Consider the following 63612-nt stretch of genomic DNA (forward strand, 5'->3'; position numbering starts at 1 on the left):
GGGTAAATTAATTAAGCTTACTTCAAATCTCTTTAAAAATTAACAAATTTAATCATTTAAATTTATAATATGATTAATTTGCATTACTATCTAATAGCAAACTAAGTTCCCCCCCCCTATGCTTACATTAAAACTGTTTTCACGCAATTTACTTTACAGCTAATATTAGAAAAGTATTTCCTTAAATAAGATATTAGAAAGAAAATATTTTTTTCTTAATTTTTCTTCCTTTTCTTTTATTTTCTTTTATTATGAAAATTATTTCTTTCAGGAAAAGAAATAAAATTCATTCGCTATTACAGTATGGCTGCTGCATTCAGCTATCACACACACATCAAAATGTTTTATTTTAAATAATTTATTCTATAATTTACATTATAACTTAAAAAATAAGAAAATATTTTTTCAATATAAAATATATAATCAAAATTATACTAACCTCTTCTTTATATGTGATTAATTCGTATTGCAATTTTTTCACACAATTACTAATACTTTTTTTAATATTACATTGCTGCTATTTTAATTTATTATATATATAAGAACTGCTTATTTTAGATATTCTTCCTTCTCAACAATTCTATTCTGTGAAAACAATTAAAAGATAGTAATGTCATTTTCACAATGCAAGTACTAAAGTAAAAATAATCAGTGTAAGGTCTCCTGCAGTTGAAGTCCTTGTCAAATCAGCTTTTCGACACATTAAATAGAAAATTAATTATAATCAATATCTCTTTTACAATATAAAAATGAGGACTCTGCTGTGGACAGTGTATATATGTACATATATATTTTTTTTTAAGTTTGCAAAGAAACAATGATTTTTTAATGCTAATAGATTACAAAAGTACTATTCCATGAACAAACTCTCAGTCTTATAGCATTGTTACTTTATAGCATAATACAATAATAATGCAGTATAATTATGGTAATAAACCCACCAGCGGCTGACCAGTAGAGTCGCTAAACGCAGGTAATTTGTTCCAAGGTTCGAATCCCGCGAACGAGCTGGCCGTATTGGTGTTTTCATGGCTTTTCCCATGTGTAACGTGTATATAAGCCAGTTTTTCTCAGAAAGTCCTCCCTTAGAAACTAGTTTTAAATCGTAATAAAATTACACACACGAAAAAAAAAATCTGAAAGCTTTCAGATTATATATTACTCCCAAAGAGCATTTTTAACCTTTATTTAATAAATATCATGTTCTTCACACTTAAACCATAAAATTCAATTCAACAGAAATATCATATAATTTAAAAAGAGCATATCCTTAGAATTATTTTGCTCGTCCATTTGCCAAGACCTCTCCTTTTCACGAAACACGGTTCAGACTTGTAAACTTTAAATCTCTTACATAGGGAAATACCTTAACTTTTAATCTTAACCCAGTTTTAAATACTTAACTAAAGCAATACATAATATTTAATTTAATTTATCTAATTTATTACTTAATATTTCTACTTTAAAATAATTTATTTAATTTATTACGTATTATTTTTACCTTAAACTTAATTTATTCCAGATTAAAGTCTAACTTTAACGTTTAAAGTAAATCTTTTATCTTAAAACATTTTATTCCGGTTAGAAAGAAGTTCTCTTTTTAGCCTTAAGCGCCCTGAAGAGAACCTCGCCAAAGAATATGTATTGTAGACATATGTATACAAAGAATATGTATACATAGACTTTCTTTGACTTCGCTTATCGCTCCCTGCAAAATCATCTGACTCCGTCCCCCCCCCAACTTTTTGCGCTTTTTCCATGGGGGTAGGAAGTAAGATGGAGTTGCCCTAAACAAGTTTCTCCCGTACCCTGCTCTGAGGCACCGGCGATCCCTACGTGGTGACCAAAACATTGGGTCATTTACTATTGAGTTCAATGGGATTTGACGCGTTCGGATGTAAATATTTTGTAATTACGTCGTAAATATACATATAAATGTATATATTTTCTTTTTCTACAACACTTCAGAGTTCTAAGTATATAAAAACAACATATTTTTAAACAACATTTCATTCTGAACGGAATCAAATGCTATACTTTTCACAGGACAGTTTTCTCAGAATGGTTTAATTTGAATGAAATATTTTCACAAGTTTTCGTTAATTACATTAGAAAAAAAAATTAAGGTAATTCAATTTTATTCGGTTAAGGTACAAAAATTAAGATCAAAGTTTATTGTATTATTAATATTAAAATTATGCATTATTTCTTTTCTATTTATAGAGCTTCTTCCTAAAATACTTTCTTAAGTATGACATGATTTTTTGGCTTCTGAGCCATCTTTTAAATCGAAAAATGTAAGTCAATTTATAATTAATGCTCTATTCGGTTAATTTTAAATTAGAGAATTATTAGGAATTAGCGAAATACTTTAAATAGTACTTGACTTTCTCTGAACATTTCTAAAAGAGAATAAAATAAGGGTTTTTTTTTTTTTTTTTTTTTTTTAAAGTATTATTTAAAACTTGTAACTGAGTTATTATAAAATGTAAGGGGAATAATTCTTTTAATTATACTTATCAGATTTTTTTTATTCTTTATTTCAACAATACATATTCCAAAACTCTATTACGTTCTTAAGTGCGCATCTCATAGCATTTGCTTTACAATACCTTTTAACAGATTGCTTTCCAATACGAACAATTCTTGCTTAAATAGTTTTATAACGTATTTGTCAACAGGATTTCAATTTATGTTTACAATTCAATATTAAGGTTATTATATATTTAGATAACATTTATAATCATTATAAATTAGATACATTTAATAATTAGATTTCTTCACAGTGCTTTCACAGTTGTTTATAAGTGAATAAATTCTTCATTTCAAATACATTTATAAATAATTTAATGACCTAAGTACGTTAAAAAGCCAGCATAAAACTCGAATTTCCGAGAAAAAAAGACTTGCGTGGGAAACATTTAACAATCTGGAATCAATAAGAGGACCATTCATGATCGGACCTGCTTTGGCAGGATATACAAATGTTTTCACCTTTGTCGATTACCCTATTTTCAAATTCTTAATAAGCTGTTTTGATGATGTAGCACGTTCACATGGTCACATCATCTTGACCGCACATGGTACTTCCGCCAAATTCGCAAATGTATCCCTCTTCTGTTCCACACATTTGTGTAAAACTGTACATAATTTTACACAAATGTATGCTTCCAAATCAAGGGAAAGCTAACTTATTGGGATCTCTGTGTGTATATTTATTAATTTTGACGAGGATTGCAGCATTTGATGGTAATTTTATTTAAGCCCAAAGTGATTATTTTTCAGATATATAAAATTAAAACGATGAGTTTAAAATGAGCAGCAGTAAAGCCTCTTCTGTAAAAAATTTCAAAAGGTACATGTTACAATAATATATGGATGTGAAAAAAATTTATTTTATTTAAAACATTTTGGCGTTTGGAACATAAAATAAAAGTAGCGAATACTCTATCAAGGGTATCGAAAGACGTATACAATTTTAAAGGTACCGTAAGGTATTTTTCATTCTTTAAGCATAACATTATTGTTAAAATTTATATTTTTGTAGTTCAACAGCTTAGAATTTTCAATTCATAAATTCACAAATTCATAATCAAAATCGCTGTTGTTAGTTATCGAAAAATAACCAAGATGTGATTTTTGCGTAAATGTCACTAAACTATACAAATTGATATTATCCATCACACTATGAATGAATGTTTCATGCGTGTCCCTTTTTCGATTTGTATGGAACTGTCGTGTGTCAAAATACTATCAGAATGCTGTCAAGCGAGCTTCTGAATGTAAACAAAGAACACCCCATCAGGTGACCCAAGCTTCAAAGCAGTGCTTCACTTCTAGCGCCAATTGGCCCCTCCTTCCTTTCCTATCTCCATGGCTTTTTCTCCTCTCCATACCAGTTCTTGGGTCGCTCGACCCATCTCCCCCCCCCCCCCCGCTCGCGTAATGGCAGACCGCACATTGAGTTGAACAGTGTTAAGCGAATTTCGCTTACTGCGCATGCTTGATGGTGTACCTTTGACGCGGGAAGAAATATTGGCGACTAAAAGCAACCCTACTCTAGCTTATTCGTGATCTCCATGGCTACTTCAATGTTGTGGAACTTTGTTTATTAGTTATTTTAACGTTCATACCGATTGCACTTGCTTTATTTTTCTAATATATGTTTCATTTTAATTTGTCTAACAGTGCATTTAATAATTGTTACCATATATTGTGCTTAATAATTCGTTTTTTAGATGTAATTTGTTTACATGTTATAATTCTCAGTAATGTAAACTTGATTTTCCCGCTTAGTTTGTTAACGTGTATTCGCGCTTTTATTTCTTATTTAAAAGAATTAAATAAACAGCATTAAGGAATTGTAAAATTTCTTCAATGTTATTTGCAAACACTTGCTATATTTTTTACGTATGTCTGTGTTTCTTTACGTACGAATGGAACGTATGGTAAATTCTGAATTGTTTTTATTCCTTAAAAGTGTAATGAATAACTATTCAACTAATATATCCTAAATTTCAGTCTTTTTCTGAGCGAAAATGCGTACAGTTCCAAAGTAAAGTGCTGAATTTCATAAGTATAACATCTTACATTTTGAATGCAAACACTGCTTCACATTATTTCGTAATAATTATTTACATCTCCTCCATCTATGCCTGTATTAATTTTTTCATCGGGTTATTTATCAATAATTTTTCGCAGAATTAGAAATATATTATTAGAAAAGGTTTTTCCTGTATCATCTGCAAGGAACAGAAATTTAAAGCAATGAATTGTTGGAATGAATTTTAGTCAGCATTTGAAGTTATTTAGAATTCCACTGCAGTGGAAAATATGTTATTTAGATTTATGTTGCATTAAAAATTATTTAAAAGCTGCATAGAAATATTATTTTGAAATGCAAACCTTTTAAGTACCAAAATTAAAATTATTTAAAAGGTAGCTATTGTCATTGATGATAGATTAATTGACTTGCAAGGAAAACAAACCAAGACTTCAGTACATAAACAATGTATTTTTTATTCTTGGGGGTGAACATTGTTATTAATGGTGATATAATCAAATAAATAACAAAGAATCTGCAAGTGAAACGTATTTTACCATTTCTTTGAATTTAGATATTTTTCCGAATATTCCAGGCATTTAAAAGAAATATATTTCACAATATTTTACATATTTTGTAACTGTGAATGTATTCGTAGTTCCGGAAGTTCTGAATATCTGCAGAAACACATATTTCGGTCTATGATTTAGCTGGCTTAGTAAGTTAATAAATAAATTTTTCTTTAATATTAACAAATGATTTTATATTAATAAGAAATTGATACATTTGTAATTCCCCCAAAAAATTCTTTAAGACTGGCAAATACGTACATAAATTTGATTCCCCCCCCCAGTATTTGTGACGAGTACGTTCCATTAGACTTCGTGATTATTTTGTAACAGCTCTACTTATTGCCAAAATTGTGTCTTTATGCATATATATAATATATATATAATGCATAGAACATACATGCAAAGTTATGATAGCTGTTAATATATCATAATTGACTAAACATTACGAATACTGTTTCTCTTTCAAGACATGTACTTTCAAATGTTTCCATAATAACTTCTGTATTTATTTATAAAAAATTCTACTGATAAAATACTACACACAGAAATATTTTTTAAATGGTGTTTAAGAATGCTGTTGATTTTTCAGAGACACAGTAACAATTTAACTGGTTATAACCTTAACAGAGCAGAGATGTCAAACAGAAAAAGAAATGCCAAATTAAAATATTTGATCATAAAACAAATGTAATTACAGTTAACGTATTTTCGAACTTGAAGATTGATTATCAAGTATAAGTTAATGTTTAATAAAAGAATTTCATGAAAACAACCTAAATTTGAAGTACAATGAAAATAATAGATTTTATTTTACCAAAATAGCTTAGTACAATGATTTTGTGAATGTATTCTTTATGTTTATGTATGAGAAATTAACAGAATGTAACCTATGAATATAAAGGTAATTTTTATTTTTAACTCTCGCTAATTAAATATAAAACATTTACAAAAGTTTGAATATTTGGTGTAAAATTCGATTTTTCATTATTAAGATTACATGCCCTTTCCACCGATTACTTTTCTTGATTTAATAAATCTCCTTTCGGTCTTTCTTATACCTTATACGAGTTTCACCCACTTCGGTAATATATACTGTGTGAGAACTCTGGAAAACTTAAGCGACTTCTCGTTATGTTTTGAAAATTACAACAGAGGTTTGGAATAGGTGTAAAAAAAGCCTTTTATAGACTCGGACAAATTAACAGAGTGCACAGCTTGTTCATACAGAATCAGCCAGCATTTATGGCGTAAATCAAAAGTAATGAAATGAATTCAACTAAGTAAATTTTAGTTAGTCTGAAGGCTACACAGAAAGAAACTGCACAAATTATCTCAGACCTAATATTGTAGTATGATATTCAAATAGATTCTACCACCTAAAACCTCTTCCTTTCAATACTACTGCTTTCTACCTCATTCGAATACACTCAAAATTAGCATTCTGGCAGGAAAATGGAAAGGAAGAAAGAAAAGCTAATTATCATAAAATAGCTGGTTAATAAAAATAAATGAGAACTCTACAACCTCAATTCACTATTTTAATTTAGCCATTTTCATTTTTATGCAGCCTTTATATCGAAGTATGCATTTGTTTTGGTGTCAATAAACTTAATTCTTTCATTTTTTACCCAATTACATAACATTACATGCAACAGCTGTAAATATGAAAAACACATGCATATATCCAGCAGCATGCTAATTTCTTTTGAATATATGGTGTCTGTCATCTACAAAAGAAAACTGTAAATTCAGAATATAAGATGTGAACATAGGTCTCCTGTTGGATAATATAAGAAAGTCACACTTTCTGGTATTACTATTATTTTTTATTAATTAAAAATTAAACACTGTGTAGAGAGTAAAAAGCATAACGCAGAAACTTGTTGAAAAATTAACATGTATATCACTTTGCCCGAGTGCTATGGTCAGAATCCCATTCTGTATAATAATATATGCATTTGACATTATAAGGTATTGCTAATTAAATTAACATTTTAATACTTCAATGAAATATTAAGAAAATGAGAAAAATTATGAATACTACTTACTATATGATATGAATTTTTTTAAAGTGAGCTAATTAATAAGCAAAGAGCAAAATATATAGTTCCATATTCCTTACGCTGAAGTCTACTTCATGCTTATTATATCATCATTAGTTATGAGGGCAGAACATTTGTGGTCTTCACCTTGCAAAATCATGAGGAACATTTTAATAACATAGGAAAATTTCATATAATGGCTAGTAGCTGAACTGAATGAAATGAGTATTTTAAATTCACTAGAAATTTAGGGTTGTGTAATGTTTAAATATTTCAAGTTTTGGAAGAAACTATTTAAAATGTCTTCTTTCTTGGGGGGTGGGTTGCTTCAACTGGTTTTGGACTACAGATAGCCATATAATCTCATAAATAGCATTTAAAGATTAATTTTTTAACCCAGGCAGATCATATTTCCTCATATGAAATTATTGTTCAAAATTTATTCACTGCCTTACTTATTCATTACACACAATATATTCATATACTTATTAATCATATATTAATACAATATTCAAATACTAATTATTAAATCCTTAAAAAATGTTTCTCTATTAAAAGAAAAAACATTTTAAAATGTCCAATTGAGCAGTATTTGTTTTATCTCAAAATATGTTACTATTGTATTATTTTTCAAATTCATTATTAATACATGAATTAAGTAAACTCAAGCATTGTTTAGAATCGAGGATTAGTGATATGGGATGTTTAGAATGTTCAGGGTTTTATGGAAAAGTACTACTGAATGGTAAAAAGGTTTATTAAAATTCAAATACAGTAATGCAATGATGTAATATACACATATAATTAATATGCACAACAAACGATTAGTATGAAATGCATGACAGAGCAAGAATGAAAACATACATGAATTTACAATAACATAAGTTGCAAAATAAACAGAATACAGGAAAACTCGCATAAATTTACAATAATACGAAACAATTAAGTGTTATGAGTAATAATATTAGTCAGATTTTTCTTTATAGTTAAATCTTCATTTTCATTGCTCTTTTAATATCTTGTGTTGGTGGTTGGCCTGCACGCATTCTTTAAGCGATAATCTCTGTGGCACTTCATCAAACCCTAAATTGTTGAAACAAACATTATTAAATGCTAACTTGTAATGAAATTAATACATGCATCATAACAAATACACAATTAATATTAAGAAAATGTTAATGTACCAATATTTCTTGTTTCAGTAGTATCAATTATTGAAATATCATAAAAGAGGAATTAGACATTTTTGATTAAACATTCAATTATACATCTATCAATTTCAGTGTTATAGTGTGGCACCAGGGTAACTATGCGAGACACACTAATCCCCTCGAAGATTTCCGATTTACAAAATAATTTTGGCAGTAACTTGTAAAGGCTAAATAATATTATCAAAAAGATACAATTCTTAAGTAATTACGTATATTTTTCAGAAATACTTTGGAACTGTTTAAGCTGGTATTCGTGAGAATCCTTGAGTAATTTTTTGAATGCAGAATAGTTTAACTGAGAAACAACAGAATGCAGCCAAATGATATCCCTAAGTATTATTTCATTTCACTTTCTAATGCATGCATAATAGCATTAATTAAGAATTTAATAAAAACATTAAAAATAATTACATGAAGCAAGATCTCTAAAATTTCAAAATTGCATATAAAAATCTAATTTAATATCTGCAATACATTTTTAACTCATCATATTTTCATAAATTTAACTTTACAATCTAAGACTAATTACAATAAAGCATACTTTATGACACAAGAATATGAACTTCCAGATAATGTGTATCATTTAGTCTGAGATTAAAAACTATGCTAGGAAACATTCTGGAAAACCATATTTAATACATTTTAAACTATTTTACTTTCCTAGATAATCTCATCAAAATTATTAAATATTCATCAATCTTTTCATCGTCAGTTTCTGTTACCTGCCAGCGAGGTAGAATGTATTCACCAAGACACAAAGAATATGTATTATATACATGTAAAATATAGAAAATACAGTGGCTTTGCTCTGCGCGAGCATGCAACCTATAATTAACTTACTGCAGTTTCAGGATCTTATCCTAGACCAGTACTTTCGAGAACATTCTGGCATGTTATATAACCGCTAGTACATGTGTACTAGCGGTTATATAACATGCCAGAATACTGAATACGTGCCATTTTTCGTCAGACTGCTTTCTTCTACCGCTGCTACAAGACCTTGCAGCTGCTCCTCCCATCTTGTTCTTTCCGTTGTTAAAGCAGATATGACGTAAAGTCTAAATTTAATCTTACTTAGTTTAAATCAATATTGAATATATAATTTTGAGAATTTCATCTAAAGGCAAAATGATCTGCTGAGAGAATTGAATAAAGATGTGGGATCTAAAAAGCTAATTCCTTCTTTGTCGTCATTTTGCAACCTTCTATCCAGCCATAACAATGCCTGGCCTATGATGTAGTTATATTGTCAAGCTTTGGTCATTCCTGTGCCTGCCAAAATATTACATATACACGTATAAAAATTATTAATATAAGCTACATAATGTAATATTAATAATTTTCATACGTGTATAATTTTCTAATGATTGTTTTGTCACAGTAATTACAATAAAAGTCTGAAATATTGCCATGTCTTGCAAAATATCAACTAAATCTGTACACAAGATAAGAAATATCAAATAAATCTATACACAAGAATTTTCCATTAAAAATTTCTGTGCAGACCTGATAATCATTATATATACTGCTCTTTGTATAGTGTACTGAACTGTAAAGCTCCAGGTATACAAAACATTTCAAGACACTCGATATTTATTCTGTTGCAGAAGCAAACTCTTTATTTTCAATATATATAATAATAAACAAAGATGATACGTGACAAATCTTTCAGTTCTATAATTTTTATATCTAATATTCAGTGCACTATTATGCTAATAAGCAATCTTTATTCTCAAATCCTTGCATTATATGTTGGTGACTATGGGTGGTCTATTATTCATCTGTTTTCTTATCCGTCATGGCGACTACACTAAGTCTGTTAATCAAAGCTCAAATGTATGCTTGTCTCATGTAATTTTAAAGAAATATTTGAAGGAAAGATAGGTTAAATTACATAAAAATTATACATACTTTGCCTGTGTGTTTACAGTCAGACATAATATTCAACAACTAATATGCTTGAAAATGCCCAAGTGGGATTTGAATGGCTTCAATAACATATACTGGAAAATTAAATAAAAGTATTATAAAAATATTGCACCCATTTGGATGGCTTAAATAATAGTTGTGTAATAAAAGAACATTTTAGGTTTGATATTAACTAATTAATTTTTTTTTTTTTTTTTTTTTATTTTATCTCTTTGACCTTTAAAATGAAGAGGTAATGTTTCTAGTTGATATTATGTGAAAACCTGAAAAGCAAACAAAAACTACACTAAATCAAAAAATGTTTCCAAAGTTCACACATCTGCAAGAAACTAATAAGGTCAACAATGCCTGATTAACTGAATTTGTTGGCAGATGATGATTCAAATCTGAATATAGAAGACGTAAACAGTATAAAAGCATATCAAATTTATATCAGTGTACGAGTCATCATATGTGTGAATGAGTGCGTACTATAAATTAAGAACATGTCTTACTCTGAACTATTTAGTATGCTTATACACTAATTTTTGCATTTTCTTAATTCATATTTTTAATTAGCATTATTACAAAATTAAATAATATCTGTAATAATTGTAACTGAAACAATTGTATTTGAAATTTTACCTCTTTCATAATAACCACAATTGCCTAGTACATATTCATTAGCAAAGCATACAATTAAGTGCTTCACAGTATTATTAACAGTAAGGATGCTATCACACGTCAGTTTGTTTCGGAAGAATAACTGTTTGGCACAATTTTTCTGCTTTGTTACAACAGCCAATTATCATAGATCACTTTGGGGTTAACATGGGAAACTGGTTCCCCATTACAAACAAGCTGATAGTTGATTGATTGAAAACGAACAATTTGCAATTTTTTTAGAAAGGAAGGAAAACGTTGCATGTCTTTCTTTCAATAGTTAAACCAAGCAGAAAAATTGTCCGAAACAAGTTGTTCATGTGAAACAAATGCCGTGTGATAAGGGTCTCAGACATCATTACTTACATTTAACATTTCACTTCCAGAAACAAAGGTCAAAATTTTTCAGCTGCCATTCACTGTGCCAATGCCTGAAATTAAAAAAATCATTTTATAACAATCTTTAAAAGGATGATTCAAGTATTGAAAAATCTTAGATCATAACTTGGTCATACACACAAAATATATTATTTTTTATACCAATAAAATAATATGTTGTTCAGTGCTGAATGAATTATTTAACAATAGGAGAGGGTCAATGGTTGTGAAATCACATCATAATAATAAGAGAATTTATAAAAAATGAAATAAGGGGTTTTATTTAAATTTTATTATTTAGTTAAGAATAATTATCCTACTAACTTTAATTCATATATTCAACTCTGAAACACACTTTCTACAACTTATCTTTGGCTACTATAGTCTGTGTAGTCAGCTTGACAGATACAGTCAGCAAATGATGATTGACAGTCATAATTGTTATCTTGTCTTCCTGGTACATGTGCAGTACACGTACATGTTTTCCTACAACTTGCATGATTGCATACATACTTTTTCACAGCAGAAATATACAATTTTATGAAGAACTAATTTGCAATAATATATAGCATACATGAAAACAATCCAAGCGTACTTTATATTAAAGTGCAATTTTATGTAATCATTGATGAAAATTACATACATCAAAATATACTTTATTGTTGACTTTACTATTACCTTAGGATTATTAAAAATCATCATCAATTCCTACATGCTGTACAATCATCTGCCTTTTAAAAATAGAACTTGTTACATTTAATATTTCAACAGGTTTTTCTGTTCAATAGATATTTGATAATATAAGGAGTTAAGTAAATTTGAGCTAATTATATTTTATTTTTACCAATTCTTTACAGTTATACCACAATTCATTACATTATTTTATATTAACTTCAACCAAAACATTTCAGCACATTTTGAGATAAAAGACTCAAGTACCATGCATCAGTTTTAGCTGTAATAAAATTACGCTAATAACTTTCTTCTTGAAGTTTCTCGAAAATGATGTTTCTTTTCGAAAAAATTAAAACAGTAAGGAAACAAATTTCTTAAAACATCTTTCTTAATGCTACATTATATAGAAATTTAGGAAATGTTAATTAACTGTATATGTGTTAAAATACAATATATCAAATTTACTGAAATGGGAAAATATATACATACCTGAAAGCAATCTCACAATAGCATTTAGGGCTTTTCATCCGCAGAGAACCCGTTGGCGCCATTGCATTCTTACTCGCCAAGCTAACGGTTCATCGACGATGAGCTAAGCCGTAAACGTGATTTTTAGTGCATGTAAATTCAAGTTAGCAGATAAAACACTATATTAAGCATATGGTAGTAAAAATTCACAGATAATATGCATGTAGATGTAAAACTAAACGGTTAAACGTGATATACGAAAATAAATTTGTATTAAATTCAAGTTAGCACAGAAAAGAATATATTATTAAGCATAAGACAATATATAAGCATTTATAACGGAAATAAAAATTCATTTAAAAAATATAAATTAGTATTAATATACTGAAATTAACCGGTTAAACGTGATGTACGAAAAAAAAATGTGTCTTAAATTCCAGTTAACACAGAAAACAATATATTCCTTACACCAGCAGTGGATTGCTAATTTTGATGACCATGGTGATGCATCAAACTATTCTGTCATCGTAGATAATCAATATTTTTTTATTTCAATTTAATCATTATTTATGCCACACCTGCCATCCTCTGAAAGGTTATTGTTAGAAAAGCATTAAGAATATATTATCTTAATTAAGACACAATAATTTGTTGTTTGACTTCTGAATTAGAATATATTATCTTGTTAAAATTTTACGCCATAAAAATTGATTTATTCTCATAATTTTAGATGACAATAATAAGAATAAAAGCATTATTTAATTATTTAAAATTCACATGTACATTTTTGCGGTCTACGAAAACAAATTATTTTAGACTTAGAGCTATTAATAATTAAGAACAAACACAATGTGAACAGCCGTGTTACAAATTAGCATTCATCCCGAACCGAGAACCGGCATCTATCAACGAAAATATTTCTATCTATTCGTTGTTAAGAAATTCAGAAAAAATAATAAATAAGAGAATAATAATATAAATCTGCAAATGCGAACAACGAGACAAGCGAATGGGATAAATCCGATGGGTTACCAAGTTTGAACTATTATTGCCAAAGTTGGCAATGTTTACATTTACCGGGTTCTCTGCGGAAGTGCTTCCGCATTTAGTTTGAAGCTCGCGCTATCCACTGGAGCATCTGCATTTACGCTACTTCCTTTACCCATTTTTTGCACTCTTCAATCGAATTTAAACTTGATCGTATCGTTCAACTTTCCAGTTGTTGGAGCAGTACAGGAAAAAAATCTAATTTTACACAGTAATTACTTTACATTGCACACATACTCTACGAAGACTTAAACGCCGGATTTGTTTACAATCAGATGGCTGTACATCTACCACATACCGTATTTATCCTCTTTTCAAATCGCGCCAACATAATAAATACGCCAAATTTGTTTCTGGGCATGCGCAGTATGCGACATTCGTTTAACACTGTTCAACTCAATGTGCGGTTTGCCATTACGCCCCCCGCTCATTCCCAAGGCATTAGCGAACTCCGCGGCTCTACGAGTTCCCATGACAACCTTTCCCGGGGACTGGAGGGTTTCGCCTCCCGTCTCATGCTCTTTCGATTCCATTTACGCAGGGCGTGCAGGGATTCGCCTTAACCAACGCCTCTATCTCTTTCAATTTCGCATCGGCGGGAGGTCTTTGACCCCTACCTAAGTGAAGTTGTAAGCTGAAAGAAGTTTTCGTCCCTTTGTGTGGACTTCTTATTCATCTCTGGTACCTTTAAATCCTTAACGGTTATTGTTTATTCACTTTAGCCATTGCTAGTCTCTTAATTATTCAGTTTCTCTTAACGATTGTGGAGGTAATTGCATTCATTTGCAAAGGTAGTCCGGAAGCCATCGCCTTGCGCCGATACATAGTCTCGCGCGCTAGAGATGAAAATGTTTTTCCCTCTTTTTCCCCCCCGTACAATGTTGCCATTGCTCGTTTTGAAATCGATGAGTTTCTTAATCAAACACTCATAAATGCTTTACAAAATATGAAATAGATAATAAAACAAATTCCCAGTTCCCAATTTGGGCCTCCAGATGCCTATATTAGGATGGAGTTATTTAAAATTTCATGGCTCTAGGTACCGTTGTTTTATCACAATGCGAGAAATATTCATACATTTATGCAGATTCCTCATTATTTAATTTCTTTAAATATAATACAGTGCGATAATATTTGGTGGCAACGATTTCAAACATTTACCGTGAAACGCCACAAAATGGCAAAACGAAATTAATAGCCCTTCTGAGCTAAAACTTATTTTTAAAGGTATCACACTAGTAGTAGTACTACTACTGAAAAAAATATTATAAAGCTATTTCATAGTTTTATATATATATATATATATATATTTTTTTTTTTTTTTTTTAACTTTTTGTTTTACAGTAGTGTGAATTTCGCGTAATAATAAACGACATTCCTTTTTGTGTTCACAGAATTGTTCGTAAGGTATTCAACTGTTAGATTTTAAAATAAGCGTAAGTCTTGCTGTTGATAAATCGAGTAGAAGCTTATCGGATGCCTATATTTATACTAAATGAAGAATGTTTATGTGCTTGATAACTTATTATCTTCTACATTTTAAGGCATATAATTACAATTTATATCTATAATTTCAGGAATAGTATATAAATAACCTTTCTTTCAGTAGAAATTGCGTTCTTGTTTTCTGAATGTGGCTCCAAATACTCTCTCAGTTCATCGCAAATTAAAATAACTATAAATTTTGGCAATCTCAAATTCGCAATGAAAACATCTTCTGGCAGAAGGATCAACATATCTTCTAAAAATTCGCCTCCGATTCAGAGATCAATGACCGTATTCTTCGTTTAAATATGAAAAAAAAAAAAAAAAAACAGCGGAGAAAACACATACAAAAGACATTGTCTTCTTTGGAAATACAATTTGTCAATCCTGGCTATTAAAAGTGTGATGGTGCTTTATCACTTCAGTGTGATACGCTGAAGGAATTTCAATTGCTGATATATTGTCTTGTTCTTCTGAAGATTTCTTCATGAAAAAGTTCCGAACTGATTGCGAAGAATCCCTATTCAATATTAACGACTGGTGTTTCTTGCTTTGGGAATGTACAGTTAAAGCTCTATCATCCTCGTAGTTAATATTAACCGTTTTCCGACATACTTAACATTCTCTGTTAAAGATGTCTCTCTTCATAAGTTAAATAAATTGAGTTAACGACTTGTCTTGAAACGACGTCGAATGTTTTGTCTTTTCTGTGGTACTTGTTTACTTGCAGAATCAGAATCTTTTTTTCACTAGACATTATTATGAAAGCATTTAAATAATTTCAAAATACGCACTTGTTTGTAGATAGCTAACTGCAGACTAAATGAAAAAATGGATTGAAAATGAGACGGTGAGGGGAGCTGATCGCGCATGCGCGCGACATGCCGGCATGAAACCACGGCTCATTCCGTAAGCGTAATGGCAAACTGCACATTCAGTTGATCAATGTTAAACGAATTTCGCATGCTGCGCATGCCCAGAAGAAAATTTGGCGCTTTGGTATAATTTTGAAAGAAGATAAATACGGTGTATGGTTGATATTCTGTCATCTGGGCGTTCGGAGTTTTCAAACTTGTTAGGTTGTAAGTTGCTTCATTACTTAGAGTGTAAATATCGATTATAAAATAAGCAAATTTTTGTTTAAGAATGATTACAAAATAGGAAACATGATAGGATATTATTAGTTGAATCTTTATTGATCATACTTCTGAGGGATAAAAGCAATTGCGTATTTACCAAACGTTCCATTCGTGTATACTTTAACAAATTAAAGAATAAATTCAGTTTAAATTATTGAATTAAAGTCAAGGGAATTATTATAAATAACTGATACTAAATATAACGTTTATGAAAAAAATAAACCAAAATGAAATGAAACAGAAGCAAATGCATTGAGCACAAACAAATTTCGGTAGTATTGCAATTGTAAACAGTCGATGAGACCTTCATGATGAACAGGCTTGTGTAGGGTTGCTTACGCCTTAAGACCCGTCCACACGAGGACGCTTCCGACGTAGTTGACGTAACTTTTTTGACGCCGGCGTAAATTCGCGTGACGCAGAAGACGTAAAACTGAGTACGCTCCTGTTCAGCTTTTTCGCCCGCGACGCGCGCGTATAGCCAATAGCTGACCGAGTTCATATCACGTGTCATAATCAGAAAACCTTCTTGCTTACCCGTTTCAATATGGCGTCAGAACCACACAGAGATGAGTTTTTGCTTAGAAATATAACTGTATACAGCAATAAAATAATCAGCATTGTTCACGCCATCTTCAGATTTCTCAAACCGTACATATTGGTATACATTTACAATTCTCATTAAAGGGGAAACCGTATATTTATAAAGCAATGATCCAACCAGTATATCCATATGCTTCACCTATTTATAACACCGTAAGTAATAGGAATCTAAATAAATTACAGTTTCTACGAAATCAAAGTTTCTCCCTTACAAAATTTTCCTTAATTATTATAAATATTGGCTATATCATGTTTAATAAAAAGCTCTATAAATATCCCAATATTAAATACACCAAAAACTAACTTCAGCAATATAATAACTTCTAAAATAAAGCAGTTGACTGTGAAAGAGTATTCAATAAAATACAATTACGAAATTTTGGAGGAAAGTTACAACTTGTGTCATACAGCAATCATTTATTGAAGTTTAATTAAATTACCTTTGCAACGACTTCTACTTGTTACATTATTTTTCACAGGTGCTGCTATCACAGACAGCTGAGTGGTCAGCGCGCTGCTTTGGTGGCGGAGGAATGGAAAGGTGGTGAGTTCGAACCTCACCCGTTGACGGAATGTAATTCAGTTAGCTTTTCTCATTTTGAAACGTGTTTCTTATATTTAACCATGAATCATTGTATTCTTATTTTACCTATTACTATTGTTTTCATTTTTTATTTTATTCATTATTATTATTGTTTTTAATTTAGTTTAAAAATGTGCAGTGCAAATAGAAATCCTTATGTAATAATATATCTGCATCTCTTTATCATATATTATCTATAAATTCTCTCTTTATTTTTACTTTATTGCATATTTTATCATGCACATAATTTCTCATAAACTGTCCAAGTTTGAACCTCATTCTAAATTCAAAAATAAATAAAAAGAAAAACAAAAGACCAAGGGAGAGGGAGTTAAAAAAATATGAAGTTGGTTTTATTATATGGTGGATGGTGTATATAAAGAGAATTAAGTAATTTAATTCTCTTTATATACTGTATTCCAAACCAATTTTATAAATCCTAAATTTCATACGATATAGAATCTGCAAGTCTGTCAAACTGGTTCGATACTCATCCTGAAGGATGATTAAAATGATCCTGAAGGATGATCCTGAAGGAATTAAAAAAGAAGTAATATACCCCTCTTCCCCAAAAAATTAAGTCAATTCCTACTTAGGTCCACAAATAAAAATTTTAAAAATACAAAAATAAATAAATAAAAATACAAACAGAATTTTTTAAAGTAAAAAAATTTAATATGTGAAAAAGCTGTATTAACATCAAGTGTCATTCACTACAAGTTTAAAAAATTGTATTTGAACTTGAGTGGGTGAATAAAAAGCATTTTATGTACTGAAAATTTGAACAAGATATAGGAAGAGTGTGAGCTAATAGTAGTAATTTAATAATTCCGGATATTCCTTTCGCAAACAAGGCAGTAAAAAAAAAATCTTTCGGACCCATTGTTGCCATTTTTTGCGGTTTTGCCTCTGCTTAATAATTGCACTTAATAGTAAAGTTTCAGCTGTAAAAAAATCATCTGATTCGGACAACTTGCCGCAAACATACAGAAGAACAGCGAAGTAATAAGATACAGCTCTGTTGACGCTATATTACAGCGTCACGTGATTTTTGCGCAAAATAATTCTATTGGTTAAACGCACTCTTCGCAAGCGAACTCGTTTGGACGCTTTTACGCTGGTAACGTAAAAGTGCGTTCGTCAGCTACGTTTCGAGCGTACTCGTGTCGACGGGCCTTTAGTCGCCAGCATTTCCTCCCACGCCAGATAGTACGGTAGACCATTGAGCACGCGCAGTAAGCGAAACTAGTTAACATTGATCAACTCAATGTGCGGTTTGCAATTACGTATCCCTTAAAACGCTTACTCACCGCAGATCGCTGCTGCAAAGAATATGTATTGACGTAGACGTTCTTTTGCTGCTGTGCGCGGTCGTGTGATTTTCGATGCTCTCAACCATTTCGACTGTGCATATTGTGTCGTTATTTTGAGTTAACTTGATATTCGGGGAGAGTAATATTTATTATAAATTCTTTCCGGGAGATTTTAATTTTCAGGACATGATTCCAGGAGAGGTGGGAACCCTAACACCACATCACTTCCTTGTATGGCCTATTAAATTATGTACACTTGTGCTGCATTTTGTTTAAACTTATTTTTTCGAATTTCATTAGAGATATACTATACTCATATTTCTCATTCAATTAATTCAGTTCTCATTTCGCGGCAAAGCAAAATATCTTCATTAAAAACTGTATAATACATTAAAATATAAAGTACCAAATACAGAGGGTTTTTTTTTTTTAATTTAAGGTTTTAATTAAAGTTTCTACTCAAAAACAAGCAATTCGACCAGCGCAGATTTTTCGGTGCATAACACTGAAAGTTTACTCACTCGTCCCACTCGTCAAAAGGAGACTGAAAAAGCTGAAACTGACTTAATTCATTGTTCCACTGAGTTTCAAATGTAAACAAATGGTGTTTCGTTAGGCTTGGAGGCAAAGGTAAAATTATCTTTTAGCTATAATTAATAAGTTTCGAGATAAATGAGGCTAATTACGGCGGGACTTTAGCCTTTTAAAAGAAACTGTTTTAAAAGAACTTTTAAATATCCGTCTTAGACTAAAATTTACGGATCATCTAGGGTCGATTATTATTAGCAAAATGTAGTTGTTCGGTTTGCTAGCGGGTCCAAAGAAGCCTTATTTCTGGGGCAAATATTAATATATTTCTATATAAATACGTTACATTAATTGAAACTGAAGTCTGTTGAAAAAGACATATGATCGTCCCAGTTTAAACTAAAATTTACGGGATTTGTTAGATCCCAGCGCCTTAAACGAGGGTCGATTTTGGCTTGGAAAGGAGAACTGTCGGAGTAGCTAAGGGGTCAAAAGTGGCCTTATTTTTGAACTAAAATGTAGTTTTCGAGATAATTGAGCTTAATTACGGGACCTTACTTTAAATGATATTTAAATATCCGTCTTACACTAAAGTTTACATATCTTGCTAGAGTCGATTGTCCTTAAGAAAATGCAATTGTTGGGTTTCCTAGGGGGGCAAAGAAGCCTTCTTTTTGGAGGGGACTAAGATTAATAGTTTTATGTAAATGGCTTACTTTGGTTTAATCTGAGATCTATGAAAGACATTTGATGGCCCAAGTTTAGACTAAAATTTGCACGGCTTGCTGATTCCCAGCTCACCGAAGGAGGGTTGATTTTGGTGAGCCAAATATGACTACAGGAGTTGTTATTTTAATCTAATTTTCCGTCTGCAATGTCTTTTTTAAATCCCTCAGGTTCAATCAAAGTCACACATTTATCAAGAAAGCTATTGATCTTAGCCCCAAGAAAGAAGGCCCCCTTGGGCTCTTGGCAAACCCAAAAATTTCATTTTGTTAACAATATTCGACCGTAAACTTTAACCTAAAAAGACGGATACTTAAAAGTCCTTTTAAAACTACTCCTTTGAAGCGGTGTCCTTAAGTCCTTTTCTCCCGTAATTAGCCTCAATTATCTGGAAATTTTAGGTCACAAATAAGGCCACATTTGCTTCCTACCAATCCCGACAGTTATATATTCCTAGCCGAAATTGACCCTGCTTTGGTTCGCTGGGAATTAAGAAGCCCGTAAATTTTAGTCTAAACTTGGCCCATCAGTACCAAGTGCAGGTAATCGGGCGACGGAAGTGACGTCACAGAAAAGGAAAGGGGTGTTCGCCATCTTGGATCACGTGACAACAATAAGTGACACATCCATCTTGGATTTCCCCGGAAGTGACAGGGCGGAATGACGTCATGTATAGTGTCATTTTTACTGTGTGGCAACGATCGTATGTTTTAACGAGAATATGTTTTCAAAGTTTTATTTGTTGTGGCAACATTTTTATGTGTTCAACGACGTGTTGAGCCACGTGTTTTGGAACGACATCAGTTTTATTTTATTATTTTTTTAATTATTTACTCTTTTTAAATATTTTGTCCGTGATTAATTTTAAATTATTTAGTATGTCATTATTTTTAATTATTACCTTTAATTAATTTCTTATTCAATTACGTTAAGCTAATCTTGGAAAAGAGATCTCTACAATACCTCTCTTTTAATTGGAAAACTTATTAAGTGAAACTTGGGAAAGGACTTTGGAAAGATATTTTTCTTTGAACGTTACGAGACTCTTTTCCAAGATTGGAATTTAAAGTATAATTTATTATTATTATTATTATTATTATACAATTAACAAAATATAATTAAAAAAAAATTTTATGATACTTCTGAAATACAGTCGCATAACAATTTATATTCATCTGAGGTACATTTTTCTAAACAATTTTGTACCCATAAATCTTCATCAACATTAAAATTTTCGTCTGTTAAACAATCCAGGACGCTTATTCTATGATCACTGGATCTGTCTACAACTTGAGCGAACAATATTGACTCAACCGGTAAGGACAGCCATCACAACTTATCGAGAAAAGCCATTCTATGCATGGAGGTGGGAAGTAAGATGGAGTAGCCCTAAACAGGTTTCTCCCGAAGCATCGGCGATCTCTACGTGGTGACCAAAACATTTGGTCATTTACCATTAAGTTCAATGGGTTTTGACACGATCGGATGTAAATATTTTGTAATTACGTCGTAAATATGCAAATAAATGTATATATTTTCTTTTTCTACAACACTTCAGAGTCCTAAGTATATGAAAACAACATTTCATTCTGAACGGAATTAAATGCTATAATTTTCACAGAACAGTTTTCTCAGAATGGTTTAATTTGAATGAAATATTTTCACAAGTTTTCGTTAACTACATTAGAAAAAAAATTTAAGGTAATTCGATTTTATTCTGTTAAGGTACAAAAATTAAGATCAAAGTTTATTGTATTATTAATATTAAAATTTTGCATTATTTCTTTTCTATTTATAGAGCTTCTTCCTAAAATACTTTCTTAAATATGACATGATTTTCTGGCTTCTGAGGCAACTTTTAAATCGAAAAATTAATTAATTAGTCAATTTATAATTAATGCTCTATTCGGTTCATTTTAAATTAGAGATTATTGGAAATTAGCGAAATACTTTAAATAGTACTTAATTTTCTCTGAACATTTCTGAAAGGGAATAAAATAAGGATTTTATTTTTAACTAACCCAAATAAGTAAAACGTGTAAGCCCAAAGTGATTATTTTTCAGATATATAAAATTAAAATGAGGAGCAGTAAAGCCTGTCCTCTAAAAAATTTTGGAAGGTACATGTTACAATAATATATGGATGTGAAAAAAATGTATTTTATTTAAAACATTTTGGCATTTGAAACATAAAATAAAAGTAGCGAATACTCTATCAAGGGTATCGAAAAAAGTATACAATTTTAAAGGTACCCTAAGGTATTTTTCATTCTTTAAGCATAACATTTTTCTTAAAATCTATATTTTTGTAGCTCAACAGCTTAGAATTTTATAACACAAATTCATAATCAAAATCGCTGTTGTTAGTTATCGAAAAATAACCAAGATGTAATTTTTGCGTAAATGTCACTAAACTATACAAATCCATCACACTATGAATGTTTCTTTCATGCGAAAATATCCCTTTTTCGATTTGTATGGAACTGTCGTGTCTCGAAATACTATCAGAACACGAGTTTCTGAATGTAAACAAAGAACACCCCAGCTGGTGACCAAAGCTTCGAAGCAGTGCTTCACTTCTAGTGACGGTTGGCCACTCCTTCCTTTCTTACCTCCATGATTCTATTGTCCTCAGTTGGTGGGAGGGTGGGGGTGGGCCCATTTGATTTTACTGAAAGGGGAGAAAGCTTCAAGGAGTTTTAGACCAATCGCAGCACAGACCCAGTGACGAAATTTATAGCGCGCGCTGGCTGAAGTTCTAGGAATATTCTCCCATTATTTCACTAACTCACACGCTGCATTTGCAGTTCGAAAAAAAATGGCACAAAGCGGTATTATTAAGGTTCTTTAATATATTAAGGTTAGGCCAGGAACGGAAAAAGCGTGCTATTGGTTGCTGGTAGTGACGTCACCCGAGTGACAAGTTACATCGGTCGACGCGTCTGCTGCATGATTTCAGTAATTGAAAAAATGTAATCCAAAGTAAAATGATCATTTTATATGTGGTAGATACACCGGAAATACCGGGTATATACTTTCCGATTAAGTATTTTGTTAAAGAAAATGTTTATTTTATGCACAGAATTCGTACGAATGCTGAAAATAATTGTAAACATTAAATTCTTTTCGTAAAGGAAAGCATTAGAAAATGAAAAACGATATTTAAGTTAATTAAGGGAAATAAATATTGCAAAACAAGGTATTTTTGAATATTTTTTCGTAGTATGGTTTGCACTAAATAAATCTTGTTGAACAGAACACATGATGGCATAACTGCTAAGACGTAAAAACAATCAAAAATTATTATTCTGTTTATTTTCATTGCTCATGCACTTTTTTTTTAATACAAATGAACTTTGACATTCCATGAGAAATATATGATCGTGATTTTCAGTTTAAATTACATATCTCAAGCAAAAATATATATAAAAAGATTTGACTTAACAAATTCTTATTTAAATACCATAAAATTCTACAAATTTCTTAATATCCGTCATTATACTTTTAAATAGTATACTTATCACATTCTTTTTAAAGTGAAAAGTCACTTCATACTGATTAACTTCAGATTTTAGCAGAAGTGTATATATTTTCAGTATAATCTAAAAGTACTCTTATAATCCCTTACACTCCAAAGATTTCTATATAACATTTATCCTGACGTGATTATTTGCTTTAGTAAATAATCTTCGATATTGGAATCCTATTCTTTCTTCCATACATTAAAAATGGAACAATAAAAATACATTTTCTTACACATATACGCACAATAATAATAATAATAAACTTGCCCTACAACTTAGTTTCGGCCCACCAGCGGCCGAGCGGTAAAGTCGCTGAACACTGGTAGTTCGGTTCGAATCCCGCGAACGGGCTGGCTGCATGGGCGTTTTCGTGGTTTTCCTCATGTGTAACGTGTATACGAGCCAGTTTCCCTGAGAAAGTCCTCCACGAAGGCATCACACCTATTACGCAGATAGCCCTAGTGTGTTTTGCCATAATTAAATACACCATCATATCTTAATTTAAATTCAGACTGTACACAAATTAAATATTTTTAATTACTAATGTATTTTTATAAGGTTGTTTCTTAAAATACTTTTGTTATACTCGAAATATGTGTTCAATATTGAATTATTTTTTTTCTCTTATAATTAAAAACAAGTTATATGGAATCAAAATAACACTGAAGGAAATATGTCACTCACTCATTCGATGTTTGCATCATAGTGTGGTCGAGAAATTGTTCTTTCCTCACGGTGAGGCATGTATCAGTTTACCTAGTTCGCAAAGCTTAACCCAGACGCTGCTTCAATACATAGAATTACGTTTGGGATGTAAAGAAAGTAACCAAAACATGTGAATGAAGTTGGATACGCGAATTTATTAACTAATCATTCAGATACTCAGTATTGGTAAACATGACATGAGTTTAAATATCTCACTACGATGTAAGTCTCATACACAAAATGAAGATTATGATAAAAAATGATTTAAAATGAGAAATTTTTCAATTTAAATGTAAAATAGCAGTAAAATGAAAAATAAATGTAAAATTACATCACAGTTATGTATGAAAACTACATAAATTCATTAAAAAAATAGTTATTTTATCTGGTTGTAAAGAGTGTTTTCCGCCAAAAAACGTGTTAACGTGTATAATTCTGATACAACGCTATAGCACAATTTGCCACTTCCTAGATATAATAGCAAATTAACAACACAAATCAAATCAAACTGTTGATGCAACGAAAGTAAACAAACGCCAAGAACTACCGCTGTCACCCACATGACGTCATGCGTATGGCATAACTTTCTCCCTGCACTGCGCATCGCTCTTGGGCCCGCCCCTGGGTATTATGACCAACACGCAGCAGAATATGCTGCTGTGTTATGTGAAGGAAAATTCCGTTTTTTAAGGGGAAAATTAAATTTTAATTTTTAAAATTTAGGGCTAAGAGTGATGTGGGATACCATGAAAGCAACATTAAATAGATAAGAGTAAATGAATTAAGCTTACTTAAATCTTTTTAGAAATAAACGATTTTAATCATTTAAATTTATAATATGATTAATTTGCATTACAATCTAATAGCAAACTAAGTTGTTTTTTTTTTCCCATGCTTACATTAAAACTGTTTTCACGCAATTTACTTTACAGCTAAAATTAGAAAAATATTTTCTTAAGTAACAAATTAAAAAGAAAAAATTTCTTTCTTAATTTTTCTTCCTTTTTCTTATTTTTGTTTTCTATAAAAATTATTTCTTTCAGGAAAAGAAATAAAATTTATTCGCTATTACAGTATGGCCTATTGCTGCTGCATTCAACGCATCAAAATGTTTTATTTTAAATAATTTATTCTATAATTAACATTTTAACTTAAAATAAGAAAATATTTTTTCAATATAAAATATATAACCAAAATTATACTAATCTGTCCTGTATATGTGATTTATTGCAATTTTTGTCACACAGTTACTAATACTTTTTTTCTTAATATTAGATTGTTGTTATTTTAATTTCTTATATAAGATATTCTTATATAAGATAATTTCTTATATAAGTTTATTTTAAATATTCTTCCTTCTCAAAATATTTTATTCTGTGAAAATAATTAAAAGATAGTAATATTATTTTCACAATGCAAGTACTAAAGTGAAAATAATCAGTGTAGGTCTACTCCTTGTCAAACACGCGTTTCGACACTTTAAATAGAAAACTAATAATAATCAATATCTCTTTTACAATATAAAAATGAATGAGTGCGAATTGCGAATCGCTTGTTTATGTAAAAGAAGCGTTGGAATTCTAATAGGTGTTGATTATTACTGGAAGATGGTAAGGAGGGAAAAAGATTCAATTAGGAAAGGAAATTTATACTATTTCTACTATGTTTGGATGGGTCCCAGTTGGCCTTCGAGATAAAAAGAGCGAAATAGAATCTCAAAACACGGCAATAGTAAACCTTTCTTCTTGCTTAACTGATTCATTGAGATCGTTGTGGACTTTAGATTTGATGGGCCTTACCGATGACTCAGCGATTTCTAATGAGGCGAGGAAAATGATTCAGAGCTTTGAAAAGGAAATACGGGTAGAAGGTAATAGATACTATGTCAGCTTATTATGGAAATCGGAAGCAGGGCAGTTAGAAAATAATTTCGGAGTAGCATTAGGACGATTTGAAAGTCTTAAAAATAGACTTATTAGAAATCCTGGGATTTATCAGCAGTATAAATCCGTAATTGAAGAGCAAATGAAGGAGGGTTTAGGTCTCCTCGAGACGCATCACTACCTGTTCTCCCATGTCTTCATCAGAGGCGCGCCTTTCAAGAAATATAGTCCTCTGAGATCGCTACAGGCAGCCCCCCACCAGCGAGAGCGAGATTTTAGGTAAGCCGGGGATCGAAACGTACGCGTCGGCCTGAGCGAGTTACCAATGCCGGTGATTCACTGTTCGGTGCAGGAGTAGCTGTTAGCGGCGTAGGAATCTCCGATTTTGCTGGTGAATCCTCTGTTGCTGAGAGGGAAGTTCTGCGATTGTTTGTAGGCGCTGAGTCTTCAGTATCTTTTCTTGTGACATATGCTGGTTTAATCCTATCGATGCTTACTGTTTTAGCTTTTCCCCGTAACAACTTTGTCGCCGCGACTGAGCACTTCATAAGGGCCTTCATAAGGCTGCTGAAGGCTTTTTTTCACTACATCCGTTCGAAGAAAAACATGACTGCAGGTGGTTAAGTCTTTGCCGACGAATACCGCTTGCTCGCCGTGAGGTTGATTTGTAGGAGGTAGGAGGCGTTGCATACATTCGCGAAGCTTTCCGACAAAAGTCACTGGATCTGGGGTTTCAGGAGTAGGGCACAGGAATTCTTCTGGGAGGCGAATTGGAGTTCCGTACACCATTTCTGCTGTGGTTGCTTGCAGATCATCTTTCCCAGTGGCTCTGAATCCTAATTAAATTTTAGGCAGTAGAGCAGTCCACTGATTATTGCTGTGTGCCATGACTGCAGCTGCCTGTGAAATCTTTCAACTTGGCCATTTGCAGACGGATGGTATGGAGATGTGCGGTGTCGAGCCCAGAAACTTGGTTAGTGCATCGAAGAGTGATGATTCATACTGCCTTCCCTGATCGGTAGTTAGTCGGAGTGGGGATCCGAATCTGGAGATCCAACCTGCGTAGAAAGCTACTGCAACAGTCTGTGCGGATATATCTACTAACAGAAATGCCTCTGGCCATTTAGAAAAACGATCGACACATGTGAGACAGTATCGAAAGCCTTCGGATGGAGGGAGAAGTCCTACGAGGTCAATGTGCACATGTTCGAATCTAGAACTAGGTGGCACAAAAACACCAATTTTACTTTTGGTATGGCGTGTCACTTTACATTTCTGACACTGTAAGCACTCACGAGCCCAAGATGCGACATCCGCTTTCACTGAAGGCCAAACATATCTTTCGTCGATTAGCTTTACTGAGGCTTTTACTCCTGGGTGAGAGAGAGAGAGTGAAGGCTGCTAAACACTGCTCGACGAAATGACTGTGGAACCAAAGGGCGAATGTGACCAGTCGAGATATCACAATGCAGAATAATTGGAGGCTGACCAATAGGGAGGGGCTTTAGCACTAAGGAGGTAGTCGAATTTCCTGATAAAATATTTTGCAATTCTGCATCATTTTCCTGCTCCTTGGCAAGCTGGTAGTAGTCGATAGAAGAAGGTGTGCTAATAGTAGCTATATGAATCCGAGACAGCGCATCCGCTACCACATTGTCTGAACCTTTTAAGTAGCGAATATCAGTCGTAAATTGGCTGATAAAGTCCAGTTGTCTTAGTTGTCGTGGAGAGCATTTATCTTTTTTTTTTCCCGAAATGCAAATGTAAGCGGTTTGTGGTCTGTGAATAAAATGAAGTTACGTCCTTCGACCATATGTCGAAAGTGCTTTATGGCCATATATGACGCGAGGAGCTCTCTATCGTATGCACTGTATCTCTGTTGTGTTGGAGATAATTTTTTTGAGTAAAGAGCAAGAGGTTGCCATCCTTTTTCAACTTGTTGGTGAAGAGCTGCACCCATAGCTGTATCAGAAGCATCAACTACAATTGCGAGTGGGGCCTCTGATGAAGGATGGTACAAAATCGTCGCGTCTGACAGATCTTTCTTACATTTCTCAAATGCATTTGTGGTTACTTCCGTCCAGTCGATTGGTCTTCTGTCGTTTTTCGTCGCTCCCTTTAGGTACGTATTGAGTATTGCTTGAGTTTTTGCAGCTTGCGGAATAAAACGACGGTAAAAGTAGCACATAGCCAGAAAATGCCTAAGTTCTTTCACAGTTTCTGGTTTGGAGAAATTCACAATTGCTGAAACTTTCTCTGGCAAAGGAGTTATACCCTCGGGCATTATCATATGTTCTAGAAATTTCACAGTTGATTTACCCAAGACACATTTAGCTGCATTTAGCACTACACCATAATCCGTGAATCGCTGGAACACCATCTTAAGATGTTGCATGTGCTGGGTGTCATTTTCAGATGCCACCAATGCATCATCAAAGTATGGTACACAAAAGTCCAGTCCGCTGAGAACATGATGAATAAACCTCTGGAATGTAGCCGCAGCATTCGATAACCCGAATGGCATGAATAAATATTCGAAAAGACCGAATGGTGTAGAAACGGCTGTTTTTGGCACATCTTCTCGCTCGGGAATCTGATAGTAAGCTTTTTCCAAATCCAGAGTTGAAAATATCCGCTTCCCATCTAACACTTGAAGACAGTCCTGTATGTGAGGAACAGGATACCGATCTGGAATGGTGACACACTTTAATTTCCTATAATCCCCACATAGTCTCCAATCTCCATTGCTTTTGGTCACCATGTGCAGAGGGGATGACCAGCAGCTTTTGGAGGGGCTGCAGATTCCGGTTTCAACTAGGTACTGGAATTTTTGTTTGGCTGCTTTAAGCTTATCGGCTGAAAGTCTGCGCGGCCGAGAAAACACAGGTGGGCCTCTAGTCTCAATACAGTGAGTAATGTCGTGTTTAATTTTTCGCGGCGTTGAACTAGCTTCTGTAAGCGCAGGAAATTCGGCAAGCAGTTGGTGAAATTTAGTATCTCCTTTCACTGCCTTGATGTGAGTTATATCTTTTGTAGTCACGGTTCCTTTGGAACGTAGTTGGGTAAGCGGATACACCAAACATCCTTGACGAATATCGACCAGTAATCCAAAGTTACGAAGGAAGTCAGCTCCAATAATAGGTTGAGAGACTGCAGAGATGACAAACAGCCAATGAAATTCCCTACGTAAAGATAAGTCCAACTTAATGAGTTTTTGTCCAAAAGTAGGTATTATAGTCCCATTTGCAGCAAAAAGTTGACGCTTGGCGGGTGGCTGATTGCGCTCCGTAATTGTGGGCGGAACTACCGAGATATCTGCTCCCGTATCAATCAGATACTTTGACGCTGTGGATTTATCTGAAAGGTATAAACGATAAATCTCGGTTCTGCCGTCACCCGAAGAATCGAGTGACGGCGGCACTAGTTTTCCGCCTCGAAGGTACAGGGTTTTGTGCACTTGGTAGCTTTTTCTTTGAAACGCTGATGGTACCAGCAGTGCTCTCTATTACCTTATCGTTGGCGGCTTGATGAACGGCCTCTTTTATTCTGCTTCTCTCGTTCGGTTGAACGCGATCTGGAACGTGTTTCCATCCGAGAAAAGCGAGATGAAATATCCATTAATAATTCTTTTAGCGCAGAATCTTCCGTTTTTACTTCGAACACTGAAGCACTGTTTCCGGTGGCTGCCATGATACCATCGGCCATCTCAGCTATCTTGTTTAACTTGTCACTGGAAATGGCTAAAATCTGTTGTGCATGCGTCGACAGACGTTGCAAGAAAAGCGATTTAAGAAGATCCTCACTCATTCGTGAGCCAGCCTTACTTCGCATCTCCAGTAAGAAGCGTGACGGTTTTTTGTCGCCAAGCTGCATTCCGGAAATGAGGTCTCGGAGACGCTGTTCTTCTGTATCTGCATATTGCGTACACAGACGGCTTTTGATCGCCGTATATGGCGCCTCGACTGGAGGGTTAAGAATAACATCTCTGACAACCGCTAACTCCTCAGGTTATAAAGCGGAAACTACGTGGTGAAATTTCGTGCACTCCACTGTTAAACCACTGTTAAGTTAACTGTTAAACCACTGTTTAAGCACTCCACTGTTAAGTCCTTAAATGATTTTTTAGACATTGGACCTAGTTTGATCCCCGTGGTTAACCACTGTTAAACCACTGTTTAAGCACTCCACTGTTAAGTCCTTAAATGATTTCTTAGACATTGGACCTAGTTTGATCCCCGTGGTTTTTGGACATAATTTTAAAATTTCGGAAATATGAAATTGCTTTCAGCGGAGATTTAGCTAAGGCCTTTTGAATGATAGGAATCGTAGAAAAGGATAGGGAATATTTAGAATTTCTTTGGTTCGGGAATACTGAGGAAAAATATAAAGTTTTAAGGTTTAAACGTCTTCCATTCTGACTTTGCTGTAGTCCAACAATTTTGAACTGGCTTTCCATCTGCCGGAACCAGATTTCGAATTTGCTCGCCAGAAGGGAGGAGCTTTCATCGCTACATGTGCTATATTTCCAGTGGCTTGATCTCTGCCGTTATTTTCCATTTTATCAAATAAATCCAATATTTCGGAAGAGAAACTCACTAGTTGTAAGTTCCGATGAGGTAAAGTTCATTCAAGCCTCGTGCTTCGTCGATGGAATGAGATTCTCCATTTTCAATCCATGTGCGTGCTGCGACACCGGGTCATCAATTTAGGAGTTTCTAGTACTAAATATATCAGAAGGCTTAATAAAACTTTATAAAATAAGAAGCAACATTTTCATATTCAAGTTAGAATTTATTTAATACAAATTACTTAAGCGCGTAGGTAAACATTACAGCATTTCTAAATCGAAACTTACGAGAGCGTTTTACCGCGTACCTCACAGCATCAAGTCCAGAGTAAGTGTAATCTGGCGACGCCTGTCTGCTTTCTCCTCTCCTCGAGACGCATCACTACCTGTTCTCCCTCCTATGTCTTCATCAGAGGCGCGCCTTTCAAGAAATATAGTCCTGTGAGATCGCTGCAGAGGGTATAGTTGAGAAGTGTTCACAGAAAATAACGGAGGCATCGTATTTTATGCCGCACAGGGAAATAATAAAACCTAAGGAAACCAGAAAGGTGTAGGATTGTTTACGACGCGAGCTCTTCTAGAGCTAAAGGTGTAAAGTCCTTAAATGATTTTTTAGACATTGGACCTAGTTTGATCCCCGTGGTTTTGGACATAATTTTAAAATTTCGGAAATATGAAATTGCTTTCAGCGGAGATTTAGCTAAGGCCTTTTGAATGATAGGAATCGTAGAAAAGGATAGGGAATATTTAGAATTTCTTTGGTTCGGGAATACTGAGGAAAAATATAAAGTTTTAAGGTTTAAACGTCTTCCATTCTGACTTTGCTGTAGTCCAACAATTTTAGCGATGACGATAAAATTCCACATTAAAAAATATAAAAGCACAAATCCAGAAAGTTATGAAATGTTAGATTCCTCGTTATATGAAGACGATTTATACTACGGTGCAGACACTATTGAAGATGCATGTCGATTATCCTCAGACGCGGTTAAGATTTTTAAAGACGCCGAGATGAATTTGAGAAAATTAAGGTCAAATTCCGAAGAACTTAATTTCTGGTGGATTGGCAAAGGTTATAACATAGAACCAGCTAAAGAGTCAAAATTTTTGGGCATGATCTGGAACTCTGAAGCGGATAAGATCAAGTTGAATTGCGAATTTTTAGGAAATTTGTCCCATGACAGTGCTGAGGTCACAAAAAGGACTGTTCTCCAAATGGTGGCCAAAGTTTACGATCCAATTGGTGTGTTTCTACCCTTTGTGATGAAAATGAAAATTCTGTTACAAAAAATTTAGACATTAGGTGTGGACTGGGATGATACCCTTCCATTAGAAATAATTAAGGACTGGAGTCTCTGTCAAGCTGAATTAAAAGTGCTGGAGTATTTTTCTCTTCCGAGAAAATATTTTGGTATTAGTGAAAAATCTAATGTTACTCTTCATGTATTTGCTGACGCTAGCCCTAAAGCGTACGGCGCAGTAGCATACTTTAGATACCTTGATTCAGAAAATATTATTTGCACCAGTTTCATCGCAGCGAAGGGTCGCGTAGCTCCACTCAAGACTGTGACTCTACCTCGTTTGGAGTTGATGGCTGCTTTAGTAGCCGCCAAATTGTCTATGTATTTGACAAAGCTGTTTCCTGAACTGTGTCATCAAAAGTTTTTTTGGAGTGATAGCCAAATAACTATCTACTGTATTAAGGGATGTGCAAGAAACTGGAAACCCTTTGTCTCAAACAGAATCTCTGAGATTCAGTCTCTCACGGATCCTGAATGCTAGTTTCACTGCAGTGAGAGTGAAAAGCCTGCTGATCTTTTATCTCGAGGAGAAAATGCCTTTAACCTTGTGAGAAGTTCCCTGTGGTTACAGGGACCTAGCTGGCTCTCTCAACCTGAAAGTGTTTGGCCAGTAAATCAACAGACCAACATTGACGAGGAGAGCGTTCAGAACGAAGCAAGGATGCAAACATCTCTTCATGATTCTGTTCAAGACGTAGAATCTTAGGCATTACTAGAGTTAACGCGATTCAGCAGGCTGCTGAAGGTGTTTCGAATTACGGCTTATGTTATGCGGTTTACCAACAATATAAAATGAAATTCAGTGAAAGTCAAAGTTCCATTAAGCTCTGTCGGGTGAAAGTTACACAGCGAAAATACTTTGCGAAAGCGATTCGAGATCTATCAAGTGAAAAATGCTTAGAAAAGACATCGTCGATTTATTCACTTAACCCAGAATTGAATACCCATGGTCTTCTGCGTTTAAAGGGCAGACTTCAATTCTCAGACTTTGCTTTCGAAGAAAAACACACATGGCTGTTACCTTATAAAGATAGATACAGTGAACTAGTAATTTTTGAGTCTCATACCAAATTGTTTCATGCTGGAGTAGCCGATATTAGAGAAAAGTTTTGGATCATAAAAGGACGCCAATTCGTCAAGTCCACGTTAAGTAAGTGCTTTTTGTGTAAACGATACAAGGTGCGTGCCGGTACACAGGAAACCGCTCCTTTACCACCTGATCGTGTTCTTCAATCATCTCCATTTTCTGTAACAGGGCTGGATTATGCTGGTCTCTTCTTTAGAAAGGACAGCAAGAATAAACATTATCTGCATTTGTTTACATGTGCTACAACTCGAGCTTTACATTTAGAACTTGTCCCTTCTATGAACGTGGAGAATTTATGCTTGCGTTTGCAGGTTTATTTCTCTTCGTGGATTGTGCTCAACGATATTTTCGGACAATGCCAAGACATTCAAATTTGCTGATCTCGAGTTTCGAAAAATTTGGAAGTGTATTCAACATCCATCTGTACAAAATTTGTTTTCCTCCCACGGTATAACATGGAAGTTTATTGTGGAAAAGGGAGCATGGTGGGGAGGGTTCTGGGAGAGGCATTTTAGAACGATCAAAGCTTGTTTAACGAAAATAGTTGGACGTTCTAGTCTCTGTTTGAATGAGCTAGAAACAGTCGTCATAGAAATCGAAGCCATAATTAATTCAAGGCCCATAACGTATGTCTACAATGACCCTTCAGAACCGTCACCGCTAACTCCTGCTCATCTCTTAATTGGTAAACGTTTACTTTCTCTTCCAGTTACAAGAGTGTGCAGAGAAGACTTGATTGGGTCTAGATATTCCTTGATCAAAAGGTATAAACATCAACAAACCTTCTTAAACCACTTTTGGAATAGGTGGAGGAAGGATTATTTGCTTTCTTTTAAGATATGTGAATTTATGTCCACCTACTAAAGTGTCTGGTCAGTTTAATGTTAATGACGTAGTCCTTGTACATGACGACCGTTTACCTAGGAATTTGTGGGCACCAAGGTAAAATAATAGAAATTTATCCTGGCAGAGAGGGTCAGGTTCGCTCTTGTCTCATAAAAACTCAAACAGGTAATTTTAAGAGACCAGTACAATTGCTGTACAACCTTGAAGTGCATAATTAGTAGTAAAGAGTTACTGTGTAATAATCTGGATTTGTTGTTTGCACATATGTCATCTTCTCAGTATCTTTATTGATTGTTGCTAAATGTAGTTTAGTTTATATGATTATTGCGAATTTTGATTTGTCATAATGTTTCTTATTTAGTAATTACTTTATAAGTTGATTTAATGTGTTTAAACATTACTTAATTGTTATTTGCAATTTGATGTAGTTTATATAGTATTCAAATGTTGTGTTTGATTTAGAAATACTGGTTTATTTTGTATTCGGTTTGTGTGAACTTAAAGAGTTCACAAGTGGGGAGTGTTGTAAAGAGAAAAGTAGAGGGCGCTGCTTGACAGTAGCGCAATGCATGTAAGTAGAAACGAAATATCGTTTTGATTAGGCAATATGATTTCTGTGAAGGTAGTCCGCCTAACAATAGGACAGTTGTAAATATGTAAATATAACGGATAATAAATAGCATTAGAAAATCTGAACCACCGGATGCTTTGTGTTGCTCTACGGGCCGCCATAGTTAAATGCAGGTTCGTTATAGCCGTTTTTTTAACGTTTTGCGTGTTACCTTTATTTGATAAATATCATGTTCTTCGCACTTAAACCATAAAATTCAAATCAACAGCAATATCATACAATTTAAAAAGAGCATATCTTTAAAATTTCCGATACATACATAGTCTCGCGCGCTAGAGATGAATTTTTTTTTTTTTTTAATCCGTACAATGTTGCCATTGCTCGCTTGGAAATCGTTGAGTTTCTTAATCAAACACTCATAAAAATGCTTTACAAAATATGAAAATAGGTAATAAAATAAATTCCCAGTTCCAAGTTTGGGCCTATAGATGCATATATTAGGATAGAGGATTATGTTATTCAAAATTTCATGGCTCTAGGTACCGTTGTTTTATCACAGTGCGAGAAACATTCATACATTTATGCAGATTCCTCATTATTTAATTTCTTTAAATATAATACAGTGCGATAATATTTGGTGGCAACGATTTCAAACATTTACCGTGAAACGCCACAAAATGACAAAACGAAATTAATAGCCCTTCTGAGCTAAAACTTATTTTTAAAAGTATCACACTAGTAGTAGTACTGCTACTGAAAAAAATATTATAAAGCTATTTTATAGTTTTATAATTTTTTTTTTAAATTTTTGTTTTACAGTAGTGTGAATTTCGCGTAATAATGAACGACATTCCTTTTTGTGCTCACAGTATTGTTCGTAAGGTTCAATCCCCCATAGCACAAAACATCCTCAGGATGTCCTATTTAAGTCGCAATATCCCGGGACATACATAGGATGTCCTAAGGATGTTGATTCTCAGATGTCCTGAGGAGATCGTAATTTAACATCCTGAGGATGTCTTATTTAAGTCGCTATGTCCCGGGATATGACAGGATGTCCTGAAGATGCTGATTCTCAGATGTCCTGAGGAGTTCACCAATTTCACATCCTGAGGACATTCATTCTGCATTGTCCGGAGGACTTTCGTTGTCAAACATTTTGAGGATATTTGTTCTCAAATTTACCAGTTTTAATTTTTTGACATTGCACATCTGAAACTTGCACATTATTTTATTTTTCATATGTATTTTACTAAGTTGTTTCTAAATGCTGTACATTAAAAATATTGATATGATTGATGATTTATTCTTGTTATTTTGTTATTAATTTTAACTACTATTTTTTCTGACGTTTTTAAAAATTTATTTAGTCATGGAAAAGATTTTTTTCAATGGATTAGCATTTTCTAGAATATTTGCAAAATTCTAAATAACATATATTTTTTTATAAAAAATGTATAAATTACATGTATAATTACAGATTACAAACCCTACTACAAATATAGGTAAAATTAGATATAGATATATTTAATTACGGAAACGAATTTTTTTTTAAATTTGGTTATAGAGACATTAGGTATTTTTTTGAAAGCAGGAAACATGAAAAATTAGCAACTGCCTTCGCCGGGAATCGAAGGACGGACCTCTGGAATACCGGCCCAGTGTGCAGAACCACTACACCACGAAGACACGCTAGGTGTGGTGGTGGTGTATTTAATTATGGCAAAGCACACTAGGGCTATCTGCCTAAGGGGAGGGATGTCTTCGTGGAGGACTTTCTAAGGGAAACTGGCTCGTATACACGTTACACTTGGGGAAAACCACGAAAACACCCATGCAGCCAGCCCGTTCGCGGGATTCGAACCTCGGATCGCACTACCAGGGTTCAGCGACTTTACCGCTCGGCCGCTGGTGGGCCGAAGACACGCTAGGAAAGCGGGAGAAATACCTTATATTACTTCTCTTTTTAAAGGCCGACTTTTTTTAAGGGAATCCAATCACTTAATCCTGGGTGTGGATATACCTCATCCAACATCTTTTTAGTTCGGGCGCCACTGTAGAGATATTAGGATTTTTTGGGGAAGCCGTAGAGATGAAAAATTAGCAACCGCCTTCGCCGTGAATCGAACCACGGACCTCTGAAATACCGGCCCAGCGTGCAGAACTGTTACACCACGAAGGCACGCTAGGAAAGCGGGAGAAATACCTCATAAGGAAAATTTTTTTCCTCTAATTACAGGACAGAAAATGTTTTTCAATCGCGCGATCTGTTATTGATATTGAATTACAGTCGTGCGATAATTTCGCAGTAAAGATACATCTCTGATGACTATCCAAGATTCTAGAAACTTTGGTCTTATATAGAGATGGTCGTCTTATAGAAATAATGCTTAATATGAATATTTATTTATAATCTCAGAACTATTGGTCACTTTCAGAAGTGGTCGTTTGAGAGGCGATATTCTATATATTTATTTACTGATACTCTCAGATTCCAAAATTTGTTTATATTCTCAGAAATATTGGATGGAAGGTGGTCGTCCCATACATGCAAAATTTTACATTTCATTAAAAATGAATTCAGCATTATTTAACTATTTCCCTATTAATTAATTAATTAGATAAAGAAAAAAATTAGGAAATAGTACTGTTTATTACGGAATAATGTAGGAAGTTCTACAGAACTATATTCTTTCGCGTCATGCATATTGTATCCGGCAAACTACTAGTTCCTCGTATTCTTCCGCAAATCCGTAAACATCTGTCTGATTTGAAACGAAATCCAAAGTGGCTGCGCCATGAGGTTAACTTGTATGGATATTTTTTGTTGCATGAAAGGTAAGTTCAGTTGCAATACTTGTATGTTTACTTTTTTTGCTTTTCGAATTTATGTCATTTTGACAGTTAAATGTTTCACAGCTTTATGAATTGTTACCATTCTAACGTGAATTACGTGTATCTCAATGGCTGGCTGTCTTTTCAAATATCTAATTTGCCCTGCTATCCAAATGTTTATGACTGAATTTTTTTTAGTCTAGTTTATGCATTCAGTTTCAAAATAATATGTGTGATCAGATTGCTTAGTATTTTATTGCAGCAATAAATTTGTTAAATAGTTTGAACAATTGTATAAAAATAAGAGTTTGCATTGTTTAGTTCAAAATATGTATGGTTGAAACATTATCTTAATCTAGTTTGTAATTCAACTTTTTTTGGGGGTACTGTTCTATTATTGGGACCAGAATCGGAAATGTATGAACCTGTGTTCGTAAGTATGTGCATAGATGTGTATATGTAGACACACAAACATACAAATATACAAGCATACATAAATAAAATTCTGAACCCGATCCTGATAACAGAACAGTACCTTTTTTTAATCTTTTTTGAATATTTTATAAAAGGATTAAGCATTTTTCAAACTGCATATCATTTTAAGATTCGACTTGCAGGAAGACAAAATATGGTCATTCAATCAAATGCTTATGATTGCTATTAACATTTTCTCATAAATATTGTTTGCATTTTTATTGTATTTTAGATACTTTAGTTATGTAAAGTGAACATGAGAATATTAGGAAAGCTGAAGAATATGAATAGCTACCATAATACATGTAGTTTTTCATCGAGCCCATTGTTTTAGAAACCAATGCACCATTATTATATGCTGGCTTATTTTATAGTTATATGCAGTTTAATTTTATGTTCATGTTACTGGAGTATTGTCATTATAATAAAAGTATTGATAATTTTTGTTGAATCTTTCAAGTTGCCTAACATTCAGAATTATTACTACCGAATTTTACTGATAGGTTTTTTTCGAGTTGACATAATCTGTCTGATAAATAAAGTAAACTGGTGTTTAAATTATATGCATTTCTCTTAATGTTTTATTGAAAGTGAGATGAAAATATAAATGCTATCCAGAAAAGTGAATTCTTTTTGCCTGAAATAACAAACTGTACTAAATGATTAATGTTTATATCATTTTAGAAATGTCAATATTAAAGTTTCTCCCCCTTCTCTTCTTTGATTTTGAAATAATTTATAATAAAATAATATATGCATAAGTGTAATTAATGTTCAATAATATAATTTATTTTTATTGATATTTTTATATTTCTTATCTGGGTTTTCTTTTGGTGTTAGAAGGAGGAAAAGACTGTAATGTTTTAATTAAGGAAATAATTAAAACATTACAGTCTTTTAAATAACACAGTTACAGTAATGTTTATTGAAGCAATCAGTACTGTGTGATTGCCAGTGATTGAATAATGTTAAAATGCATTGTTCATAAGGAAATTTGCTTATCTTTGTGTTATAGATTTTATTTTGATACAAGCTGAAATTTGAATTATTGGAAGCACTTTGAAAACCCAAATTATTTCCTGAATCATTAATCAGGCCAATATATAACATACAAATTTTCATACAAAATTATTTCTTTGAGCATATTATAAAGAGCTCATTTAATTTTATTATTTGTACAAATTTTAGACAAAAGTAGCATGTAACAGTTAAAGATTTATTGAAGCCTACTTGTTACTTGTGGTAACAAAGAAGTGTGAAAGATATTGCCACATTAGCGAACATGACGATCATTGATGCTTAGTTTAGTAATTTAATAATATATTGAGAAATGCTGGGAACTTTCAGAAGTTGACATTTCGGAAATGATGGGCTTGATAAGAAATTTACATGGTTTTATTATTTATTCTTTAGTTAAGAATGGATTTTAGATGTTCATGTGAAAGAATTCTGTTTAATTATATGTGAAAGAATTGTTAAAGTTTGGCATTTAAAAAAATTAATTAATAATATGCAATTATCTTTTTATTATACATATATTACTATATATTTCTAATGCGCTATGTAAATGTCAATGCTAAACAATTGAGATACTATTGTCAGGGCAATCTTTTCTTCTTATACATGAAAAATTCTGATACTTTCTTATCATCTGCCCTCACAGCTTCAACTTATGCTAAAACAGCAAGAGTATGCACACGATAATAGCAAACTATGAATATGCATACCACACACATGTATTTACATGCTTTATATTTAATCTTTATTTCTGAATAGTATTCCATTGGATGAAAAATATGTGAATATTGACTCAATGTATATATTTTTGTGTGTGTGCATCCTAAAATTTCTTGTTTCTTATAAAGTGCTTATTTGAATTACTACTTGTGAACAGAGCAGTAGATATGAACCATAAACTAACCATTTTGCCAATTTTCACAGCTTTGCAGATAGTCAGAAAGCACCAAAATTTGTAATAATGTTAAGTTTAAATGATGTTCTATACTTTTGTGTTAATTTTTCTATTCTATTAATTCTATTACTGTGTTATCAAACTTTCTGCAGGAATTTCAACTGGTTAAGATGTTATTACCATGTGGAGAAGAATTTGATTTTCAAGCTAGAAAAAATTGCAGCTGAAGGATTTTGTAGAAGGTCAGTCAAACTGGTTTTAGTTAATTATAATTTAATTTTGGATGAAGAATTCTTAAATTTATTTATCATAAGTGTCTAAAGATCTTCTAAATTAAATTCTGCTTGTTTTTGAAATTTTTCATGACATTCATTCTTTGATTATTATTATTTTTTTTAAATTTACTAACTTATATCCAGGCACATAATGTTGCATTTAATGCCATACCTTAAATATTGTAAAATGTTAAAATAATACATTTTACTTAAAAATGTGGTTGTGACAGTAAATTTTCTGTTACATTTAATCATATCTATAAACACTGGTATACATCATTTTTCAATAATCTATATATTATTTTGCGCATTTCTTTTACAACCAAGATCTGGCATATGACTTGCTTTTCAAACTGAAAACATGGTGTAATAATGTAATCTAATGGTTAAAGTTTACTATGGAACGGGCCAAATTTAATAAATTATTCTTTGATAGAAATTTATTCATGTGTTCAGTGTATCTCATCTCTTTAAATTACTAAAGTAAATTTTATGTACTTGCATTTAGGAATTTTGACTGTATCAGAGTAATTTTGTTTCAGTTATTATAACGTGCAAGGGAAAAAATTCATTCATAGCTCCGTATTTAAAATTAGTTAATTAAAGTCCTTACTAAAGAGGGACGTTTTGTTGTTTTTAATGTCGATAGAGTTTAATTCAAAAATATGTCACATTAAGGGTTACTTTTTAACCTAATTTAAAATTTTCATTACTTTAACATGTCCAATAATTGTTATTTTAACTCCGATATTGTAATAATATCAAAATTCCTTACTTTTTGATAGGTAATCCAAATGTAAAACAAGAAAAGAAAAAATTAAAATCTAGAAGTATATTTATTTCATACCTCTAACAAATAAAAACAACATAAGCACTTTTTACTGTCTATCTGCATAGTGTGGCATGTCCCGTAAGACTGAGATTTGTATGGTCAAATCCATGTTTCAGTTAAAGGAAAATGCATGCACAGTCTTCTGATTTTCCCTTCGATTAAGGATTCTGTATATACTAGCATAAGAAATATATTAGTTAATGCAGTGTTATGCATCAATATTTATAGACAATTATTGTGGCTATGTTTATTATAATTTTGTTCACTGTAATGGCTGGAGTGCCTAAACCATCATGCTGTGTAAACAAAACTCAAATCTTCATCTCTGCATACTGCTCCACTAGTGTTTAAACCACTGAAATGGTGATTATGGTAGAACATCTTTGGTAAAAATTTACTCTACTGTAACCCTTGGCGAATCGTTTCTTTTTTTTTTTTTTTTTTTTATATCAAGATCGTCACCTGAGAGGATCGGCACCAATTTCAAGGTGGCCGCTACACAAAACCAAAATAAGAAGTCAAAGACATACACAAACTCTGTGTCCATGTACACATCAACCTATTAAAACAGAGAACTGCACAAACTGGGCATTGTGCACTGCCTTAACTTTGTCCATGTACACATTAATCTATTTTCACTTTAAGAAAATCAGAAAGTTAAAAATATCATAGTTACCAGAAAAAATTCGCCACTGTCTTAACACACAGACAACCAAAAATACACAAATAGAGAGGAATAAGTTACCAAAAATACATATTTCCTAACATAAAAACATTAAACAACAAATCTTCTAACAAAAATTAACACACAGAGACAAAAAAATAAATGAAACGTCATTTTTTTAACATACCTTTTTTTTTACATGCATATGTTTAGGCTTCCCACCACCATCCTCCAGGTAAGCAATTCAATTAAATTTTTCGTCTCTTAGTCACCTCAGACATACTCAAACGATGGTACCCACACCAAAATAATAAATAGCATGTTCAAAATACAAGACCATACCACTTCCGTGCAACCAAACACAGCAATTGAAAAGAATCGTAAGAACCAAAAACCTGGGACCGTACAAAAGGTTTACTATTAAAAAAAGTAGCCCAAAACTAAATTTATCACAGCACGTTGGCAATATTTGCAGAAATAACTCCTTTTTATTGACAATTTTTCCCCCCCCCACCCAAAGGCTACTTTCGCCAACATTATCAACATTAGGGTTACCGAAAAACTTATTTGACACAATGGGCTTCCACATTTCACAAACAACCAATACCACTTTGCGATTTTTTTTTTTCAGACAGAAACCAAGGTGTACCATACAGTAAAGATTAGCCACATCTTCATTTACTACTGTTACAAGTACTTCTTTGGTAAATTTCTGCGGTTAAATTCAAAAGTTTAAAATTGCATTAACATGATCAGATTCAGAGTCATAGCTAGGGTTTTCAGCGCTCAGGGACAACTGAAGATTTCGTGCCCCCTCTTGCTTGCCAAGATGGAAAACATTTAATTCTAAAATGTTCTAACATCAGTTTGGCGCCCCTTGGATTCTGCACCCAGGGACAGATGCCCCCCTCTAGCTATGCCCCTGATCAGATTTTATTTTCTGCACCCAGCTAACAATTACTTATGTGTTGTCAGATAAATGTTACCAGATGCAGTTAATTATTTTTTACTTGCCAATCTCATGAGACAAGTTTTTTTTTGCTCCTGCAAGACTTTACTTTGTGTTGCAAAATAAATTCATTCTCACTCTTTTTGGACTTGCCTACACATTAAATTTAAAATAGTTTTATGAATAGGTAAGATGTGATTATCATAATTTTGTTTCTCTCTTTATCTTGGCAACTTTATATGTTGATTCAGTATCCAGGTTACCTACCAGTGGCTGATTGATAAAACTGCTCATATGTTCAGCTGGTGGTTTGAGTTTATTTTCTGACATAAAAAATTTTAAAAAGCATCCCCCATGTTTATTTTACTATAATCGAAAAATCAAATAATTGCTACTCTGTTTATAGGTACTAAATGTTAAAATATTTTAAATGCTTCCTTTAATTTGCATTCTAATAGTCATTTGTTTAAATTTAATTATGAATTATATTCACATATAATAATTGTGAGTGTTTTTTTTTTTTTTTTTTTATTTTATTTTATTTTATTTTATTTTATTTTAGGTGCTGTGAAAGGCAATGACAGAGATCCAATTTATCAAGAGTTCTTATATACATAAGAATACATGAATATAAGATTGTTTTTCATGAATTCAAATAAAATGTGATAAATTGGATTAATAAAAACTATTTTGAATTTTGAAAAGTGTTTTTCCTCTGTTAATCATGATATAGTGCCATAAATTTCTGAATGTGTTTATTTTTCATCCAAATAAATAGCTTTACAAAAATTTGTCATATTAATAGATATTGCATAATTTAGCATTATTATAAATATTTATTATAGCAGATTTAGCTGAACTACTTTTTTAGTCTCTTTGCAGATGAAGTCACAAAGGTAAGTGGTTAGATATTTTTCTATATTCCCCATTAAGTAATTTTATCTGGTAAATTACCATTACTTATATACTAAAGGTGAAAGAATAAGCTTCCTTGAAGATACAAAAATTTGCATTTATTTCAAAAAATTGGTATACGTAAAAAAGTTCTTAAATTGCCACATATGCGAAACTGAAAATGTTATATATGAAATAGTTCAGAAATATAAATATTTTCACTATTTTTTAACTATAATTCACTGCATTTGTTATATATAATCACAGTTTAAGGTAGAAGTGCTTTTCTCACTGATTTCTCATGTATTTTGATTCATAAATACACGTACATAAATCCACGTATTTTGATTTCTCTTTTGAGACCGAATAAAAAATGAACTAAACATTCTCGTTGACATTGAGAGTTGAATAAAAGCTCACCTCAAAATAAAATGAATTAATAAATTTATGGAAAATTTTACATTGCATATATTGAGCAGAAAGAGTGAACTGAATATACTTAATGGAATTAATAATTGGTAGAGTTGATAGCAGAATAAAATGCCTTAATTTCATGGTAAACAGTAGATCTTTTGAGGTTTTTCTATGTTGCGTAAAATGCAGATTTAAAATTTTGATATTGATTGTCATATAAATGGCAATTACTGTTTTATTTTGCTCTGAAATGAATGGTTAGTAATAAAATTCTGGATGAGACAACCTTTAACATGCGCTAGAATTTACAAAGTTTAATTTGGTGTTGATTTCAACGGGTAAATTTCATTTTACTGAATTTTGCGTAAAATAATACCAATGAACCATTGCAAATTATTTTCAGAACTTTTTTTTTTTTAATCTAAAAGGGCTATTAGTTTTGAAATGTGACTTCATATCGTCAGTCATAAACTTGTTTCGCTTTTCATTCAAGTCTTGCCATTTGGCAAAATTTAACATATTTACCTTTAAAATCTAATATATTATTGACTAACAAGCCAAGCTATTTAAAAGCATTACACACAGTTCTTAACAATGCTTTTTAAAATTTTTAATCTGATTGATTTAAAATGCATTTAATTCATGATATATCTAATTGAAAACATTTTAATATTTCTACATAATTACATGATATATTTCTTCATTTTTCAAATATATAGAAGATATATAACTTTCTGGTGTCAGTATCTTATAAAATGTTTTGCTATTTCCACTGCTCCATCTGTATTGATAATCTATGCAGTCATAAACTTTTAGCCTCTTTGAGTGACTGCCAAAATCTGAGGCCTTTCAGATTTTTTTTTAATTGTGTGAGCAGAAAGATAGAATTTTAGAAGAGCTTCTTGAGTTACCTTTTGAATGATATAAAGAATTGTTAACATAATGTCAAATTGTTACAACTAAATATTAAATATATAAAAAAGCCTGCAGCATTCTCATGTTACGAAAACATATTTATTTATTCTGAGGCTAGGAATTGATTTAGTTTTAAAAATACAATTTATTCCTTTTAACAATTTCCCAACAGTGTCAGATGCCCACCAGCAGCCGAGCAGTAAATTCGCTGAACACTGGTAGTTCGGTCCGCGGTTCGAATCCCGCGAACGGGCTGGCTGCATGGGCGTTTTCGTGGTTTTCCCCATGTGTAACGTGTATATGAGCCAGTTTCCCTTAGAAAGTCCTCCACAAAGGCATCCCTCCTCTTAGGCAGATAGCCCTAGTGTGCTTTGCCATAATTAAATACACACCCAACAGTGTCATCAAAACACTATAAATTCCTTACATGTTTTAAAGAAAGATGATTCATTTATGTAAAGATTATTAAATGGGTAATTTTATTATTCAATTTTTAATACAAATTAACTGAAATTAGAAACTGATTTTGTAAAATAATTTAATTATGAATAATTCAATTTGGGGGCTATTGGATGTTTAAAAATGATCAAAAGATTTTTAATATCTTAAAAATAAAAGCAAAATTTTCAGTTTTAATATTTTGTATTAATAATTCATTTTAATTTCCTTGCTCAGTTTTAATATATTCACAAATTCAGATTTAAAAACAAAATAAGTTGTATAAATATTTTCAACATTTCTGATTTTTCCATAGTAACCATAGGAGAACAATTTGAGACTATCTGTGTAAAAAAAAAGTAGGTTTTAGATCATCACACCTTCACATACTTTCACTGGAATTTTCCTCTGTATATATACTGGGATGTAACACTAAGCAGTTGAGAGTATGTATTTAAGAGGTTAAAGGGATATTGTAACTAGTGTTTCAAATCCTGATAACATCCCATACGCTGTTGGTGGGACTTAGATAGGATGTTCTAAGGATATACTGGGATGTGACATTAAGCGCTCAGGAGGATGAGTTTAGGAGGAAATTGGGATATTACGGGATGTCCTGAGGATGTAGTAAGTAGGACTTTAAATCCTAATAACATGCCATATGCTGTCGATGGGACATAGATAGGATGTTTTTAGGATATAATGGGATGTGCTTAGGAGGTTTGTGGGATATCCCGGGATGTTCTGAGGATGTAGTAAGTAGGAGTTCATATCCTAATAACATCCCGCACGCTGTCGATGGGACTTGGTTAGGATGTCCTGAGGATATCCCGGGATGTGACATTAAGCACTCGGGAGGAGGTGTTTAGGAGGTTCGCGGGATATTCCGGGATGTCCTGAGGATGTGCGTATATCTCGCGAGCAACATCCTTGGGATATCCCAAGGATGTTTTTGTGCTATGTGGGTAACTGTTAGATTTTAAAATAAACGTAATTCTTGTTGTACATAAATCGAGTAGAAGCTTATCGGATGTCTATATTTGTATTAAATGAAGAAGGTTTGTGTACTTGATAAACTTATTATCTTCTACATTTTTAAAGCATATATTTACAATTTATATCTATAATTTCAGGAATAGTATAAATAACCGTTCAGTAGAAATTACGTTCTTGTTTTCTGAATGTGGCTCCAAATACTCTCTCAATTCATCGCAAATTAAAATAACTATAAATTTTGGCAATCTGAAATTGGCAATGAAAAGATCTGGCAAAGCAAAAGCATCAACATATTGCTACGAAACATATTGTCGTAAATGCGCGGTGAGATGGCTTCCCCGCAAAGCAGTTTTAGGGTCGCCATAAAATGGTAAAGGAGGGCAAGGTTGCCACATTTGGCAAGAAATCGTACATTTGGCGACAAAATTGACGATATACCATGGACGGTTGGAGAACCTTCTGGAACGAATTCTTACCGGTTTAGCGCAGAATGTTCCCGAACACAAGCCGAAAGCTATATAAACCCTGCTGGTCCGCAATCAGTTAGTGTGTGTGCCTCGTCTAGAGTGCGAGTTAGTCAGTATCGAGTTGGTGTCTCGTCTAGCGAGTTAATCGCTGCGGAGTCGATCTAGTTGACAGCCGGGCAGCCAATGCCGAGTAGGTCGTCGAGTACACCGAAGGTGTCTCTTAGTGCATCGTCGAGAGAGCGTGTTGAGCTCCGGGAACGACTGAACCGAAGAGTCGGGAGCTGTGCTCGTGTGTCGTCGAGTGCATCGCGAGTTGTAGCGTGGAGAGTCTGGAGAGTACGTGGAGTTCCGAGAACGATCAAGCAGAGTCGGGAGCTGTACTCTGGAAAGCAGAGTCGGATGCTTTCAGGAAGCTGTCTTCACCGTGATAGCCTGATAACCTGAAGGCTGTGTCGCTGATTGTTCCAGCGAGTGTTTATAGTAGATCTACGATGACTGAAAAAGTGACTTTGGAGCTGTCCTGATAATACTGGCTAATAAAGTGTGTTTCGATAGTCTTTTGATTGCTTCTTTGCTTAATTTTAAGTAGTTCCTAACAGGATACTCTTTCCCCGTACAACAACATCCAAGCTTACATGTAGACTTTATGAGGCTCTTAGCCGTCTATTCGGCTGCGTTCCCGGAGCAGAGAGTAGATGGTTTCTGCCAGGAAGATATCACACTATGAGGCTAAGGCCAGGTCAGTGGTCGTCCTTGGTGGCGCTCACTTACTCACTCACTTCATCAAGTGTCGTCGTTATTCACTCCAAATCTACGAACCCCGTACGAACATGAAGGAAGAAAATAAAGTTACAACTGGTGCCAGAAGTAAGAAAGAACGCAACAATTGGTGACAGAAGTGGGACTTGCGAGTGAATGTCAGTGACCCGCCTGAAGAAAAAAGCCATGACAGAGGAAACGAAGACTCTGATGGACTTCTTAGCCGAGATGAGGGCTGAGATGAAAGCCGGATATCAAGAGATGAGAGCTGAAATGAAAGCCGGATATCATGAGATGAAAGCTGAAATCAAAGCCGCACTGAAAGAGATGAAAGCCGGACTGGAAGAGAAGAAAGTCCGGCGAGAAGAAATAAATGTGGGCCAAGAAAAGGTACGAGAGCAACTCCAACAGGTGAAAGTGGAGCTTACAGAAGAAACTAGAGCCATAAAAGACGATGTGGATATGAGAGAAATGGCTTCTGAAGAATCAAAAGATCAAGAAATGAAGAAAGTAGCTAATGAACTGTCTGAGGAAGATCAAGAAATGAAAGATGAAACAACTAACGGGATTAAAGATAAAGAACGAAAACATGAAGAAATAAAAGATGGGAAAGTAGAATTTGATTCTCAAGTGCCTGAAGTGGAAGAAAGTGAAAATGCGATCTTTAAGTTCGTCAAAACTGATAGTGAAGTTATGAAGTCGCAGTTCGCGAGTATTGAACCACCTGAAAATGCATGTGATGCAGAGATGACAGAAGTTGATGTGCAGCTTAAGCAGTGTGCTCCAGTATTGCAAGAAAATTCACCCACTTTACAAACTATGTGTGGAGTTTTACAGAATTCCGCAAATAGGAACCCGGAAGTGTGCTCTACGTCATCACCGGATATGTACCTTTGATATCTCCGTTGGCAACAAAGCTTGGCGAGCATTTGGCGTTATTTTTTTCCCGTAAATTTTTCCGCGAGGTCAAGAATTGGCGCTAATTTAGTTCACGTGTTAATTAGCGAGTGTGAGGTGTGTATTTTTTGCGCCATTTTTCTCGCTTTCCTTCAGCTATTTATCTTCATTTTTTCTATTAATAATTATTTGTATTTTGTTATATTTATGATTAGTGTTTGATTTTCATTGAATTTATAGTTGCATTTTATTTACAGCATATATAATTATTGATCTGTGTTTCGATTTGTAGTTGTTTGTTTTGCCGATATGCAACCAAAAAAGATGAAATTACTTATAATTGGAGATTCAATGGTTAAATATTTGGATGAATATTTACCAGCGAATCTTCTGAATTATGAAGTAGATTTACATTCTTTTCCTGGTGCAACGATAGAAAGGTTAAGACGTAAGATATCCTTTTTGGACAATCGATACCATTTGATTTTGGTACATGTTGGTACCAACAATTCGAATGACAGTGTTGAAGATATTCTTAAAAAGTACGATTGCCTCTTTAAGGATATTAAACGTTTGAACCTGAATATCAATGTTATCATTTCAGATATCCTACCACGTGGTGAAGATTTTTTCACAACTTTAAATCAGCGAGTAGCAGCTTTGAACCGTTTACAGGTAATTAATAGAAAGATTGTAGAAATTAATTCTCAACTTGAAAAGTACTGCCAAAATCGAGAAGCGTTTTTTTATTTGCAGGTCGTCTCATCATTTTGGAGCTAAGTTATTGGCTAGGGATGGATTACATCTAAACCGTCTGGGGAACAAGAAACTTGCGGCAGTTTTCCTGGATAATATCAAGATTGTTTTGACTTCAAAGCCAGTTTCTACAAAGGTAAGTCCTTTTGTATTGCCTTGTGTTTCACTTACTACATTGGATTTTCCACCTCTGATTCTTTTGTTTCTGCAAGCCCTTCTTATCCTCTCTATTCAACTGTTTTAAAGCATGGTTGTGCTGTAGATGCTACTAAGAAGGCTAATTCTGATTTGAGAAATGCTGCTAAAGTTGCTTCTAGCTCTCGGCTGAAGAGGGTTGCTATTTCTGGTGCTGGATCTCGTTTTAAATGTGTTGTCCATGGTGGTGACTCTCATTCGAAGAATGCTGTTAACCACACAGATGGTTTTAGTTTGCATCTGCAAAATGATACCACCCCTGGCTCACATCCGAAAAACGTTGCCAACCCAGATGCTAGCTCTCGGTCTCTTTGCATTGCTGGCCATGGTGGTGGATCTCGCCGAAGGAACGCTTCTGTCCATAGAACTGGTTCTGGTTTGCATGTAAGGAATGGGACTAAACCTAGATGTCATCCTAGAAATGTTGCCATATGTAGTGTTGGCTCTCATTTTAAGTATGTCAATGGTTTTAGTTCACGTCCAAGGAATGCTGCCGTCCCTCGTTCTGGTTCTGATTTGCGTCCAAGGAACGTTGCTACCCCAGGCCTAAGTCCTGAGAATGTTGTCATTCCCGGTGTTGGCTGTCATTCTAGACTTGTTGGTGTCCGTGATACTGGCTGTCATCCGAAGAATGCTGCTTCTGGTTTGCATTCAAGGAATAACGTCACTCCCAGAATGGAAGAATAGAAATGATATCCTTGCTGATGTTGACTCTTCCAGGCGTGTTGCAGTCCATGGTTCTGGCCGTTTTCTGAGGAGCAGTGCTAGTTCCACTGTTAATTCTTCTACGAACACTACTGTCTCAATTGCTAGTTTTCAGAAGAAACCAATTCGTGCTTTTGGTGATGGTTTGTGTCCAAGGAGGGATTTGACTGTTAGTGGCAGTTTGCATCTGAAGAATGCTGCTTCAGCTGTTTTGCGCCTAAGAAGTGTAATGGCCTACATGGGATCATCACTAAAGAATGCAGTCACTGCTGCTGGTTGTAGTGTACAACAGGCAAGTGCTGTTTCTTTCAGTGATTGTTATCCATTGTATTGTGCTTCTGTTAGTGGCAAAGGGAGTTTAAAAAATGATTCAACAAATTTTGATATTTCACAACCTAAATTGTGTACAACAAAAGATGATTTTTACTCTGACTTTGCCTCTAGTTATGTTTTGCAGCAAAAGAACATTTCTATGACCAGAAAAAGCACTTCTTGTAGTTCAGGCCTAAGTTTCTTTCACTTTAATAAATTTTGTTTACTAAAAGATCATGTAGAAAGCAGTGAAATTAATTGTCAAGTGAGGAAAAATAAGTCTATGTGTCCTATTCTGACTGGAGGGGGTCCGAAATTGACTGTAATGCACCATCGCTTTATCCTAGAAAATGTGATATTTGTAAAAAAAACTATAAAACTAAAAATTCTTTTAATAATCATAAAAAAATTGCAAAGAAAAACTTGAAACTGAAAATTTTAAACTTTCAATAACTTCTCCTCAGAGTAATATTCTTATAAACATTGATAATGTATTGAGTGCTAAAAAATTAGAAACCAAAGAATGTATTAGTGATAAAATAGAAATGGCTTATCTTCGTAAATGTGAAATATGCTTGAAAACTTATAAATCGAAGAATTCATTTTATAACCACAAAAAAAGAAAAAAAAAGTTCAAATAAACAAGTACCTGATTTTAAACAAAATTTTTCATCAGTTTACCCTCGGAAATGTCTAAATTGTAATAAATGTTATCCTTGCAAATTATCATTTTTTAAACATAAGAAATTTTGTACAGAAGTTAATAAATTGTATGTATGCTTCATACCTGATTGCCATAAGTCTTTTACATATGTTTTAAATTTTAATAAGCATTTAGCAGATGAACATAATTTAAATAACTTAAAAGAATATTCATTTGAAACAATGAGTTATTTTCAAGATTGGCTAGAACTGGAAGGAACCTTGGCATTTACTTCATTCAGAAAGTTTTCTAAAGTAACGAAAAATTCTAAAACTTATCATTATTATTGTTGTCAGTTTACCACGCAAGGTTATTCTGATTTTGAAAAAAAAAACTAGTCGGAAAAATGAAAAAGGTACAGTTTCAAAAAGTGTATGTTGTCCGGTCAGAATATGGGCTTGTGAAAAAATGAATAAAATCTCTGTTTTTTACTTTCCTAAACATAATCATGAGCAAAAGTTTGAAAATTGTAAATATCAGCCATTGAAACAAAGTAAGCGGTGTTTGATAAAAGCAAATTTACGTTTGTCTGTGCCTCCACAAAAAATAAGGGATATCTTACAAGATGGATCAGGAAATCACGAGAATAGAAATAATTTCCCTGTAAAGGAAAGCTTTGTCTCCCGTAAAACTATTTCTGCTTATTCTAGATATTTAAACAATTCATTGCGTCCAAGTAGTGATGCAGTTTCTGTTAATTCAATCATTGAAACTTTAAAATGTGAAGCATACAATCCTGTGTTATTATATAAGCCTCAGAATAATTAAACTTTGTACGGTCCAACTGATCTAGATAATCTTCCAAATCATAAAGTATCGTTTGCTCTTGGTCTTCAGACGCATGAACAGAAAGAAATGATGATAAAAGGTTGTACAGAAATTTTATGTATCGAATCTACACATAAGACTAACCAGTATGATTTTTACCTTCTTAATCTTATAGTACCTGATGAATTTGGTTGTGGCTATCCAGTTGCTCATTTTATTACTAATTTTCTAGATGCTGACACTCTTTATTGTTTATTTAATAGTTTAAAGTGTCATGTACCAAATTTATATGTAAACTGTGTAATGACAGATGATGACAAAGTTACATATCCTGCATTTTCAAAGGTTTTTGGTCAAGATGTTAAGCATCTTTTATGTTCGTGTCACATACGCCAAAGTTGGTTCCGGCAACTTAATTCTAAAGTGGTAGATAAGGAAGTGCGACAAAAAATGCTAGGAGAATTAACAAATATATTACATGAAAGAAACCAGATCACTTTTCATGATCAAATAAGTAAGTTTTTGAATGACTATTCTAGGAAAAGTAGAGATTTTATTGAATATTTTTCTGAAAATTATAAAAATAGATTAGAGGAATGGGCTTTGTGTTATCAGAACTTTCCACATGCATTTACTGATACTAACATGTACTGTGAATCTTTTCACAATCAGTTGAAAACTGTTTATTATAAGCGGAGACATAATAGACGATTAGATATTTTAATTTCTACACTTCTGACAATTGAGAAAGATAAATATTTAAATCATACCTATAAATTATACACTAATGTATCTCCCAGAAATTCCATTTCTTGTTTAAGTAGGCATCAGAGAGGACTAAAAATTAGGGACAGTGATGTAAATAAATGCTCTGATACTTCTTGGACAGTTTGTTCTCAGACAAAAAATAAAATATATACTGTGCAGCGTCTTTATGAAATTTGTCCGTGTCAGGATTTTTGCTTTTATAGATGCCCTAAAGTATCATGTGTCTCATTGTGTAGTCACTTTTATCACTGCAATTGCTTAGATAAATTGATGTGCAAACATATACATAAAGTGCATTCATTCCTTAATAAACAAAATGATTGGGTGTTTAATCCCTCGGGGATTAATCTTGAATCGAATTAGAAATGCAATGAAAGTATGAAATCAATAAATGTGTATTCTGTTAATCATTACAATCCACAAAGTATTGAACAGAGAGTAAATGCATGTGAAAAGCTTGTAGAAGAATTACTGCAATTAATAAGACAACCAAAAGTCCAAAATGTCACGTTAAAGTGTGTTCATACAACATTAAATTCATTAGTTTCAGAATGTAGAGGAATTTTAAACTCGAATGAAAATTCAAGAGCAGTTTCAAGTGCATCATGTCCAGTTTCACCAAATCAAAAACTTAACCCACAATTGTTTAAAACTTCTAAAAAGAGAAAATTACAGAAATGTCAGCAGAATAAGAATCAAGATTTTAATGATAATGTAGATGACCCAGAAATAAATGAATGTGTGGAAAAGAAAATTAAATTTAAAGCCGTAGCATTTGATTTAAATGACAGTGATAAATATCTATGTGATTTAACCAGTGTTGATCAAAATAAATCATTTTCCCTTCCATTAAAATCTAGCGAAGATATATCTGAAAGAATTTTACAGATTGGCTGCTATAGTATCAATCGTATTGCTTTAAAGTCTTTAGATTCTTATATCAGTAAAAGTGAAGAATTTTTTATAAAATCGGTTTGTACAGATTTTGTTAGGGCGTGGTTATTTGATGTAATCATAAATGCATTTTTATACAAAATTTTAGAAAGTGATGATCAATATACTTTTGCTGATTCCTCGATTACCCAGCTTATCTTATCTGATGCATTATCACTTGGAAATGTTTTTCCTGTTTCTTTGAAATCTTTCAAATATTTATTGATTCCTGCTTGCATTGATTCTCATTGGGTTCTGATCATAGCAGATTTAAAGAAAAATACCTTTTATTTATATGACTCGTTAATAAATTCATGCAATCCAAAATACATAAACTTAACTAATAAATGGTCTAATGTAATTAACAGTGAGTTACAAATTAACGGTTCATGGGATATTCAGTGTCTACCGCATGCTTTACAAAATGATGAAAGCAGTTGTGGGGTCTTCATCTGTTATTATGCATTTCAACATGTAAATAAATTAGCCTTAAATCTTCCTTTAGATACCCTTCTATTTAGAAAATATATTTATAATATTTTAACCGAGAATGTTCCACCTTGTACACAGGAAAAGATAAATTTATCTTCAGCAGAGCAAAACTTTTCAGTAAGTGTTAGAATGAATAAAGATTTGACCAAATCATGTTTAAAAATACATGATATTGAAATTACACCATATATGTTAAAATCTATAGATCCTTTTATAAGTAATGAAGAAGAATACTTGTTTAAATCTGTATCTTCATGTTTTCGAAAAGGATGGCTCTATAACACTATAATTGATGCTTTTTTATTTAAAATATTAAACAGTTATGAAGATTTTGCCTTTGTTAAGTCTAATTTACAAATTCCTAAACCAAATTTTTGTATTAAAGATCCATTACTAACAAGATTGAAATCAGCGAAATTATTTTTTATCCCTGCAAATTTAAATTGTCATTGGATATTAATAATAGTAAATATTCCAGATATGGTTTTTGAATTTTATGATCCACAAAATAAATCATGTGGGCAAGAGTATCAAATTTTAATTCATACATGGTGTGAGGTTTTAGCTAAAATATTTGCTACTAGCACTAAATGGAAAGTAATTTGTCCTTCACATATTTTGCAAACTGATAATATGAGCTGTGGTGTTTTAGTATGCTACTATGCTTATCAGAGGATTAAAAATCAAAGTTTAAATACGCCAGTTAATATAACTGAATTCTGGAAATTGATATACAAGCATATAATTTTAAGTGATTGATATATTTAAAGAAATTTAAATTAAGAAATGTTTTTCAGGACAGCATTCCATTCCTTTGGTGATGCTTGAAAAATATAAAGTATAATGGACAAATATTTTGCAATTCATCTGTTGCCATACAGTTTCTATAAAAAAACTTTTTTTTTTTAGTTTGCTTTATTTTGTAATGATGTTATATGGCCAATAAACAAATAAAAATGCTTATGTTTGTATGTAACTTGGTAGTATAAAAGAAAATTGTTAAAGTAGGCAACAATGAACCCTTTTGGCCAGGGTGATACCCCCTATTGTGGATAATAGAGAATAGTTCATTTTATGTTAACAATGCATTCTCGGGGACCTACATGCCAAAATTTTCTCTTATTTTTAAAGAGGAATCAGAGAATTTGTACTTAACACTTCATCCCATTGACTGTGAAGGATTTCCTCAGGAATGATTAGTGGTTCTGCACCAATTTTCATGGCCAATGGGATAGTATGCAAGTACTGCAAATTTTTCTGTTCATAAATAATCTCATATCTGATCTCAATCTGATCATTTTTAATATTTCAGGCTTATGTTTGCAAAATGAATAGTGCATTATTTTCAGTGATCTTGGCTGTTTCACAATTGAATTTAGTCTTCTTTATTTTTCAGTAAACGATTGGCAGGAATCTGGTACGTATTTAAAAGTCAAGAGCAAGCTCTGCCAGGAGAATTTTCTGAAACTGAAACTCATAAATTTTTGAGTAATATGGTTGAATAATAATATTTATGCTCTAGTCAAGGAATTTTATCTGATATGTCTTTATTTTCAGAAATAAAAGATGAATAAAAACTTTGTAAAATAATTATTATGTATTCTGAATAAAGTCTGGGGAAAAAATTATCCATTGTTGAATTATTTTTTACTGAAAATTACTCCACATATTAGGAATTAGTCATATCTATGAAGCATAATATAAGTAGTGTTTCTTACAAGACATTGACTAATACATTATCCCAATTTCTTCTTAAATAAAATATATTTTCATTCTTTATTTCATCATCCATGATATCAATTGATTTTCATTGATTAAGATTAAAAAACACTATAGTCACTTAAAAATGTGGACACTTTTTTTTTTCGCTGGTTAATAAGAGTACTTGCATATTTGTTAAGTTTCAGTACGTAAAGCTGTATACAAATTAAACTTTCACACATTCCAATATCAAAAGAGCTACCAATAATTAGATATTTTAATTTTTCAACATTCAAAAACAAAGAAATAGGAGTGAACTTGCTGCTAATCAAAAAGATGAATATACTGGTCTTATAATAATTATGAAAAATGAGTGCTAAAGTTACAGCCCATTCTTTAATTTTTAACTATTTATTGCAAAATAAGGAGGCTTAAAAGTTTGTGTGTCAGGCAAAGGGCTTGTGGTCTTTCACACAGAAGAGTGTAGCCAGACTTATATTAAAGCATTCAGGAAATTAAATAATTTTAATTCTAGAATAAGTCTTATCGTTACTTAATAGTTAGATAATGCCTATTATTATTTCCTGTCATTACAGAAGTACTTGCTGAAATTTCTTTGTTTCCCATTTGCATGGATGGTTTCAAAGAGTTGAATTTTCTGCAGAACTCTTAATATCCATAAATTGTTTGACACATTAAAAATAAGTGAATATTTGCTCTAAGCATATACATGTATTTCATTTAAATTTAATAATAATAGCATATACATAAAATCCAGATTTTGATTTAAACATTCATAACTAAAGAACAAACACTGCTTTTACAAAGACCATGTTTTCTCCCATTTTGCATCAGTTGCAGTTATTTTCATGCACATGAGTATATTTTGAAGTGTTAAATTAATTATCATTTCTATTCTTGGATGCTCTATGACTCAGAAAATAAAACTTAATGCTAATCTGATATCTAATTATTAATCTACTAAACCAAAATAATGAGGTTCTATAGTGCATGAATTGGGCAAAAGTGTGCAATTAAATTCAAACTTGTAATATTCTGTAGCAACCATTTGAAGTCACATTTCCTAATGTTTTCATTAAACGGAAAACTTTACAATTCTAACACATTCATAAATCTCTTAAATTTGTATCATAATATAGTAGGAATGGTTCTTGGAATTAAGTGTTAATTATTTCATCAATGTTGAACTTGCTGTTTTTCTCTCACAGCATGAATAAATGTGACTGATTATAACAGCAACTAATATTGTGATATGCAGAATAGGGGTGTAAAAAGCCTACAACAAGCAATTTTAAATATTGGGTCTAGTTGAGCACTATTACAGATTGAAAACGTCAAAGTGTCAAAAGTATATGGAATAAAACCTGCATTTTTAGAAAATGAGAGGTTTCATAAATGAATACTGTAATGATATACGTAAGGAACTAAAAAATATTTTTTAGATACGAGATACTGTTCTGTATTGGTGTGTATGATTTATACTGAGAAACATGACACAAAAATTTAGATCATTTCAGATAGGATTTCACCAGAATATTTTGTGTTATGGTATATCATTTGTGTATGTGGAAGTGATCTGTTCAAGATATAACTGTATTTTCATGCCAAAGATTACACCTGCAAAACATGAAACATATCCTATGAACTTTGCAAGGTATTAGCGAAACAAAAATAAGAATTGGTTTTGTTGGTGCAAATTAAATGCATTATACAGTATCAAGTATATACCAAACATTTTCCAGATTTTCTAAACTGGTAAGTAAAGACAAGAATACGTCCAAGTACAGTTTTAAAATACTACTACATATAAATAAAATTGTTGTGAACTGTTGAAAAAACTACAAAAAAAAATTTAGATTTTACTATGTTAAACCACGTTGTGTTTATGGAGTATAAAACTTAACCGTGGCTTCATCACAAATTTAATATATCTATAAAAAAGATTTTGTACTTTTTAAAAACGTTACCATAGGTTCAATGCCATATAAGGTATTTAAAGTAGTGTTGTATTATACATAACAGCCAAACAGATGTGATTAGGGAACCTAGAAACATTTGTATAGATATAATTATTATATTCTTGTCTGTATTCATAAAAATGCTACAGTTAAGAACATGACTGTTATCTTTAATAAAATTCTGAAATAATTTAAAAGTTTCATATGTGCAGAGGGATATTTCTAGATCATCTATTCAGGCATAATAATAGTTGTGTTACCTTTTGGACGTGAGATCCGAAGGCAGGAGTGCAGAATGGATGCATTTTGTACCAAGAATGGTTACTAAGCACTGGACGATCAGATTTCTAAAAAATTTTGAAATCAAAGAGAACTTTTTGTACCTTAGGTGCAGTGACTGCTAGAAGCAAACCACGTAGTCTGTGAATAGATGTTCCAAATCTTCAGTTAATGTGAGGCTGTTTCCATGAGAAAGGTAGCCCCTACATAATTTATAACATCCGATCCAAAAAAAAGTTAAAGCTTGGTTGTCACTTGTTAACAAACAGATTCACTAGTACAGAGTAGTGCACTAAATTTAAATAGCATTTTTAATTAAAATTGAAGAACATGGATGCCTGCCAGTGTTGTTTCACCGCCAGAGACCTACAAGTTAAAGATCCCTGATATGTGATATTGCAGTAAATTTAGATACTTTTTTTAATTAAATCCAAGAATACTTGTACCCATGAAGATCACTACTGGCCTATGAATTGGCAGCCAGTGGAGATGAACGCCTACCTAGTTTACCCCGCGAACGGGCTGGCTGCATGGACGTTTTCGTGGTTTTCCCCATGTGTAACGTGTATACGAGCCAGTTTCCCTTAGAAAGTCATCCACGAAGGCATCCCTCCCCTTAGCCAGATAGCCCTCGAGGCTTTGCCATAATCACACACACTACCTAGTTTACCGGTGTAAGACAGTGAAAAAAGGACTGAACAGATTTTAAAACTAAAGAACAGCAGTGCCCATTAAAAATATTGATGGTTATTGGCAGTCAGCCAAAAGGTTTCATATACTGCAGATAATTTAATAACCTACATAACATAACACTCCAAAAATTTTGGAAAGAGTTAATGACTTAAAACAACAAAGTACCAGTTTTTATGAGAAACAACCAGTTCTTTGAGAAATTTTTGTTTAAAAATTGGAAGGTCTCTGCAAACAACAATGAAGAGATTTTAGAAAACTCTAATTCATACACTTTTTTCTTTGTCACAAAAATATTGACATCAAGTGATTCCTCTTAAAAAAAGCAGAAAATATAGCTCTGAACAGAAGTACATTTTCAGTATTGATCTCCTTTTCTAGAAAACCATTGTGATTAATAAAGGTATTATCATTTTCTTCTAAATAATGATCAAGGCTGCAGTATGCCATCCTCCCCCAGAAGTTTGCGTAGGTGATTCTTTAGTGCAAAATTCTGGCGATTTCGTTCGTTTTGTTTGATTGCATCTAAACATTCAAGGGCTATCTGACAAGGGAGGGATGCCTTCTTGGAGGACTCTTTAAAGGGAACTGCCACGTATATACGTTACACATGGGGAAAATCAAGAAAACACCCATGCAGCCAGCCCATTCTCCGAGATTCGAACCACGGGCCGAACTATCAGTGTTCAGTGATTTTACCGCTCGGCTGCTGATGGGCAAATATAGTAAAAAGCATTTTTTAATATATAACGGAACATTATTGAAATTCTGACTTTTCCAAGTTTTATTTTTTGGATTTCTCAATGCCAAACATTAAATGCCCTGCTACAACCTCTATAAGAAAGGACCTCTGTAAGAAGGGAAACTAATAAAAGACTTAGTCAACGAATGCTTCAGCATGGAATTGCTAATATTCTGAGACTAGGGTTTCCCTTATATGTCTTAACTAAAGTTCTCTTCATAGGGTTCTGTTATGATTTTAGATATGTATCTAGGAAGTCTGTCTGATGACGTAGGAATACAGATTTGTGGTTTCTGAACGCCTGGACAACAGATCAGTAACGGCCTTCACAGTATCATCTATTTTTACACACCTTACTTTTTCATTCGTAAGAAAAGCTAGAGAGGGAAACAAGTTTAAGTCTCTCACTCTTAAAGAAACCTTGGAACTCTAAATATGTCCAACATTCATATTCCTTTAAAAGACGCAAATATTGGGAATGGATCACTCTAGATTCTAAATGTATAAAATGATAGATGTAATGGCATACATATAACCAGATCAGTGCTGTGAAGTAGCCTTTTAAGTTTGTAGATATGGGTTTGCTATCTATCATTATGGAGGCATACGCAGTGACATACTTAGTAGCTCTGTTTATATATTTAAGTTCTTATCCTTACTTCCTCAAAGAGGATTCCACAAAGAGTCATTAAAATCATCGGTTAGAACGAATGATGCAGATAAGTGCTATCTTAAGCGTTTTCGGTTGATATTATCTATGAGTCCATTAGAAGGCAGGTAAAATCGATACCAGATATATAATATCAGTCTGTACAGGTTGAAGACAGTAGTGAGCCAAACACATAGATGTTCCAGAAGGAAAGCATTTTTCGTCGGACATCGAAATGCACAATGTACTGGCAGTCAGCCTGTCCAGTTCTGCAAGAATTGATAGGTAGTGTATCTGTGGAGCCTGCCTTAGCAACCATACAGAATATAGTAAATTAAATAATTCGGGAATTTACAATGAATAAAATTCATTTATTTTTCAAATAATTCTTATACGTGAGTAGTACCGTCTTCGCGAGATGTCAGAAGACAGAGAGGGACGGTGAGGATGTCAAAAGGATTTGGAGTAGACATCTCATCTCGGAAACTGCACCACTATGAAAAGGAAAGCAAAGGCGATGAACATAGGTCAATGAGAAAAAGGGAGCAGGCAAAGAGGTAATTAGGATACGTGTAATTCCTAGAATGATCCGTTCTACCTTTTGAAAAGCGACTTGCTGTGTCACACAATCACATGTGATGTTTATGCAGTTAACTACCTGAGCAGTTTAAGATAGATAAATACAGATTTCGGAAGCTTTTTGTAGGTCTTATAAGATAGTCCATGAGAATCGCATGCAAAACCACATTAAAACCTATATCTTGGATGATTGGCCAGAAATGACTTCTAGCTTCTAAAACTTAAATTATGGCTGATTCTAAATTGTTAAGGACTAATTTGTCTCTTTATGAAAACAAGAGGCATAAAGAAATAATATCAGATGAAACATGTTACTAAGAATTTCACTAAAACAGAGGACTGAAATTCGGATGAGGCGACAAAGGTGCTCAGTTCTTTCCACCTATACTTTGGAGGTTTTATGAGACTTTCACAGGCTGAATGATTAAGACTACTGAATACTAGTAGTATCACTCAAGTTCGAACCCATGCGAACGCTGGTTGCATGATAGGTTTTCACAGTATTTACATCTGAAACATGAATTTGATCCAGTTTTCTTTAGAAAGTCCTCATTTCCCCTCAGCAGATAAGACTAGTATGCTTTCCCGTATTCAAATAAGCTATCCTGTTCCTCAGGAGGTCTGTCATTTCTTTTACATTATATAGATGGATCAGTGAATGCTCATGAATATTTCTGAATACACACAAGTATTTTTCTGTAAGTACATGACCAGACAGACATGTTTATAAGATTACATTTCTGTGGTAGGTAAATAAATATTAATTGTTGCAAATTTCTATAAATATTTAAATTCATTTTATTCTTATATAGATATATTTCTTACATGCACTTGTAGATATTTCAATTCTGAGTTCAAAAATATTTAAACTGTAAAAATAGCTTAAATAATACGTTAAGTATGAACAAGTACGCTTCTAACGCGTCTTGCTGCTGACTTGCTTTTGAAGCCCTAAGACCAATTTTGTTACAGAACTCGTGCTGCACCATATACACTGGTTATCAAAATTAAAGGATAATGAAAAAATATGCTTACTAAGTTAATGTTGCAACCAATGCCCGATGCTATAATTATTTACATTAATTAACAGTGGCGTAGCTAGGGTGGGGCAAGGGGGACATCCGTCCCCGGGCGCAGCATCCAGGGGGCGGCAAATTGATGATATACATTTCAGAATGAAATGTTTTCTATTCTTGGAATACAGAAAGAGGCGCAAAATCTTTAGGCGTCCCCGGGCGCTGAAAACCTTAGCTACGCCTCTATTAATTATATACAATTGAACACAAAATTGCATTTCCGCGCATACGTTAACGCCAGAAATATGCAAATTCGGTGACTGACAATGTGGTGCGCAATGGATGCATGTTGGAATTCCGGTCTGTTGTACTGTTTAAGTGGAATATGGTTTCTGAGAGTGATCAGTATTCTATAGTTATGGCTCAAAGCATCATTTAAGTGAAGGTCAAAAGTGGCGAAAAATTGGTATAATCGAGAGAAGTCAAATACAAATGGAAGTCACAAAAGATTTGAATCTGGAGCTGCTTTTTTAAGCAATGAATCGGTTGACAGACAGCCTTGGTCAACGGCGACCAAGAGCAACAAGTGCATCAGAAGAGTGTTTTATATCCTTGTTCACGCGAAGAAACTGCAAGGGATTTGGTTTTAGAGCTTCATGCTGCGATAGGAACTCGAATTAGCCGTTCTGCTGCTGCACGAAGGCTTAACGAGGTTGTATGCAAGAAAACCAATGGTTTGTGTCCCATTCACTCCATCTTCCAGAGGGGCCCGTTTAAACTGGTACCGTCGTCATGTTCAGTGAAGCCAAAACGACTGATCCCGAGTATTGTTTACTGAGAAGTCCACACGTAGTATAAACAGTGATTCTAGACGTGTGTTGATCTGGAAAGAGAAAGGAACACACAACTTCCCTTCTCTTGTCCGTGAAATATACCGTTTCCGCGGTTTAATGCGTACGACCAATGGCCGCATCGGAATCTTTCAAGCATATCTTTCAAGGAGGTTCTGTAACCGTTCGTAGATATGTTGACGAGCTACTGGAACCCCAAGTTAGACTGTTTAGGAGTGCTATTGGCCCAGAAGTTTTGCTAATGGATGAAAATTTGTGGCCTGGTCGAATATATGTGGTGTAAGAATACTTGTAAACAGAAGATATCACTCAAATGTATTGACCACTTTACTCACCCGACTTGAGCATGTGTGGGATGCCTTAGCACGCCGAATTCGTCCACGGACCTTCCAAGAGCTGACAAATCCACTTTTAGATCATTGGCGTACAATTCTACAAGACTTCATCAACACTTTGGTAAAGTCTATGAAATCAAGATGTCAGATGTGCAAACTTGCCCTAGGTGACCATACACCATATTAATGAAAAAATTTTTCTGCAAGAGGGGCTTAATTTTCCCATCAATTTGCTTTTAATTTAAATATTTTGCGAATAATCAACTGCCAAATATTGTAATTTATGTTAACTAATGCTTTTGTACAAATTTCTATTAATAATTTTTAAGTATCAGCTACTTTTATTTCTGTCATTATCCTAAAATTTTGATGACAGTGTAAATACGGCTCTGAAAGACGAGACGAATTAGTTGTTAATCAGCTGTAAGACTTTGAGGTTTAAAATAATGTTAGCGTTTTATAGTTGATTCATGAGTGATTTGGGAATATGTAATATTTCTTATGCACTAAGGGGGATAGCTTAATGTCCACATTCTCTTTCAGCTATTTAATTTCTTGCTGCTCATCTGAAGTTACTGTTTAAAGAGACAACCATATGTATTCATATGTATATGACAAATGAGATTCTCGTATGTATTATGGCATATGAGACAGATGAGTATTGCCATATGTATATGACAAAGATCAGTTTCTTACAGTTGTTTATAGACCAGAAGACTGGCCTGACAAGTAGTTAAAGCCACAAACACTTGTAATTTTTCCTGAGGTTTATTCTGGTAGCTGCAAGAAACTGCTTGCATGCATTTCTGTAGATTTTATCTTGTGTAATGATATATCAGCTAGTTTTTCTTAGGAAAATCTTCACAAAGCCATTCTGCTTGATAAACAAATAACAGTACATTTTGTCATACTAAAAAAAAAAAAAATTAGTTGAATCAGTTCTTTTCTTTCAGACCCAGAAGTAAAAGCTGGGATCATAGTGTTTCCTACATACAACATGAATATGAGACAGTTTCTTTTAGAAATTCCTCCATGAAGGCATCCCTTCATTTAAGCAGATAGCTGTAATG

General features: G+C 33.1%; 1 protein-coding gene across 2 annotated transcripts; it reads left to right on the plus strand.

The window, feature by feature from the left end:
• The first annotated feature begins 38388 nt into the window (after positions 1-38388).
• On the plus strand, positions 38389-55349 carry LOC146995662 (uncharacterized). Of its 2 annotated transcripts, XM_085821584.1 has the most exons (4): positions 38389-48206; positions 48694-48764; positions 48846-48981; positions 54853-55349. In XM_085821584.1, the coding sequence occupies exon 1, from the start codon at positions 47349-47351 to the stop codon at positions 48087-48089; it is 741 nt and encodes a 246-aa protein (XP_085677710.1). In that variant the 5' UTR covers positions 38389-47348; the 3' UTR covers positions 48090-48206; positions 48694-48764; positions 48846-48981; positions 54853-55349. The 2 variants fall into 2 exon arrangements, with proteins under 2 accessions (XP_085677710.1, XP_085677709.1); XM_085821583.1 differs by having other exon boundaries at positions 48694-48981.
• Positions 55350-63612: the final 8263 nt, after the last annotated feature.

Source organism: Stegodyphus dumicola, chromosome 8 (assembly GCF_044657685.1).
Source record: "Stegodyphus dumicola isolate Sdum_Otavi_A_Nest chromosome 8, ASM4465768v1".
Lineage (NCBI taxonomy): Eukaryota > Metazoa > Arthropoda > Arachnida > Araneae > Eresidae > Stegodyphus > Stegodyphus dumicola.

What these genes read in the sequence shown, in the direction of transcription:
- LOC146995662 (XM_085821583.1), top strand. Translation starts at nt 47,349, where the DNA reads ATGTCAGTGACCCGCCTGAAGAAAAAAGCCATGACAGAGGAAACGAAG.